The sequence below is a fragment of the Chenopodium album genome, chromosome 5 (assembly GCF_948465745.1).
Source record: "Chenopodium album chromosome 5, dcCheAlbu1.1, whole genome shotgun sequence".
Taxonomy (NCBI): domain Eukaryota; kingdom Viridiplantae; phylum Streptophyta; class Magnoliopsida; order Caryophyllales; family Amaranthaceae; genus Chenopodium; species Chenopodium album.
Genome location: NC_137838.1, coordinates 34697903 through 34769991, shown reverse-complemented (window position 1 = coordinate 34769991; position 72089 = coordinate 34697903). Strand labels below are relative to the sequence as shown.

At 38.2% G+C, this 72089-nt stretch overlaps 3 protein-coding genes across 3 annotated transcripts; 2 read left to right on the top strand and 1 right to left on the bottom strand.

The window, feature by feature from the left end:
- Nucleotides 1-14843: 14843 nt before the first annotated feature.
- Nucleotides 14844-16646, top strand: LOC145632821 (uncharacterized). The gene is made up of 2 exons (XM_081685155.1): nucleotides 14844-15927; nucleotides 16075-16646. The coding sequence occupies exons 1-2, from the start codon at nucleotides 14844-14846 to the stop codon at nucleotides 16644-16646; spliced, it is 1656 nt and encodes a 551-aa protein (XP_081541281.1).
- Nucleotides 16647-18865: 2219 nt separating this feature from the next.
- Nucleotides 18866-19291, top strand: LOC145632820 (uncharacterized). The gene has a single exon (XM_081685154.1). It carries the CDS (start codon nucleotides 18866-18868, stop codon nucleotides 19289-19291), a length of 426 nt encoding a protein of 141 aa, XP_081541280.1.
- Nucleotides 19292-26462: 7171 nt separating this feature from the next.
- LOC145632068 (squamosa promoter-binding-like protein 7) lies at nucleotides 26463-48802 on the bottom strand. Its single transcript, XM_081684339.1, has 10 exons — nucleotides 48018-48802; nucleotides 42005-42177; nucleotides 40992-41188; nucleotides 40833-40907; nucleotides 40626-40733; nucleotides 36791-36905; nucleotides 36199-36334; nucleotides 34588-34747; nucleotides 29194-29772; nucleotides 26463-27305 (listed from the first exon to the last, which is right to left on the bottom strand). The coding sequence occupies exons 1-10, from the start codon at nucleotides 48539-48541 to the stop codon at nucleotides 27003-27005; spliced, it is 2370 nt and encodes a 789-aa protein (XP_081540465.1). The 5' UTR covers nucleotides 48542-48802; the 3' UTR covers nucleotides 26463-27002.
- Nucleotides 48803-72089: the final 23287 nt, after the last annotated feature.

Sequence of the window (72089 nt, the reverse complement as noted above, 5' to 3'; positions counted from 1 at the left end):
AACTATTTGTGAATATAGTGCTTGACTAGTTGATTTGGTTAGGAAATGTGTGATAGTTCCATAATTCCTGGTATGTCAATGAATTTGAGTATTGATTTGCAACTATGAGTAGGGTTTCATGACTTATTATTATGTACATGAGGAGGACGAAGGCGTTCATTCTTTTAGGTAGCCTTCAGAGTATTAGATACATTTGTTCCCTTCTTGTTACCCATGTTGTTGCTTGTGCCCTTTTATTGTTTATTTAGCCACATTACAAGCCTATATGAGCCCCATTGGTTACTAGTCCCAAGCTTGGCTTGGGGGAGCTATTAGTTGGTGAGGTGAGGGAGTTGTGGTGTGCATATTATTTGCACAATGTGGGAATAAAAGAAGAGTTATTGTTCTTTGATTTTTGATTGGAAAATATTGATATTGTGTTTCAAAGTTGAATTTTCCAATATGAGTTAAAAAGAAAAAAAAAAGAGCAAAAGAAAAAAATATTATTAATGCTCAAATGTTCTATTTGAAGGTTGTTCAAAGAAAAAGAAAAAAAAAAAGAAGAAGAAAATATTTCAAGTAAAAAAAAAGGAAAAAAAAAAAAGGAATGAGTTCAAAGTTTGTTTTTCACTCAAAGTTCTACATTATCATATTTTTTTATGAGTGATTATTGTAAGTGTTGGGATTGTTTATGATGATTAAAGTTGTATTTGGTGGTTTTAGTTGGAGTTAGTTATGTTGATGGAGATGTATGATCATCATTTATTTTGATCATTGGTTTATTAGGATTTGGCTCCCTTAATGCATAGCATTTCTCTCACATAACCCCAAATTTATCCTACCTTTATCCTAGCCTTACATTACAAGCTTTAAAGACCTTCCGACCTTGTACATAGAAGTTATGTAAATATGAAAGAGTTGTTTATCAATGCAAGTTATGACTTGGCATATTTCGAGTCGACTAGTAGGATGAGCGTTCATTGTTTTTATACACACGAGAGTGTGAGTTGGGAGGGCATTGTTCACGTTAAAGGGGTTGGTTGGAGAGCAATCGAGTACATCTTTTACTCGCCACATAAATGAGAGTTGAGTGTGTGAGCACTAGTCTTGAATTCTATATGCTCTTGTGGTTTGCTCTACTTGACAATTGTTGGAGAGGAAGGGTGATTAGATGAATAAGATTGATTGATGTTGAAGCATGTTCATTAGATTTGCCTTGAATCGTTGGTGCTTTATTTGATTATTGGGGTGAAGTATGTTTTATATGTTCATTGATAAGCTCTTTGCTTAGGGACAAGCAAAGGTTTGTCTTGGGGGAGTTTGATATGTCCATTTTATATAGTATTTTACCCCCGTCCCTTGGTCGTTATTAATAGTGTTTTTGGCTCTTTCGGGCCACTTTTATTACTAATTTGTGTTTTCTAGTGTTTTCGTAGTTTTAGTTGTATTTTACAGGAAATTGCACTCTTGGAGCATTTTCCCGGGCTTTATAGATCAACTACGGAAGCTAGAAGGACACGACCACTTTTGGAGCCCAGGATCGGTGAGAGCCGGTGATTAAGGGCTCGGTAATTGGGATCCCGAGGCATTTGGACCAAGTATTCAAGACCCGAGGAGGAAATCCGGATTGGGCCGAGAAATCAAGCCCAATCAAAGTCCGAGCCTCAAAATGGAGCAAGGACCCGATCGGGCAACCTCTAGCCCGATCGGGCGCGGCAAGACCATAGTGCTGTGCATGCTAAGGGGATACGACTTTACCCTGTCATATAGCCGAGCTAGCAGCCTGAATCTAGTGCGTGGTGTGCTAGCATGCTGCAGCTAGCAGCCCACACTAGGTGCACGGCATGCTAGCAGCAGCTTTCGACAGCAGCAACCTGCACGCAAGTGCATGGGTGCTGGCCGAGAGAACGCGAGTAGCAGCTCGCATTTGTGTTGCGGGGATGGCTGGGCCGAGAGAAGGGCAGCAGCAAAATTAGTAGCCCACTTGGGTGCCTTGGTGCCCAAGTGGGAGTTGCCAAGTGGCGCAAGGTGAGGGAGTGAGTGGGGAGCAAGTTTGGTCCCCCCCCCCTCCTCCAAATGGTCCTCACCTAACCTTTCACATGAGCTTTCCACTTGTTGATTTATTATTAGTTTGATAATTAATTTTATTTTAGCTTTAAAATAAAATGGAAAAATCAAATTCTCCCACATTGATGAGAGAGCTTTTCACTCTCTTATTTTTCCTATAAATACCCAAGTTGGGGTATTGGGAAAATCGCTTCAGTGAGAATTGAAAAAGGCATCACCATCGTGAAAACCTTTGAACTCACTACTCATTCGGGTTTTGGTTGGGCCTTTCTAACTCCAAGGCATTGGACTGTTTTAAGTGGTCGAGTTGTGGGTGGACTATCGTTGGAGGCCGTCGTATTTTCGAGGCTAGCTTTCGGAGTGAGAGCCCCTTCCCTTTGGGCGAAGCACACTCCAAAGGTAATTATCTTGTCTTAATCTTGTGATTAATTTATTTATATTTATGGTTTTATTTATTGCGAGTGCGCTCTTAGTTTTGGGTTGTTTCCGCGGTGAGTCGAACTCACCAAACCCCAACAGGGGTATCGGAGCCTCACTCGTTTATTTTTAAAATCATAATATTTTTCAAGGTGTTTTTATGGCTTTATTTTTCTGGTTTTGAGTTGATAATTAGATTAGTAGCTCGTTTTATTTATTTTAACCTCGTATTAAAGCTGTCATCAGCCCCGAACCCAGATTTTGACCCAAAAATAGTGAATTTAGGGTGGAAAAGGCGTTCTGGAAATGTTTTTACCCAGGATGCTCTTAGAAAGTGTCAATTATATCATCGCCCATCCTAGGGGGTCATTAAAGGGTGATCCGAGCACGTACCGTTCCAAGACATGCCTAAAAATGAGACCGTGATCAGAAAAATGGCATTTTCACCATGACAGAGGCCTTTTTTGGCTATTTTGGTGGGCCGAATGCACCATAGTTTTCCAAGATCGCCTATCTAGAAGGGGCTCATTAACCCTAAGTGGTGTCAGACACATCATCGCCCATCCAAGGGGCTCATTACCCCTAAGGAGTGTCAGGCACATCATCGCCCATATAAGGGGTTCATTAGCCCTAAGGGGCGTCAGACATATCATCGCCCATCCAAGGGGCTTATTAGCCCTAACGGGCGTGAGACACATCATCCCCCATCCAATGGGCTTATTAGCCCTAAGGGGCGTCAGGCAAATCATCGCCCATCCAAGGGCTCATTATCCCGAAGGTGCACCAAATATATATCGCCCCCCCCCCCCCCCCAAAGGGGCTCAGCCGCACCAAAGGGCTTCAAACATAACAATAAATACAAGTATACATAAGTTAGCCATAACAATTTGTTTCTTATTGATGTTGATTCAAATGCATAAGTCTACATGTTTCTTCACAGACATCTGTCACCCAAGAGGCTCTTAGAAAGCATAAATTATAGCATCGCCCTTCCAAGGGGCTCATTATGGGCTGATCCGAGCACGTACCGTTCTAAGACATGCATAAAAATGAGACCGTAATCAGAAAACTGACATTTTCACCATGCTAGAGGCCTTTTTCGCAATTTTGGTTGGCCAAATGCATAAATGTTTTCCATGATCGCCTATCTAGAAGGGCTCATTAACCCTTAGGGGTGTTAGACACATTATCGCCCATTTAAGGGGCTCATTAGCCCTAAGTGGTGTTCAACACATCATCGCCCATCAAAGCGGCTCAATAACCCTAAGGGGCGTCAGACACATTATTGCCCATCCAAGGGGCTCATTAGGCCCAAGGGGCGTCAGACACATCATCGGCCATCTAAGGGGCTCATTAGCCCTAAGGGGCGTCAGGCACATAATCGCCCATCCAAGGGACTCATTAGCCCTAAGGGGCATGAGACACATCATCGCCCATCTAAGGGGCTGTTTAGCCCTAAGGGGCGTGAGACACATCATCACCCATCCAAGGGGCTCACTAGCCCTAGGGCGTGAGACACAACATCGCCCATCCAAGGTGCTCATTAGCCCTAAGGGGCGTCATGCACATCATCGCCCATCCAAGGAGTTCATTAGCCCGAAGGGGCACCAAACATATATCGCCTATCTAGAAGGGGCTGAATAACCCTAAGGGGTGGCATACACATCATCGCCAATAAAAGGGGCTCATTAGCCCTAAAGGGGTGTCAGGCACATCATCGCCCATCAAAGGGTCTCATTTGCCCGAAAGGGCACCAAACATATATCGCCCCTCTAAGGGTCTCGGCCGCCCCAAATGGGCGTTTAACATAACAATAAATACAAGTATACATAAGTTAGCCATAACAATTTGTTTCTTCATTGATGTTGCTTCAAATACAGAAGTCTATATGTTTCTTGACATACACTTGTCACATAGGAGGCTCTTAGAAAGCGTCAATTATATTATCGACTATCTCACGGGCACATTATGAAGTGATCCGAGCACGTACCGTTCCAAGACATGCCTAAAAATGAGATTGTAATCAGAAAATGGCATTTTCATCTTGTTAGAAGCCTTTTTTTGCAATTTCGGTGGGCCAAATAAATCAAAGTTTTCCATGATTGCCTATCTAGAAGGGGCTCATTAACCCTAAAGGGTGTCAAACACATCATTGCCCATTTAAGGGGCTCATTAGCCCTAAGGGGTGTCAGAGACATCATAGCCCATTCAAGTGGCTCTATAGCCCTAAGGGGTGTCAGACACATCATCGCCTATCAAAGAAGCTCATCAGCCCTAAGGGGCGTGATAAACATCATCGACCATCCAAGGGGCTCATTAGCCCTAAGGGGCGTGAGACACATCATCGTCCATCCAAGGGGCTCATTAGTAATATGGGGCGTCAGGCATATCATCGCCCATCCAAGGGGCTCACTAGCCCTAATGGGCGTCAGGCACATCATTGCCCATCTAAGGGGCTCTTTAGCTATAAGGGGCGTCCAGCACATCATCGCCTATCCAATGGGCTCATTAGCCCAAAAGGACACCAAATATATATCCCCCCCCCCAATTGGCTCGGCCGCCCCAAAGGGCGTCAAGAATAACAATAAATACAAGTATACATAAGTTAGCCATAACAATTTGTTTCTTCATTGATGTTGCTTCAAATACATAAGTCAACATAATTCTTCACAGACAATTGTCACCCATGAGGCTCTTATAAAGCGTCAATTATATCATCGCCCATCCTAGAGGCTCATTATGGGGTGATCCAAGAACGTACCGTTCAAAGACATGCCTAAAAACAAGACCGTAATCAGAAAAATGGCATTTTCACCATGCTAAGGGCCATTTTTCGCAATTTTGGTGGGCAGAATGCTTCAAAGTTTTCCATGATCACCTATCTAGAAGGGGCTCATTAGCCCTAAGGGGTGTCACACACATCATCGCCCATCTAAGGGGATAATTAGCCCTAAGATGCTTGATACACATCATCGCCTATCCAAGGGGCTCATTAGCCCTAAGGGGCGTCAGGCACATCATCGCCCGTCTAAGGGTTTCATTAGCCCTAAAGGGCACCAAACATATATTGCCTCTCAAGGGGCTCGGCCGCCCAAAAGGGCTTCAAACATAACAATAAAATACAAGTATACATAAGTTAGCCATAACAATTTGTTTCTTCATTAATGTTGCCATTAATACATAAGTTTACATGTTTCTTCATAGACACTTGTCACCCCGAAGGATCTTATAAAGTGTAAATTATATCATTGTGAAAGGAATGGTGTCGTTCGAAAAAGTCTATTATTCTGATATTGGGTTCAGAATTATTAGAAAGCTAATATATTAAGGTCAAGTGATCGGAATGCCTAGGTGGAGGCCGCTTCCAATTAGTAATATTAATGTATAATTAATATTACAGCCTAATCTTGACTGAACTCTTCGGGTCACACCCAATTAATGAACGAACCGACTCGACGAATTAATTCAGAAGAAATTAATGAGTCGCCCGAGTAATTAATATTTAGACGTCGAAATTCGAGCTTGGAGCGTCGAAACCGAGCGTCGGAGAATCTCAAATATCGAGCAAAAATTTAGGATTTGGCGAGACAGGAAAATGCTTCAACTAACAAGTAAAATCATAGTCACGCGAAAGGCTAGGAAAGCACGCACAATAGGAGAGTGCCACGTGGCAGCACGTGTGACAGCGCATGTGGCAGCAACGTTGGCAGAAGCCAAGTGTCAATCGTCACATTGGCAGCCACCAAGTGGTAGCATGCCATGTGGCAGCGCGCCATGGTGGCGGCACGTATGGCAAGGGGCCGTGGACCCGGGTGACGGGTCATGGACACGGGCCAAAAGAAAATGGCCCAACCGAACCCAACTTGGGGCTCAAGGTTGGGTGAAAAATGGTTAGTTCACAATGCATGTGAAATGCCTTGGGGACCAAGTGAGAAAGTGGTCCTCACCTAACCATGTGACACTTGTTACTTGTTCCTTGGTTTATTTAACTAAGGGTTGAATTCATCAATCTTTCCATGTGGGATCTTTTTGTGAAAAAGTCCCACATTGTAAGATGAGTGGAATTCACAAGCTATCCTTCCTTATAAATAGCCAAAAAATGGCTTGAGAATTCTTAGCTTGAGTAGGAGTTCAATAGAGCATTGCATTAGCAAAAACTCTTCAACTCATATAATACTCGGGTTTTGGTCGGACCTCGCTAACCTCGTGGTAACGGAACTAAAAGTCGATAGTTGTTTTTGCAGGTGGATCTCCGTCGGAGGCTCGGTTGAGTGACATTTATGTCACTCTTAGAGAGTAGTTTTAGAGTTATTTCCGTGTTTATTTTCCCTAATTTTTCCTTTTATTCTCTTGTTTTCTTTTTAATAAAGTTTCTAGTTTATTTCTTAGAATTAGTATGTTTTAATTTAATTTCTTTATTTAATTGGTTTCTAGTTTATTTTCGTATTTTATTTGCTTTCGATTTATTTTATTTCGTTCCTTTTCTTTGTTACTTTCATAGTTTTAATTAGCTTTATGTTTATTTTGTTATTTTTTTTTTGCTTTATTTCCTTGTATAGTTTTTGTTTAATTATTATTAGTATAGTTTTATGTCTCTTATTTTCTATTTTATTTTATTTATTTCCTTTTTTTATTTACTTCATTTTATTTGTCTCGGTTTCACACTTTTACCATCGGGTTTTTTTGTGTGTAGGCTCGAGTTCAAGGTCAAAGCCGAGGCTTTTCAATTGCCACCCAACATCAAGCCCCTGCTGCCTCCTATCCGTCACCCCACCTTCCTTATCCTCCACCACATTAAAACAGCCTCCCCTGCTCCAACTCTTCTTCACCTTTGCTGCACCAACCTCCACCTACAACCAACTCCCCTTCTGCCACCATAACCAATTGCAGCCTGTAATTCACACCTGACCCGAAACTCAACACCAAATCACAGCCCACATCTTTATCTCACGCCACCCACCAATTACCACCTTCACTAACAATCAACCACCAAACAATTCGCCACACCAGCTGACCTTCTCACCCTCAATATCTAGCCATCGTGCAACCCACAACAACAGCAACGCCTTTGCTGCCTCTCAATCAACGAATCCCCCTACAATCTCCAGCCATCGCGCACCGCTCCCCTGCCGCAGCTCCTCAACTTCTCCAACCATCCAGCAACAAACACCACCAACCGCAAGCACCCAATATCAATTACAGCAGCAGAAGCGCAAATTCCGGCCACCATTGCATCCCAAATCAGAGTAAATTGCAAATTGACCGAGTTCGAGCAAACTATTCAAGAGTTCGGTTGAAGTGCCAAAAGAGTCAGAAACATTGGAAGTTTTCTAAATTGAAGAGGTGTGGTCGAACACACCCATGGTTCGATCGACCACACCCGTAGTTCGGCCACACCAACCCATGGTTCGACCGAACCACTCCACGAGCTCTGCGAGTGATTCTTAATGAAGATCGAACGGTTTTTATTTGATGCTTGATGATAAACGATGAGGATGAGCGGTGACGATTTGATTATGATGGTTAATGAACGGTGGTGATGGTGATGCGCTTCAATGGAGTTCAGAGCAACCAAATGCGGAGGGAAAAAGGGTCTGATGTGTTTTGTGGGATTTTGGGGTTTTATTTTTCCTTTTCTTTTATTTTTATTTCTTTTCTTTTCGTTTCCCTTTTCTTATTTCTTTCTTTAGTTTTATTTTATTTCTTTTTATTTCCTTTTCTTTCTTTACTTATTTTCCTCCATTTATTTTTTTTATTTTGGCTAGCTTAATATAAATACCCAATTTTGGGATAATTAGAATTAAAAAGGAACAATAAACAATTACCAATTATTCTTTTTTTTTTTAATTAGTTTTAGGATAGCTTCTCTCTCTAGGTTTAGGTTAGGATTAGAGTAGTTTAGAGTGAGAAAGTGAGGGTTTCACCATTGTTGAGCTTGGTTTTGAAGAATAAGATTGATCATCTTGTTTGTAGACTTTCATCTTCAATCAATGAGAATCTCTAACTCTCTCTCCTCTATTTTTATTGCTTTCTTTTGATTATTGGTTTAGTTGTTGGTATTGCTTGTTAATCATGTTGATTATTGGTTATTTGTTAATTAATCTTGTTACTATCATGATTGGTGAGTAATTTCCCCATTAAGGGGATGGTTGTAGTGTAGTTGGATCTTGAGCATGTTCTAGGGTTTAGAATTGATTTATTTGTGATTAAAGTCTTTATTTGCTTGATATTCTTTAATCTTCTTGCAAGTGCACATTGTTGGTTGATTAAAGGTGAATCTTTGCTAACAAGGAACTGAAGTTGACTTAGTTAGGGTTCATTATTATCGATTGTTATTTAATAGTACCTCCTAGTATATGGTTCTAATGTGGAAGCATAGAGGCTATGTTAGGAGAATCCAATTGACCCCGCAAGGCGGCTAGATTGGACCCTTTACTTTGATATTCGAGCATGTTTAGTTCATAATTAATTCAATTTCTATGCCTTTGTTTATGTTCAAGTGAATGCTATACCTAAACCATTTCTCTTAGTGTTTTATTTCTTGTTCTAGCATCTTTAGACTTTTAGTTTATTTTTCTCCTATTCCGGACTAGCTTAATTGTCGATAACATTTGGTGGTGTTTATTCGTTCCCTGTGGTTCGACCCCTATGCTTGCCTTATACTCGTATTAGGTTTGTTTAGTTTGTATAAATTTTATCTGATCTAGGGATAGATAATTGACGATGCGTTTATTCCTTTGTCAGGCTCTCGTGTTTTCGGGGCTAAGCTTTTCAAGTAAGAGCCTAATTTGTGGGGCGAAGCACGCGGCAAAGGTATATCTCCTATTTTGCCCTTTTTTGTTTATTTTATGCATTAGTGATATTATTTATTGTGAGCGTGATCTTGGCTCGGGTTTTTTCCACGGTGAGTGGGACTCAACAAACCCCAACAGCAGTATCGGAGCCCCGCTCGTTTATTTTTAATTATCATATTTTTCAAGGTATTTTTATGGCTTATTTTTTCTGGTTTTAAGTTACTTATTAGATTAGTAGCTCGTATTATCCATTTTAACCTCGTATTAGAGCTGACTTCAGCTCCCGAACCCATATTTCGACTAAAAAATAGTGAATTTTTGGTGGAAAAGGCGTTCTGGAAATGGTTTTTCCCTTTTAGGCCTCAGATTTTTGCCAAAAAACGAACAGAAATGAATTTTTTGAGGGGGTTTTTGTTTTTACGAAAAATTTTAAGTCTTTCTAACCTTGAAAATTAATTGCATATTTATGGAAGTTATGTAATTGGTTCAATACATATATTATATGTAATTTTAAACCTCTTTAGGCATGATTACTTGGTGGTAATTTGTGTTTGAAAGCTTGGTTTTATTTTTCACATAATTGCAAATTAATTGCATTAAGTGTGAAATTTTTGTTTTTCAGGCTTTCAAAGTGCTAAAGATTCAATCTTAATTGTGTTAAGTGATTGAAACTTTAAAAGCTATTAAATTCCATGAATTTTATGTTGAACTTTGTTGTTTTAATCATTTTTGGTTGATTGGAAGCATAAAGTTTAAAACTTTGTGATAGAAATTTGTTTATCTTAATATTGGAAGATATTATTTTTCAAGGATTCACAAAAGTTAGTAGTTGGATTTTTTTTTAATTTGAACATTAAAGTTCATATTTTTCAACCTCCCTCTTACTTTGTGAAAATCTCAAGATTAATTTAAATTGATAAAATTAATAATTAGAAATTGCCTTATTTATTTTGTTGCACCAAGTTAAACCAATTTTGGTTGAATGGTTATTAGGAATTGTTTTGGTTGAATGCACCTTGATAAATTTTATTTAAGTTAGACATGTTTAAATTTTTATTTTTTTTGCTCATTGAATTAATTCTAAAATTAATTTAGAATTAATAATATTTCACACGAAATTGGGATCGAAATCCCGAGGCTATGGAACGCAAAATGAGGCAAAGCCCCCCTTGGCTAGCTGGGCTGCATAGCAGCCCGCATGTGACTGCCAAAGGGGGTGCTCGATGGTGCGTGCAGCCATGTGCGTGGCTAGTGCACCCATCGCAGCAGCAGCACATAGATGTGTGCGTGCTTGCGTGTGTGCATGCGCAGCTGCAGCACATAGCTGTGTGGCTGCGTGCGTGTGTATGCATGCGTAGCACAGCACATAGATGTTGTGGTGCGGCTATGGTGTAGCAACGGTGCACTAGCATTTGGTGTGTGGTTTGGTGCTTGGTGCGATGAGGCAAGAAGCCTTAGTGTGTGTGCCTCGCATCAGCCACCCCTAGCTAATGCTACAGAGGGTGGTCGAGGCACATGCACCAAGCCGCATTGTCCGAGTTACTAGATGACATTGGTTTTCATATGGCATGCGCCAATTGAGTGCGGTTGGCTTTGTGCTTGCTTGTTTGCCGTTTTATTTATTTTAATTAATCTTGTTTATTTTAATTAAAATTTTTTTTGAGGCTAGGCCTCGATTTTGAGCGGCATTGGCAAAATTTATTTTGGCAAATTTTGGGATCTACCGGCTTAATTAATTGGATTAATTAAGATGGATGTGGAATTTAGTGGGAGCTTCAATTATTAATTACGTCAATGACATAATCGGTTAAGTAACTTTGACTAGTTGTAATTAGGCGTGTTTATCGGATTAACCACCTAGATTAGTTACTAGTGCACGCGAGTGTTTAATGCATTATTACTTGTTTATTGTTGTAAAATTCATGGGCCATTCACTATACACATATAGTGAATGGATAAATGGAATGTATATTCTCTCACGGGTTTATAAAAATGACAACTAGTGGGACCCAATTAGGATAGAAAATACGGACTACGTGCCGTCATGTATTTTTGTAAATCTAAATATTGTCTGCGTACCCTTGAGTATTTTTGTACCTTAATATTTAGATTAGTCCTAATCGTAGTTACTAGTATTGCATAATTATGGTCAAGTCTTGAAGATGGAGGTTCTTGGAAGACAAAGCCATGAAGTTGCAAAAGAAGACCTTTTAAAGATTTAAGGAATTTAAAGGTTCATGCTAGTTGCCAATATGCATCAAAATGCTTATGCTTTACATATTCATGATTATTTATATATGAATTATATTTAGATGCATGTTTAGGATTTCGAATGTTGTGATGATTAATTAAGTTCACTTAAATCAACCAACATAGATTCCCTAGGTCCCTTAATATTGAGTAAAATTGCCATTCCAAAACAACACTTATCGGCTATTAAAAAAACAACACTTATCGACCTATTGAAAGTAGTGATGGGCTACGCCAAAGCGAGGCATCACTACAACTCCCTAGAGTCCTAGACTCATAAGGCGTACAGGGTATGCAAGTTGGTTTTGGTTGTACTCAACGATGTGAGTTGTTTTGGGTAATTTTACCCATGCCACGTGGCCTAATCAGGCCTTGACACGTGTCATACCCTGGTTGGTCCGAATTGGGCCAATCTCCTTCTGACACGTGTCTCTCCTAAAACTTGGGAATAAAACGCGGCCTTCAACGGCCCAAATCTTGAGAAAGTCGCAATGCGGCACAGCCTATAATAATTAGGTAAGAATGACCTAATCAATGGCACATTTCCCAAAAACCCTATAAATTGGGAAATTTCCCCCAATTTTAGGGCATCTACATTTATTACAGCATACCCTACATTCTCTTACATCAGATAATTACCTGATCTCATAATCCGAGAAGATCTCACCTCTTTTTCCACACTTTCTCCCGTTATATTTCAAGTACTAACTTGATTGTTGGAGGTGGAGCTCCAACCACCCGGAGTCTCCGTTGTTTTCTAGGTACAGGCGACGCGCAACCAGTCTCTGAGCTGTAACTCTCCCGAGGGACAAAAACACCTAAACATTTGGTGCCGTATATGGGGAGAGTACCTCAAAGATGGTTTAAGAGTCTATACCACCTCCTGAACGTCCGGTTGACCATCCGGAGGTCTTTACTAACCAGGAGGATGATGATCCTCAAGTGGAAACTTACATTGCCAAAGATGGCTCCCTGATCACCAAACGCATCCGTCACAAAGACACTCTAGAGCGGGGCGAAAGCCAGGCCGGTACAAGCCGGCCCCCTGGCCAGCTGGAAGGGGAAACCCGTACAGCAAGTGAATCCGCTCCTGTCACCCGAGACGAACTCATGAGATTCATGACTAGTTTCAAGGGTGAAATTAAGGATCTGATCACTAATAATAAGGTTGGACCAAGCAAGGGTCAGTCGGCAAGAAAGACTCCTGCTGGGAGGAAGAAGCCAGTCAGGGACAGGTAGCCGACTCCGCATCCAAAGGACAAGGCATCCGGGACCCTTGACTGGTTCTAGATTCTTCTGTCCCATAAGAACACAAGAAATCCCATCCGGGTTGAACAGCCGGTGGGAAACAAAAAGTCAACTCCTGATGTGCGGGAAAACATTACCCGCAGAAGGAGTCAACAGCTGTCTGAGTCAGCCTCTACATCGCGCTTTCAAGACAGCTTCAAAAATACATCTGCAGGGATTATTCAATCTCTGCATGAGAGCCATACAGGCGGTAATACCGCCCACTCTAGCCCTCAGATGATTGGGAATGCACCATATGTACCTTGATCTATGGTATACGGCCCGTACTCTACACACTTCTTGTAGCCGGCCCTCTTTAAGGGCCAGGCGGCATATAAGTCCAACCTTTGGACTGGCAGCTCCGACTGCTCAAACTTGGTGAACAAACCTCTACATTCAACAAGGAGATAACCAAAGTCGCGCAGCCGGCCAAGGTTAGTGCTTAAAAAATCGTATTTTACTAAATTCATATTTTTGAAAGATCCATGGATTAGTCTTGATGTTTGGTAAAAGCATAGTTTTGATTTTAGCCCAAGCTTATTAATTAATTTTAAGCCCAAACCTTTTTATTTTATTATTTTATTATTTATTTTTTGCCCAAATATTTTATTTATTTTTATTTTATTATTTTCTTATTTTAGCCCGAATAAAAAAAGTCAAAAAAAAGCCCGAAATTATCAATCGGCACTTAAAAAGCCGAAAGAAATTAGGGTTAAAAATGAATTTAGACGGAAAAATGGACTGGAAGTGACCGTGTCACGGCACAGTCTGACCGTGTCATGGGAACCACTCCCGTCTGACGGTGGGACTTCCCATGACACGGGAGGTCTGCCGTGACACGGGAAGTTCCGTGTCCTTTCCGCGTAAACCCTTAATGCGTTTTCCGTTCCGTTTTCCGAAAATTTCCCGCGTCACTCCAAAATTGTACCGTGTCACGGGATACTTTTTTAGGGTTTTTATCATTTTAGGGTTCCGTGTGCTCCCTCAGCACATTTTCCCTATAAATACCCCCTCATTTCTGATGTACGAGGCAACGAGAATTTTATGATTCTTATTTTCTCTCTTCTATGCTATTAACCTAAACACTAGCCTACCCTTTTTACTTCAAAATTCCTTCTTCAAGCACTCAAAGGAGTCCGTATTTTACTCGAGATTCTGTCCTTAAACCAAGGCGTGAAAGGTAGAATCGTTTGAGGGTTTGGCCCCAAAATCAACCTTATTTTATTTAATTTAATTTAGTTATTGTTTTATTATTTCCTTGAAGTTACTAACTCGTTTATTATTTTGTAGTTGCAAGCAAACAGATTCAAAGTAAGGATCATGCTCTTTTTATTATTATTATTTTTCTAACGATTTTTATGTTGTTGGAATTGTGATTAAATTGGTTTTTATATTAATATTGATTCTATTATTTATTTTGATCACCATATTGCATGATTAAAGGGAATATGTAATTGAAAATCACGCCTAATAAGATAATTTGGACAACCGGTTTAGGATCCTTTTAATCTTATTATTAATTGAAGTGATCACCAAATTTTTAGAATTATGTGTGCATTAATATTCAACCAATTTAGTTAAATAATAGTTTGGAGAAAATTGAATTATTGTTTGTATGCCTTTGAGATCACAGGAATGTTTTTCAATATAAGAATCGAGTAGAGGCCAATACGGGCGAATGTGACTCCATGACTCACTTCGTACCATCATCCCCGATCCTCCTTTCGTGGTTCCGAACCATATGGAGTTAGTAATCTCATAGATTATGAATGGGGTGTAACCTTCACGGGTCGATCGTTGTTGCCTTCGTTGTCCCTTATCGTGGTTGCCTTTTTATGATCCGTGAACGGTTTACAAGTTCCTTAAAAACTTGTTGGCGGCTCCCTACTTTATTTGTCCCTAATTTTAATGTCAATTCCCACTTCCTATGAGTGCCAAGCATATTCACAACATGCTTTTAACGTAGGCGCACTTCAAACGACGCCTACATGTGGTATATAGGGTCATTTTGGATATCAATGTGCTTAGAATTCTCAAGACACCAATCAGATGGAGCAGGTGAATGCCTTTCAACAAAGGCAACCAAATGATCCGTATTCTAACACATTTAATCCAGGTTGGAGGAATCATCCCTACCTTTCATACAAAAGCAATAATGTTCAAAATCCTCAACCTCAGCAACAATGGGCACAACCTCAGCAACAGTGGTCACAGCCTCAGAACCCTCAACCTCAGCAATATGTTGCAAGGCCTCCACAACATCAACAAGGGGCCTCTCATCATCCTCCTCCGGGTTTTAATAGACCACCTCAACAACCTACTCATGGAAATGCTAGCACTCAAGATCCTACTATGTCTGACCTCATGAGAATGATGACATCCATGAAGCAAAACACTGAAGATAGCATCAAGCAGTTGAAAAATACGACAAAGAATTTGGAGAACCAAATCGCGCAAGTCGTAGGTACCAATATCCAAAGGCAACCTAGCCACTTACCAGGACAGCCTATCCCTAAGGAGACCACCAATGCTATCACTACTCGTAGTGGTGTTAGCTATGAAGGGCCCCAAATGCCTATTGATGATGCAAATCTTGAGAAGGATAAGAGTAAGGTTGCAGAAAAGGCCTTGGATGATGTTCCCACCTCAAAAGATGGGAAAGCTAAAGCAAGTGATGGTGAGAAAGAGAAAAAGAAAGGTTTCGAGCCTCCACCTGTCGAGCCAAAGCTACCATTCCCACATCGGATGCAAAAGAAAAAGGTAGATCAACAATTTGGTAAGTTCTTGAGTATGGTCAAGAACCTTGAGGTAACTGTTCCTTTTAATGATTTGGTCTCTCAAGTTCCAATGTATGCAAAGTTTTTAAAGGAAATGATTACTAAGAAGAAAGACTTTGGTGGTGTAGAAACAGTCGCTCTAACTGCAGAGTGTAGTGCTATATTGCAAAATAAATCCCCACCTAAGCTTAAGGACCCTGGTAGTTTTTCCATCCCATGTCATGTAGGTGCATTATTCATTGATAAAGCTTTATATGAATTAGGTGCTAGTGTGTCTGTTATGCCTCTTTCTGTTTGTAACAGGTTGAATATGGGAGCTTTAAAATGCACACAGATCACTTTGCAAATGGCGGATCGTTCTATAAAATACCCTTTAGGTGTTTTGGAGGATGTCCCCGTTCGGGTTGGGAAATTTTTCATCCCTGTTGACTTTCTAGTTTTGGATATGGAGGAGGATAGTAATATCCCGATCATTTTAGGTAGACCTTTCTTGTGTACTGCAGGTGCTGTTATTGATGTCAAGTCTGGATCCCTTACTTTGTCTGTTGGTGATGATACAGTGACTTTTAATCTAACCAATGCGATGAAGTCGCCTATGCTTGAGAATACTTGTTGCAGGATTGATGTGCTTGATGAGATTGTGAGAGATGATACGCCTCGTGAGTTAGCTAATGATCCATTAGAAGCTGTTCTCACCCTGGAGGTCTCTGAAGGAGAAGGAGATGTAGAGATTGATTCCTTGATTCGTGACTTGGATGCCCCCAACACTGAGGGGTTTGAGGTAATGGAAACTATTTGTTCTACTTCTGAGTCACAAGTAAAAAAGGTAGAGTTAAAACCTTTGCCTCCTCATCTTAAATATGCATTTCTTGATGATAATGAGGAATGCCATGTAATTGTTAGTGCTAAACTCGATAATAGCCAAGTTTCTAGGCTTTTGACTATGCTTCGCATGCATAAAAAGGCAATCGGGTATAGAATTGATGATCTTACAGGGATAAGTCCTAATTTTTGTATGCATAGAATCAATTTGGAAGAGAATCATCGCCCTTGCATCCAACCAAACGTCGATTGAATCCTAATATGCAAGAGGTGGTGAAGAAAGAGGTAATGAAACTTCTTGACGCGGGCATCATCTACCCCATCTCAGATTCTAAGTGGGTGAGCCCGGTACAAGTCGTTCCTAAGAAAGGGGGGGCAACTATTGTTAAAAATGATAAGAATGAACTAATTCCTACTCGTGTTGTCACAGGTTGGCGTATGTGTATCGATTATCGCAGGTTGAATACAACCACCTTGAAAGATCACTTCCCCTTACCTTTTATAGATCAAATGCTTGAAAGATTAGCAAAACATAGTTTTTTCTGTTATTTGGATGGATATTCAGGTTTCTTTCAGATTCCCATTCATCCGGAAGATCAAGAAAATACAACGTTCACATGCCCCTATGGTACATTTGCTTATCGCAGAATGTCATTTGGGTTGTGTAACGCCCCTGCGACGTTTCAAAGGTGTATGATGGCCATTTTCTCTGATTTCATTGAGAACATCATGGAGGTATTTATGGATGATTTCAGTGTTTATGGTTCTGATTTTGATATGTGCTTGCATAATCTTTCGAAGGTGCTTAAATGTTGTACTGATGTCAATTTGGTCTTGAATTGGGAAAAGTGCCACTTCATGGTCAATGAAGGAGTGGTACTTGGTCATCTTATTTCTGATCGTGGCATCCAAGTTGACAAAGCAAAAATTGAGGTGATTGAGAAACTTCCCCCTCCCGTGAATGTCAAGGGATTGAGAAGTTTTCTTGGTCATGCAGGGTTTTATCGCCGATTTATAAAAGATTTTTCAAAAATAGCGAAACCCCTCACTCAATTATTGCTTAAGGATGCCACATTTGAGTTTACTGATGCTTGTATGGAGTCTTTTAACAGGATTAAGGAGGCATTGATAACTGCTCCTATCATACAACCTCCAGATTGGGATTTGCCATTCGAGATCATGTGTGATGCGAGTGACTATGTTGTGGGAGCCGTGCTTGGACAACGAAAGAACAAGGTTTTGCATGCCATTTACTATGCTAGTAAAACCTTGGATGAGGCTCAAATGAATTATGCCACCACTGAGAAAGAGCTCCTAGCTATTGTGTATGCTCTTGACAAGTTTCGAACTTACCTCATTGGTTCGAAAGTAATTGTCCACACCGACCATGCTGCTCTGAAGTATCTCATAGCAAAGAAAGAGGCTAAACCGAGACTCATTCGATGGATTTTGCTCCTTCAAGAGTTCAATTTAGAGATTCGAGATAAAAAGGGTGCCGAGAACGTTGTTGCGAATCACCTCTCTCGATTAAGATTTCAGTCTACTTCAAATAGCCCTATAAATGACTCTTTCCCCGATGATCATTTATTCTCTATTTCTTCTGTATTTCCATGGTATGCTGACTATGCTAATTTTTGTGTAGGTGGTTCACATTCTCCGGATCTGACTTACCAACAACGCAAGAAGTTCTACCATGATGCCAAGCGGTACTTTTGGGATGACCCTCATTTGTATCGAAAGTGCGCTGATGGAATGTTTCGGAGATGTGTAGCGGATTGGGATACCCATGGTATCCTTCATCATTGCCATAATCTACCTTCTAGTGGACATCTTGGTTCTACTGCAACTGCCTACCGAGTGCTTCAATGTGGTTTCTATTGTCCCTCATTATTCAAGGATGCCCGTGCTTTTTTCAATGCATGTGATGAGTGTCAAAGAACGGGAAATATATCGAAGAGACAAGAGATGCCACAAAATGGGATTCTTGAGGTCGAGCCTTTTGATGTCTGGGGCATTGATTTTATGGGACCATTTCCCTCTTCTTGTGGGAATCGGTACATTTTGGTTGTCGTCGACTATGTCTCCAATTGGGTTGAAGCTATTGCGTCGCCTACTAATGATTCGAAGGTCGTTATGAAGCTATTCAAAAAGATCATCTTTCCGCGCTTCGGAGTCCCAAGAGTTGCCATTAGTGACGGTGGTTCTCATTTCCATCAACGAACTTTCAAGTCTCTTCTTAAGAAATGTGGAGTTACTCACAAGGTTGGTTTGGCCTATCATCCTCAAACGAAAGTTGAGGTATCTAATCGACAAATCAAGAGAATCCTTGAAAAGGTAGTCAACAAATCCCGCAAAGATTGGTCATTGAAGTTGGATGATACATTGTGGGCATTGTGAACGGCTTACAAGACTCCGTTAGGGACAACTCCGTATCGGTTGGTGTATGGCAAAGCATGTCATTTACCGGTCGAAATGGAATACCTTTCACAATGGACCGTCAAGGAGATTAATTTGGATCTAGAGAAGGCCGGTGAAGCGAGACTTCTTCAATTGAACAAGCCAGATGAGATTCGGCTCGATGCTTACGAAAAACATAGGCTCTACAAGGAACAAACGAAGAAGTTTCACGACAAGATGATCCAAAAACGAGAGTTCAATAATGGTGACAAGGTGTTGCTCTATAACTCAAGACTTCGACTTTTTCCTGGAAAACTTAAGTTTAGATGGTCCGGACCTTTCACAGTCACCAATGTCAAAGCATATGGAGCCATAGAGGTTGCTAGCGAAAACGGCACGAAATTCAAGGTAAATGGACAACGTTTAAAGCTATATACCGAGGGTGCTTTCATCGGCAAATTGGAGACGATTTATCTCTCTGATACACCAATTGATGCTTGATACTAAGTGAAGGTATAATTTTTTTTTTTTTATTTTCATATTTATAAAAAGAAAAAGAAAAAAAAAAGGAGGAAGCAGAGGCAGCCAGCAGCAGGCACCAGCCCGCACAGCCAGCGGCAGGCCAGCGCCAGCTGGGCCGAGCCCCCACCAGCAGCCCAACGTTCTGCCTGGGCCGCTGTAATTCCAGCGCCCGCTAGTTCTAGCGCCCAGGCAGCTACACGCATCCCCCAAAAAAAAAACCAGAAAAAAAAAAAAGAAGAAAAGAAGTTTCCAGCCTGCACGAATCCCAAGACACCCCACCCCCTTCTCTCTCATCCTCTCCTCCACCCCACAGCCGCGCACCGCCACCTGCATCATCGACGCCCCACCGGCGCTGCTCCGAGACACCAATCAGCCTCCCTCCACGAAAAAAAGAAAAAGAAAAAAAAAAAAAAAAAGAGAAGAACCGACCCTAATTTTTCTCAAGGTTAGGGCTTTTGATTTTCTTTTTCAATTAGGAGAATTGGTTGAAATTGCAATTTAATTGGTATTTGATTTGAGGTAACCAACAACAATATTGTTTTAATTGCAAAAAGCATAGGTATTATTTTCAATTTTTCATCCAACTTCTCTTCTTGAATTGTTTACATTCATATAAAAATTGAAAATTTTGCCTCTTGTATATTAATATTTGCTTGTTGATTGAATTTGTGGTGATTAATTTTGATTAAACATTGATATTTGGTTGGTGGTTGATTGGAATTGATTCTACTTTGGATTACTAGTGTTGGTTGGAGTATTTTGTGCTTATTGCTATTCGATTGTGACATTGCATCATGCTAACCACAAAAACCACTAGTTCTCACCCAAAGTCCACTCCTTCTCCACTTGCACCACTAAGATCCACTCCCACAAAGTGAAACCCACCTCGAAAAGAAAGAGCCTCACCTTCAAAGAAGCATCCCAAACTACCACATAAATCCCCTCCAAACACTTCTCATACCAACCCACATTCCACCTCTCACCCTTCCTCAAGTTTGAGCAAAGAAGGCCTTGGTTTCTCACTTCAAGACCGAAAAATCAAACCAACACTTCGTTATTCACAAGACGATGGTAAGAAGCTTGGGGTTGATGATTGTTTGCAAGAAATAGGTCGAAGGTGTGGTTGGTCAAAAGTTCTAAATTTGAAGGAAGAGGTTTATCCGGATTTGGTTATTGAGTTTCTTACTTCTTTAGTATTGTCTAATAATGGTGACATATCTTTTTCTCTTGATGGAATGGCACATTCAATGTAACCAAAGGAGGTTAATGAAATTTTCGAGTGGCCTTGTAATGGAACTATTGGCCCATCGGAGTTTGGTTCGTTTTGGGGTGACAAGAATGGATTACAATTTCACCAAAAATTGTTTTGGAGAGAACTCACAGGTCGAGATGATTGGAAAGTTGGTCTTACTAAGTCTTTTTCAATTGTGAACCCTGTGCCTCGTATTCTGCATCGCTTGCTTCTACAAGTGTTCTTTCCAAAGACAGAGATGGGACAAATTGCTACAAGTGATTTCAAGATGCTTTGGTGGTTCTTACATGGTGATCGAGATAGAATGGGTCAATTGGATTTCGGGAAATTCCTCATTGCTGCATTTCTTGGTGGAGAGAAACAAGCCGAAACGGCCTATCATTATGGGAAGCTTTGTAACCGTCTTTGATACGCATCTAGGGATCGATTTGTCTTACATTAAGAAGTTGAACTCATATGCACTCCTTGATACTGTGAGCATGGAACGATATGGATGGTTGTTGTTACCAAAGATTGGTTTGTTTGTATGGCAGGTTAAGGGAGAGGAAAAGGACTCACATCCGACTCCTTATGCTGTTTTTCCCACTCTTGTGACTCAAATGGGAACTCCAGATGCCTTTTTGTTTCTGCCTACCCCCAACATCAAAATAATCATCCTCACAGGTGTGCATTCTACAAAGCAAGGTTCTTCTTCGGCCCCTCCGCCTTTGATTGGTAACAATTCACAAATCTCTCATACTCCTTCTCGTGGGACTATTCCATCCCACCCTTTCCGTCATAGTGTTAGTTTCGAGAGGTCTAGCAGCGATTTAGTCACTATAGAGATGTTCAAGCAGTTCATGGCTAACATTGGTACGTTTGCTCAGGAGGTTATTGATCATTTCGGCAATTTGGAGCAACGGTTTCATGCCTTGAATTCAGAGGTTGTTTCTCTACGTCAGCAGATAGTAGCTTCTGGCACCACCGCTACATCTACTGGCACTACAGCTGACACCTCTTCTATCGACGAGGTTCCTGCTGAGTGAGCTTTTCTTTCTCGTCTCTCTCTCTTGCATTTCATTTTGCCACAGTGAGGACACTGTGTTTCATTCTAGCTTGGAGGAGGGATATCTATCTTTTAATGCTTTCATAGTGTAGTTTTATTGCTTTCTGTAGGTGTTGCATGGTTTGTACCATCTATTAGGGATGGGAATTTACGTGCAACGAAAAAAAATGTATTGCTTTCTTAGTTTAGTTGTGTTTTCGAATAATGCATTCTTGTGCCTATTTTCCATTTGTTTGACTTCGAATCGTGTGCGGATTAGATTAGACTCTCTTGAGCTTCTTCTCATCATAGTTATCATTTTGAAATTTAGTCGGTGTGCTTTATACGTTGATAACTGCGTAGCAATGTAGCCTGCGACTAATTGGTTTGTGGAAAGATGTTTTGCTCTTTTTGAGTCTAGCTAGTCGATATTTTTGTAGACCCCAAGCCATGTGAGTTTTCAAAACCCGATTGATTGACTGTCACATTTATAACAGTCTAAATTTTTGTATGTGTGATAGTTCCTGGTGCAACTCTGATCTTGATTTTGCCTTGAGACTCGTAGTAATTTGGTTGTGATGAGTGCATGATTGAAATGATAAAGGTCTTTCTTTTTCTCAATTTGAGCCTCCAGAAGTTATTTTTGTACATTTGCTCCTTAATTGTTACCCATGTTGAGCTTTACCCTTCATTAAATTAGCCATAATATTACAAGCCTTCGGCCTCAATCGGTTACTATTCCCGAGCCTAGCTTGGGGGATTGGTCTATCTTGTGATTTGTGAATTTTCATTTGGCTAAATATTTGCTTCGTGGCGCAATAAAGGAGATTTTGAATGGAAGCTCGAGGTATTTCAATTAAAAAAAAAGAAAAAAAAAATTAAATTAATAAATAAATAAGGGTTGAAGAAGGAAGGGAAGAAGAGAAAATCAAATTACTTTGGTGTATAGTGATTTTTGTCTTAATTTTATGGTGTATGGAGAGCCTAGATGCTAAACGAGGTTATCTTCGTCATGCATTTGGTTGTGTTGTTATTATAAACTATTATTACCACTCTCCCAGCTGATTCAACTCTCACATCTCCCAAAATGTTAATCCTACCTCTCACCCTAGCCCTATTACAACCCTCATAAGGACCTTTTGATCTTCGTGCATAAGTTATGATTAAGTGAACTGAGTTTTGAGTCAAAGTTAAAGAGTAATTGTTGCATTCCGAGTCGACATGGTATAGGTTGAGTGTATGTTATAACCCTAAGCTGGTAGGGCACCTCTCGTGCTTGACTTCAGCATATCTACAGGAAATCGGCGAAGACTAGCTTGGAAAGAGACTGTTTGTGGCCTCTAGATCAGTGAGTTAATTGCAGGACTATGAGTGCTACGTGGTTCTATATGTATCCGAGCCAGATTTCAGTTTCGCTAACTTTGGTTTGATAGTTTGCTCGAGAGTCGAGTCGATCTTATTCTGGTTCCCTGGAAGTCTTGTTTATCTTATTTTTCTGTCTTGAGTCAATTGTTGCTTAGGGACAAGCAACGGTTTAGCTTGGGGGAATTTGATGAATCATATTTATATAGGGTTCTTAGGCACTTTTATGTTAGTTTTTATACCTTTTTCTTAGTCTTTTTGGTCGATTTTAGGGTCATATCTGCATAAGTCATTCTATATCGCTCTACTACGCTCCGTTTGTGTATTTCTTAATGTTTCAGGTGATTTCGTAGTCATTTGGACACTTTTGAAGTATTTGGAGATGATTCGAATGATATTTGAATGGAAATAGATGGATCGAGCTCATTTACCGGGGGATTTATGCTCGTGGATGTTGTCTCTAAGGATTATATGCATGAGAATTGAAAATAGCATCCACAAGGATCGATATGCACTTTTCGGAATTGAATTTGAGTTAGGAACAAAGGAAAACGAAGGCTTGCAAAGTATCAAAAAGGACCTTTGTGCATTGGTTTACCATATCTCTAGTTATACAGATCGGATTGAGGTGATTCGAGTTGGGTTGGAAACTAGACTTGAAGAGCTTTCCAATGATAGGTCGCACGCCTTCATACGATTCCTATATTTTGAATTACAGCCTTCCAAAATCGGTCCTACAAATCTGCCAGCAAGCGCCCAGCCATCGGGCGATGGTTTAGCCGCACAAACGACCCTTCAAATCTGCCTAGCCCGATGGAAATCCATCGGCCGATGGTCGTCTTCGCAGCCCTTGATCACTCGACCATCGGCCATCCATCGTGATTTGGGTCTGGCGCGCGAGAAACTTGTTTTCCGTCGATCGTAATTTTCTCGACCAATTAAAAGATGACCTTTGTTACTTTTATTTCATTATTTGTATTTTTTCTATTTTATTTTATTTAGGATTAGGTTTTAATATAAATACTTGGGAGGATTTTATTTTTCTCTTCATGCTTTATTTTCAGATTAAACGTTTCTTAGTTTTTCTCTCCATTGTTAAACCCTAGCTTTTCATTCTTCATTAATTCAATCATCGAGGTATTTCAATTATTCTTTTCGTTCTTTATTTATTTTATTAATTATGAATTCAAGTTTATTTATCTTTTTTGTTTTGTTTATTTCAATTATGAGTGAGTAGTCGTTTTCTAGGGTTAAGTGAGGGAAGCCATGTTTATACCATGATTATTTGTGCTTATTTATTTATAAATTTATGAATTAGGGTTTGAATAATTCCAATTGATTTGTGCTTTATTGTTTGATTCATGTAATTGGCCAATACCATGAGTTAATTATTTAGCTAATAAAAATTAGAATTGAAAGATCATATTTTTAGAGGCTTAATTACAATTGGCGAATTTGATTATGCTAGCGGCCGAACTACATATGTTAATTCGTAAGCGTTAATTCCCGACCGTAGGATTAACAAGTCCTTTAATTATTCGACCTAGTTTGTTTATTAATGGATTGTTTGCATTTCTTGGATTGGTATAAGCATGGTGGACCGAACGTATGTCCTAGACTTTAATTTGTCTGAGAACAACCTCATTTTCATTATTGTCATTCTTTAGTTAATTAATCATCGAATCATTATTCGTTTATAGAAATAGTTCATATAATTGGGCAAAAACTAATAGAACATGTCTCCCTGTGGGATTCGACCCGTATTTGCTAAATCTCTTCTAACAACAGACACCGTGCACTTGCGGTATAACTTTTTATTCATCAATCCCATCAATAGAGAGAAATCCTAGAGTGTGTACCTGCTAGAAGACGCATAATCAAGAAGGGGTTCGACCAATTGACATGGAATCATGTACGCTTCCACAATTATATTTTACAGATTAATTTGATATGAAGATTAAGTATATTGTAGGAATTAATTCCAACAAGTGGTATCATGAGCCTCCTTCGTATTAGATTAGTCGAGTTTTATGGTTCGATTATTCAATTGCATGAGTTAATAATTTGGCAGTTCTACGCTTGCTATTCGGTTAAATTCTGAACATATTGTTTGATTGTATTATATGCTCCACTGCAATTGAATATGGTTTCGTTTTGGCTAATTCGTCTAAGATGAATTATAATTGGTTTGTTGATCGTAATGCTGCCATGGTTTATCGAGAGTTGTTTAATTATTTTGCGATCTTCGGTTTTTTCGTCTATTTTGTCTCGATCTTATGCTTATTTATTTTGTTTTATGCTGCTTACTTTTTATCATGGCAACATGTTTTGATTATACTGATCCTTCCATGATTCATCCATGATTCATTGTTGATTTATGTTGTAGAATCATATTGTATTCTTGAATTGGATGCTAATATATACTGCAGTTTCTTAATCAGATCATAAAGCATGTATATGTATTAATCAAGAGTAATATACACGCATAATCAAGAAGGGGTTCGATCAATTGACATGGAATCAAGTACGCTTTCGCAATTATGTTTTACCGATTAATTTGATATGAAGATTAAGTATATTGTAGGAAATCAATGACATGAATCAAGCATAGGTGTGTGGCATGGAAATAACATAAATGTGATCCAAAATGTCTATTTCCAACTGATCCACTTTAAACTTTAGCAAGATCACGATATGATCTAATAAAAGAGTAAACCAAACTGAATACTTTATTTATGTAGAAATACTTTATAATATTCAAAACGTGTTTATGTCATACAAGCAATAAGAAAACAAACTCCCACTTAAACTATATATCCTTAGGTGGCACGACAACCATACGAGCAGTGTGCTCATGAAATACTTTGGTCGGTAAACCCTTAGTAAGCGGATCCGTAATCATGGAGTTTGTGTTAATATGCTCTAAGGACAATTGTTTACTCTCCACTCTTTCTTTCACAGCTCTAAACTTGACATCAATATGCTTTGATTTTGACAAGCTTTTGTTATTGTTGGCGTACAATACTGCCAACCTGTTGTCACATAACAATTTGAGTGGTCTATCAATATCATTCACTATGCGTAAACCTGTGACAAAATTCCTTAACCATAATGCATGGTTGGATGCCTCATAACAAACTATGAATTCTACTTCCATGGTGGAAGTAGTTGTGAGACAATAAGAGTCTGTTTGACATTTTTTCAAGAGACAGCTCCTTTAGCTATGACAAAGAAGTAGCCAGATGTGAATTTCAGGCTATCTTGACATCCAGCAAAGTCAAAATTTCCCAAAGGCTTGAGGTGCTGAGGCCTTAGGCGGCAGGAAAGCACATAAATTTGGAATTAGATGCTCTTGGCCGAAGCGGACAATCAAAGTGGTGTGGCAACATCTGGGCAGTTTAGCACGCCTCTTACTGACTTGCTAAAAGAGTTTAAGACATCTTCACTTATGATGTTGAGCCAGACACACTTGAGAGTAACAATGTATATCTTTCTAAAAGAAGGAACACAACTAGAAAAAGTCAACAGCCAAAGGCCATAACATAGAATTTCCCAAAGTAATTTAATTTACATTCATAATGTGAAGACAGAATGCAATTGATCTTATCGATCCAATGAATTTTTGTTATGAGTTACAGCATCAACTGCATTGGGGCAAAATATTTGCCACTCATTTCATTTGACATGTATATGATACATTAAACTAAAGATGTCGAAATTTAAATCCCTAACTTCATTTGACATGCTTATATATATACATATATATGTATACATATATATATATATATATATATATATATATATATATATATATATATATATATGTACAAGACCAGGCTGGCCAGTGACTTTCATACAAATAATAGCTTCTGCATGATATACAGCATTTCGGAGCTCGTTTGCAGTTATAACCACAACAATGTGAAATCGTCTAACTGATTTCTACAATGGAATTGTGGTATTAATATAATTGCACCGGGGCTCTGTTGACTATATTCATCCAGGCTAATTCTTCAGAGATGGTCAGGTTGACGACCATCTTAGCCAAACAACTATGAAGAATTGTCAAATACACACCTTCTGATAGTTACTGCAAATTTGGTAACTTTGTAAGGGTGCAAGACAACTGCACATACACCAAAGCAAACAGCAACTACAGCAATGGCATAAATGAAAGGCCGAGTACTGGTGAATTTCTTTGAAATTACACTATGACATGACTTCTTTGGCCAATCTCTGCTGTCATTAACATTCATTGCAACTTCCCTGTTTATAAGTGAAATAGATTCCCCTTCACCCTGAGAATCTGAATGCTCCAAAAATGTGCGATTCATCTCTGCTCTCAATTTTGTAACCTGTGAAATGATTAAAAACTTTAGGTCAGCAAATTCATGAACAAGCATCGCAGCTTTAACTTATATACACCAAATTATAAGAGATCTTGATGTCAAAAAATCCACCAAGCAGTTAAACTTACCTTGCCTGGTACCCATTTCGGTCATAGGTTAATCCAAAGAACGAGAGTCGGTTTAAGGGGAAAATCATTACAAGGATACATTGTATAGGGGCAATTGATACCAGGAGAAAAATTAGAGTGAGGGAGAGAATCCATGGGAGTCTCAGATTAATTTAGACAAGGTTTCCCAAGAGCAAAACAAATTTTATGATAAAAGTTCTTTTGATAACCAAAATAGAACAGTATAATCATCTGTCCAACAATATTTTAAATACCTTTTTTTTTTTTTAAATTTAATAGTCTCACAAATTGTGTATTGATTTTTGCCTTTATTTTGGACCTACTTTCTCTTTTTCACACTTACTCTTCCATTTAAAATTAAAATACAAACACCCCCCTCATTAACACCCCCTTTATATCTTTCTATTAATTTTACAATAACTAATCTCCTTAAAATTTGTGTAGTGCTATGAGTTCGAACAAGAAAAGCAAAATCTTTTAAAAAAAATGAAACAAAGTTCAATAACAAACGAACAAACCTATTGCAGATCCAAGAACTAAAAACTGATAAACATTGTAGAATATAGCCAGATGAATATTATTACGAGAAAACTTCATATCAAACACAGGAGAAATTTTAAAGAGAGAGACAGGGCGTGTCAATGCCGGTACATGAGAAAGTTGAAAAATGAATACTTGTACCTATGAATACTTACTCCTGAGATAGGGGTGAAGGGTGAGCGGGGCTGAGTAACGCACTACCCTCCTTTTGAGTATAAGAAATACAGGCCTAAAAAGTTACCCTAATTCCGATAAACAAAGATAAATTCTTTCAGATTGGGGTTTGGTAAGAACTGCAAATAAGGCAGGGTCACAATGGTCAAAAACTCAAAACAAGAAACGTAGGTATTTTTAATACAAAGACAACTTTAAGTGTAGATAATGAGCCGAGGCAAGCATGGGTTCCTCTGCTTACCTCAGTCCAAAGCTCAGAAACTAAAGGCACTGCACTCGGCTTAAGCTATGGCAACAAGATGGAGCCAATATTAATTTAATTATAAACACCCTAAAAAAATCATAAGCAATAAGCCACTCATCAGGATGGGACAATCTGTTAAATTTGGCATGCTAAACAAGGGACAAACCAACTTGAGACCAAACCATCACCAAACGGGAGGCCAAGGCCTGGCCATTTAATACTATTAGAAGGATCATGAGTTCATGATGAGCCAGACATAAAATTGTGCTGTTTAATGTGGCCCATTAAAAATTGAAGAAACAAGACTATCAAACAGTTGGCCTGTGCATGAATCAACAATCCTTCTAACACATAAATTACCTTTCAGTTTCCTCTCATTTCACCTTCACTTCCCAAATATCACATTTTTACCCATAGTTCACCTCATGCACTCGGTTCTCATCATTCTACAAAAAAATTAACCCTCTGCAACCAGCCTTAGTTTTCCAAAAGGTGGTGACTGGAAAAATGATGGGGAGGATGAGATGGAGGTCGAGACAGATGACTACATGCAACGAGATAAGATCTGATCAAGTTCAGAATGTACCGCCTTAGTTTCCAATTACTAGTAATATTAAGGTGGTGGCTGGAAAAATGACGGGAAGGAGGATGAGATGGAAGTCTAGACAGATGGCTACATGCAATGAGATAAGATCTTGACTAGTTCAGAATGAACCATAACTACAAGTTAACATTCCAACAATGATGTAGTTTTAAATTCTTCATACAGAAGTTTATTGGATCATCTGATAAAGTGGTGAAACATTACCTGACAAGCAGTATGATCAACAGACAGCATGTCGTCACGAGAGAAACTTCCCAAACATGGGTCAACATTTGAGACACATTCCCCACCCTGCTTCAAGATCAATTCTTTGTTGTGAGCACTTTGGCGAAGAAAATCATTAGCCTGAGCAATATATTCCTTCAGCAACCTTCTATCCCTATCGGTATCATTATTAATCACATCACAGGAATTCATCCCATCAAACACAATCTGCAGAGATTGTAGAATTTTTTCCAAGATAGAAGTGGATTTGTTGCTTATTAAGAACTTTATCAAGCAATTGTATCTCTGAATCTGAGAAGATGTTAATATGCAGTGAAGCTTCTCAGAACAAGGCTGCTTAAGCAACCATGCAACATCCAGCATAAATTCAGACAATGCAGCTTGTCTTGAACATGAAACTTCGCAAGTTCCATACGAAGAACCACTTGGCATACATTGCGACTTTTTTCTACAATTCGAACAATCATACTTCTGATGTATCATCTTTATTTCAGAACAGACATGTGCATCTCCAATGAGTATAGGTATGAAATTGGATAGACCGCACTCATTCTCGACCTGCATGGATTATTTACAAAAGAATAGTCAATAAACATGCGAATCATAGTTACTCAAAAGCACTTAAAATTAAGATAAAAGTATTACAAGTTATTTTAATATACTTTCTCTATTTTTTATAAGTGCAAAACATGTAGGGGAAGCACAATCTTTTTGGATAAAAAGATAGAGATAAAGTGGTCCCAAGTGGTGAGGAGAGAGAGAGCTCATTTCCGTTAGCATTGTTGTTGCACTTATTATTCAACTTTCGAAAAAGGGAAATGTTACACTTAATAAAAAAAACACAAGTAGATAAAGTCATACTCAACAAAAACCAAAGAGTAGCAAGAAGTGCTCTTATAACAAGACAAACAATAACTCCCTGTAAGATCACACAATTTCTCTTAATACATGAAGTTTTGAAATGAGAATGCTTAGAGCATATAAAACGTAACTCCTCGACAGCTATGGGATTAAGACCCAAAGTTCAATTGTACATTATTAAGGCTATTGTTTTAGGGTTGTCACAACGTTTTCAGAGGCCCTGCGCAAATAAGGAGTATAAAATTTGGCAAATGAGCTTCCTATACTCCCGACTTACTTTATACTAGTAACAAAGAAACAAAATCATTGTTTTACCCCTGCCCAGAAGAACAAATATATTTTTCCAAAAATGACATATGAAGGCATTAGTTATTTACTATGGCAGGGAAAAAAAAAAAAAAAAAACCGCATAAATAGTGGTAGAAAAAAATTAATAAATAGCAAATTACATAGGCATTAATTGTTTTTGGAAAAAAGAAAAAAATAAGGAAAAAATAAGGCAACCGATAGGGAAAAGCTCAAACCTCTGCTATGTATCCATAAACACTAAACCACTATACCACAATTAGAATTGTGCCTTTGTATGCATATTTATTGCTGTATATAGTATTTATACATTGATTTAAGGCTCCAATTAGAATTGAGCCTTGTGCGGCCACACGGGCACTGGTAAGAGCTGATCATGGGATAAATTAAGCCACACTCATGTTGAATCTTCTTAAATTTAACTCACGTGTAGTTAAAAATAAATTTTCACGATAATTAATATATATATATATATATATATATATATATACACAAAGAGATGCATTAAAAGCTGTGAAAAAGTCAGATAGTCCACATTAAAGAGCAGAGACAGTAAATCTTACTATTATAAAAATTATTGGGATTAAATGTTTTATACAGTGCTTTGACGATTGAGCATTCTCCAATTCTATAACTCCAAAATATATATATATATATATACACAAAGAGATGCATTAAAAGCTGTGAAAAAGTCAGATAGTCCACATTAAAGAGCAGAGACAGTAAATCTTACTATTATAAAAATTACTGGGATTAAATGTTTTATACAGTGCTTTGACGATTGAGCATTCTCCAATTCTATAACTCCAAAATAGGAAAATTTGTTTAGAGCCTAGATTTTCAAGTTCACCATATTGGAATTAATGTTATTATTCTATGTTCACCGGACTCCGCAAAAAACCCTAAGTGTCCATGTCGACACGACACGACGCGTACACGGACACGAAATTCGTGTCAGATTCGGCAATTTGATCTCGGACACTTCAGAGACAGGGGAATGGGAGAAAGTGAGAAACAGAGCTGAAATTTTTTATTAAAATAAATAAATAAATAATAAGTTTTCGGTAGTTTCCGTTGTGTACTGGTTGTCGGCACCATCTGCAGAGGCGGACATGCGGCAGCCTTTCCCTCTTTAGATCTAAAATTATCTTCTGTTGAAAATTTCACATCCTACGGCAGATTCAAGATTTAATGGGAAAATCATGAAGCCATGTCATTTTGAAGACGAAGAATGGTGAAAAAATAATTAGGAAAGGAAAAGAGATGAAGAAGACATTAAAAATAAAGTACTATACAGGAATATAGTTGTACTACTGTAACTTTTGTTTATAAGATAAGTAATTTAGTAAAGGGACTTTATCACAAGTAGAGGGACTTAACTTGCTATGTACTCCGTATCTTTCTTTTCCCTTTTTTGTTTCTTTTTTTTTTTTTTTTTTCATTTGTTAGAAATTGTTTGGAAATTTTTAATTTTTAACTTATAACTAAGTGGAAACACTTAATCGTTCAACAAAAAAAAAAAGTGGAAACACTTAAACTCAATTTTTTTAAAAAATAAATGCTGAAAAAAATTATTAGCAATTAGTATACCAAAAAAAAATGTATTTTAACAAAAATATACAACATTTTTCTAAATTTAAATATTTAAAATTAAGATGTAAATCAATTTATATTTACCATCTTGGGTTTAATTATGATAATTTACCATGCTACTTGAAATACATTCTTGAGACTTTGAAATATCTCTACTTTGTTTCTTAAAAAATTACCTTTAGTGAAAAGATAGATAATTGCCCCTTATAGGTGTTTTTATGGATTTTTAAAATAGGGGAGTTGTCAATGGTGGTTTAAAATTGTCAATATGAATATTTAAATATTTTATACTTGGAAAAATGTGCAATATATCCTAAATTTTAAAACTTTTTTCTTTGGGTATCCATGTGACATTTGAGAGTTTGATATAAAAGGACCTTATATTGTTAAGAAGATAAAAATGAACTCACGTATATTGTTACATTTGGTTTGATGTATGGGTAAATAATGGGTAATTATGAAAGTACAAGTGGTCAAGTGGATTATAATGTCAATTGCTTTATTAAAAATTATTAGACATAATTGTGTTTTGGAATGTTATGCTACTTACTTTTCAACATATAAAATACTCGTAATAAACTGGGTACAAATGTCGAAAATTAATAAAAATATAGGGAAATTCTCAATGGTAGCCTTCTACTTTTGCTTAATTCCGATGGTAGCCTATTTTTTTTCCGATTATCTTTGGTAGTACCATACTTTTAAAACTTTTCAACCGTAACTTTATTGATGTTTTCCGGTAAATTTCTGTTAAATTTAACTTACTACTAAACCATGGTTAACTGTTTCAATAAAAATAAAATAAAATATCCATTCCTAAACAGCCCTAACCTCCATTGACAATCACCCAGGCGCCACCCACTTTGTACCCAGGCGCCACCCGCTTTCGATGGAGGTAACGGGAAGGGGGGCTGATTTCGGTGGGGGTTGGCTTCGGTGGGTGGGGAAAGGGAGGTAGGGGGTTGGCTTCGTGGTGGGGGAAAGGGAGGGGGGTTTAGTTAGATATAACCAGGGATCCTTAGCCTTCTTTCATCCAACTCAAACCTCTAACGTCATGGCTTCAATCTCAGGTTCATTAAGAGATACCTCGACCAGCTCCAAGATGTGATCTACATCCATGACATCTCCTGCTTACAAGTTTTTTTTAAAAAAGACAATACATCAGCAATTTAGAATAAGATTATTTAAATTTAAGTTTAAAAATACTTTGTTTACAATAACTTACCTATGTCCCAATAAGAGCTTGGCCCCTCACGATATTCGTTTTTCTTCCTAGCAAGCAAACGGAGGTTCATATGCACATAAACCAAGTCTTCAACTCTGCTAGAAGTTAATCTGTTTCTCTTAGTGGTTTGAATAGTTCCATATGTGCTCCTATTCCTCTCGCAACATGATGATGAGGCTGGTTGGGAAATCAATTTAAGTGCCAACCCTTGGAGTAATGGTGTGGAAGCACCATAATTGGCCCACCATGACAGAAGCTCCTCTTCGTTTCTTGCATTCATGACATGAATTTGACTTAAGTAATCCAAACCACAAGCAAAAGCTCCATACTCCTTGTATACTTTTTTAAGATCATCCGGGTTAGGAAACAATCTACAAAAGCACAAATCTCTATTTCGGTAGTGGGGGTTGGCTTTGTGGGTGGGGGAAAGGGAGTGGGGGTTGGCTTCGTGGGTAGGGAAAAGGGAGGGGGGTGAGGTCGCCGGCGCAGACAGAATCTTTTGGTGTCGGCCGCCGGCAGGGGGGGAGGGGGAGGGGTGGCAGTTGAGGGGAGGGGGTGGCAGTTGGGTGGCTAGGTTTTTTTATTTTTTTTTTAATAAACTTAACTACTCTAATTTAGGTGGTAGAAAAGTTAAAAATAAAAAAAATTAAATAAAATAAATAAACGGTAGCAAATGTGATCGAGGTATTATTCGTCGTAGCAAATGTCAAAATTTCCATAAAATATAATAGGTTCATAAATAGGTTGACACTTGATAGAGATTTTTTTTTCTCGTTTTTTTCACTTGTCATGTCTCCTACTGGCCCTTAACCCCCCACACACCCCCCCCCCACCCCAACCCCACCCCCCAATCTGTTTCTCTTAACCCTTTGCCCTTACTTCTTTAAAGGAAGATAAGGAGTGGAACCAAGCTTGCACTTAGGGTTTCTCTACTTGGCTTGTAAAAATAAAAATTAAAAAAAAGGATTGAAAATTGAACTAGGGTACATAGTCACATCGCCTACTTTCTCTCTCGAACAGCTACAAGGCAGGCAACCATGACCAATAGTTGAAAGTTGTAGTTTCACTTCGTCACTTTTCTTGCTACTCTACTCATTTGTCTTCTCCCTTTACGTTTCCAAGATTTTATCTTCTAATTACTCTCTCTTAAATATGCAACTCACTTGTAATTTGTTGTAGTGACTTTTGTATGATGTTTTGAATTTACAAATTCTTGAATTTTTTATTTTGCTGGCACTGAACTCATGTTATAAATTTTGATTTTGCCATTTTCGTCCCCATCCACGCATCTGTATCCGTCTTCGTGCTACAAAACCAAGTGATAGACAGCTCCCAAATAAACAGTGCATACAATTTTAAAGAAGAGATGAGCTTCATCCGTTACTAACCTCAACAAACGCAGGACCAAAGTAACTTGGTTCAGTGTGTGGCACATATATTCTGCAGAGCTGATAATCATAATCAATGGCAGGCTTGTCTTCTTTTCCACGTGGAAAAGCGACATAGTAATCATGAGCCAAATACTTTCCCGCAAACGATACGAGAGACCTATTAGCAAACCACTTTGGTCAAAAGTAATCCCTTAACAAATAAACTATGTGTACCAGATGATTTTTTTTAAAGTACATTCATAAAGATGCTAAATGACTCAAATATTAAATTTCACATATCTAGAGCAGTTCCTGCATTTCGAAAGGTTTACCCATATTCCGTTTTGAGTTGTTTTTATTTATATATTCTAATTATAGGTATCTATTCATCAAAAGAAAACAGACTGAGTACATGCCATTACCAAGACACTCATCACGAAAATCTTTTTATAACATGTACGGATCATATATTAGCATCCAAATCTAGGAAGACCGATAAATGTTGGACTTATAATATATGAACAATCAGAAATTATGATATCTTTCAAACCATAAATAGGCTTTATTAACTTTCAGTCTTTCACAAAATTTAATGAAGGGATTTTCTATACCGTTTGTAGCCCTAAGAACTATACATAAGCGTTAATCAAATGTCAAAAAAAAATGTATTAATGTCATACGTAAGAAAAATTACGAGTCATTCAATCTTATTTAATGCTTGATATGTGTTTACTGCAATTTTAGCTTTTAATACATAGCCTTTAGGACTAAGTTTGCCTTACTTTCCTTTAATATTAACACCAGCCAATGTTCAGAACACTATTTCAACAAACACAAACTAATAACTCTATGGCTATTTGCTGTTCTGCTTTATTTTTAAGAACTTAAGACATAATATGGTTTTACCAGCTTCATACACAAATAAGTTTATTTTCAACGATATAACCTTATTATGACAAGACAAGTTCAGATAAAGTCCACATAATTTTGAATTAATAAAACTGAATAAAACAGTCTAAACGCAATCAATGCCTTTTTGGATTCAATGATTATCCAGCTATTTTCTTAACCCATACCAAAATATACATCAAATTATACACCTACATAATCAGCTATGCAGTAAACTACCTTCCCTTCCCTTGTTGATGTAGTAAAACAAATTTCAAACAATGAGTAACAAAATTAGCATCCTTTGAAGGACTAATAAAAAGTGATGCAAATCGCCATGCAAAAGTTGTACATTACATAATATTCATATGCAGAGTTGCATTTTGTAATAAATTAGTTGAAACGATAAGTGAGAAGAGGAAAAAGAGAAAATTTGGAAACAAAGGACAGACATTCAAAGCAATTGTTAAGATTTCTAATACCAGTAAAGGCTTAGAAATAAAATAAAACATACGTAGTATTTATAGATCCAGGTGATGCAACAGCAACCCCTGGATCAATTCAGATAAGTCATGTGCAAGAGAATGAAGTGTAAAAGAAAACAGACAAAGATTGACACAAATAATGGACAAAAAATTAAGCACAACCACCAATTTATTGCAATTATTCATATAGAAAATCTAGAATGACGAATAACAACTAATTAAATAAAGAAAAAAAGCAGTAAAATATTCATCGTACCGAAATTTTGGCTGAAGTAAATTGCTTCCACAGGCAACAAAATCCATTGGTTTTCCAGCCTCAAAACAAGGAGGATAGATGTAGTGAAGTCTTGGGGCCCGAACAGCAACCTTCACTTTCATCACGGAAGCTCCTTCTGTACATGAGAAAATGCATATGCTTGAAAATTTAAAGGCTATACCACCAGTTTCTATTGGGAAAATAAGAGGTGATGGAAGAACAAATTACAACTCTAAAATCTGACACTAAGTTTCCTAAAATCCGAACAGAACATTGAGAGACATTATAAGCAACAATCTGTAACAAAATTATTTGTTTCTATCCATATCTAGTTATCAACAAAAAACTACCCTTCAGCAAGTCTAACAATTTACAGGTTCAGCTGAGGTTTCCCAAAAGCACAGACATGCATAAAAAATTACAAAACCATCTTAGAAAATTATTTTTTTCAATCTTCAACAGCAGTTAATTGTGACTATGATGTTCTGAAATTTTGCAGGAAGCCTATACATAATCCCAAGTGCAAGGATCACAAACCAATATTATTAGAAGAAACAATTATAGGTCTTGTAATAGCAAAGCATCAAGTAACCTCTCATAACACGAAAACTCAAATCGTTCAAGTAAACCAAGGCAGCGCCTCTCCCAGACAGTATTCCTCCATGTCCAACAGAGTTTTGTACATAAGAAACAGGGTCTTCAAACAGCTGCACAAGGATATATTTTTTTATTAATAACAAGTCAAGATGAATAGGTGAATCTAGTGTAAAAATAATTTGGCAATATCAGAGAATACAGAGTTTTTTAAAGGAAAGATTTGGAGCAACCAAGGCACATCAAATAAAAATTTATTTTATATACATGCGAACTAAGTCTTCAAAAAGTCATACTATTTTTACTTGCAACACACCTTCTTGGCGCACTATTGAGAGAGTGATTTGAAAACGTAAACGAATGGATTAAACTATAAAATTTAAACTGCAAGATCTTAACACTTTCTTCTTATCGTTGGTAAAATTATTTCAGTTAATTTCTCTGTATACCTAATTTAATATCTTATAGTGCGTGCCAAAGTAGTGATTTGCAAATAAAAAATTAAAAAAAAAAATGGAGGAAATAAAATTTACTTCACAAGGCAGTAGAGTTGGATTTTATGAATGGATACTCCTTAGCGGTTTTATAAGGTGCAAACAATCTATTTCAGCCAGAAAAACCAACGAATATATTACAAATGAACCATTCCAAAGAAATTAAGTAATTACTAGCACACGCAGTCAACCACCATCCCAAAACTTTTGAGGGCATAGAGTTCAAGTATAAAGTTGTTTTGGCATTATTAATTATTACTTACAGGAAAGTAGATGTGATAAAAGAGAGTGGGGTATTATTTAGATGTGAGAGAAGATAGATGACCTTTTTTATTTGAATGTTAGAGAGGTTTGGGCTATAACTTTTTGGTAGTGGAAAGAGAGATGTATCAAAATAATAGTGGGTTTTTTCCTAAATTGGAACTGTTTAAACTAATTTGAACCAGCCAAACAAAGAGAGTACCCAAAATTTTCAAGACGGAGGGAGTAATATTAAATCCTTGCTTAATAGATAATAATGAAAATGATTATAATGATAATAAGAATTATAAATTAAATATTGTACTGAGGTCCCAAATAAAACCTTTTACTCTCAGTGGGTATGTTTTGTTCACCTTCATGCCTACATTACTTTCATTTACACTAAGCTCACCCTGAACCATACCAAACAATTTTAAATCAAACAGGATCCAATGACTTGATTTCACAAAACTTTTTGAACTTTTTCTTGGTTCGACTTAGTTGTTGCAGATAAAAATCGAAAAAGTAAATTTGAATACAAGAGCAACGTGGACAAATAATGAGATATGAAGCTAAGTGGGTATAAGAAAAAGGCAGACAAAGTACAAGAGTGTATGGAAAGGTATATATATATGGGGTAAGAAAGGTAAGAAAGTAAAAGGGGTTTGCCTTTAAGATAAAGTAAAAGTGAGTATAACAACAACAACAACAACAACAACAAAAGAGAAAACTATACATAGAAGTGAGTTAAAAAAAACCGAGGTAGTATTTTTTTGTTGAATGTTACTTCCTCTGTTTTTTAATAGTTGCAACATTTCCCTAAAATGGAAATGTCACAATACTTGCAACACACTATAATTGGAAAAAGTTATTTTGGAGAAAAGTTGTACTATTTCCCTTATTTAAAGCACATACACTAGATTACTCTTAACAACCTCTTACCCAATTTTAAAGTGTATTACAATATGTGAACCCCACTTTTCTTAAATACCGTGAAAAAATGTGTGTTGCAACTATTAAAAAACTGATGACACTCATAGGGTAGTCTTTTAGGATGATTTCATCCCTTTTTCATGCTTTCTTCTCTTATTTTTGGTCCTTTTTCCTTTAGTTCCTCTCTTTCCTTCTTTCTTTGAGTTTTTCGTGTTTTCTTCGTGTTTTCCATTTATTTGGCCCTTTTTCCCTTTTATTCCTTTCCTTTGTTTGCTCTTGTAGGTACCTAGGAGTTGTCTTGCAAAGGGATCAAGATGAGCTATATTGACTAAGCAAGGAGGAAGCAATAGAGGGCTTGGAGAGGCCTTGCAGAGGGCGAGGTTGCCGCAGGCGCGGGCCCTGAAGGCCGCGGGCGCGGGTTGTGTTGCACCAAATTAGCCAAAATCGACCAGGAATGGCCGCGGGCTCCCCGCGGGCGCGGATAGACCGGAGAGAGCGCTCCAGATTAGAGAGACCACGGCCCTCTGATTACTCTTTGGAGCAGGGGATTTACTCTTTGGAGCAGGGGATTTGCCGCGCCCTTACCGCGGGCGCGGGTGTTGCCAGATAGCCCGCGGAGTTTGTTATGGGTTCCGTACCCATTTCCCCGCGGGCGCGGGATTTCTTAGAGAGGGCGCGGGGATCCTGTTTTCCTTCTTTGCTTATAAATACACTTGTAATTCCTTTTAAAATACTAACTTTTAGGTAATTTTCATTACCTTAGTTTTAGAGAGAGAAGTTCATGGATTTGGATTTGTATTTCAACATTGGTTCAATCAAGTTTGGATTTCTTCATCTTCAATCATTAATATTAGTGAGAATCTCTTCTTTTAGTTCATCTCTTTACTTGTTTGTCTTAGATTCATGTTTCATTGTTTGATTTCCTTGGATTTGAATTTGATATTGTAGTTGATATTGTTTTCTCTTGATTTTGATTTAGAATGATGATCAATGCAATTTCTAGTGATTTGTTCTTGAGTTACACCATGATTAGTGAGTAGATTAGTTGCTAGGGAGAAGGGGAAGCATGCTTGATTGATGATTTGTGCTAGTTGATGATCATTGATTGATTGAATTGTTGCAATTAAATTGGTTGACATAGTTTTGCATGTGATTAATAGATTAGGAGTGATCAACCTATAAGATTAATCTCGATTGCATTGCAATTCTTAATGACATGAACCATCAATTTGAGAATTGCTTTAATTGATTGAGTTTGATTGTGATTTTCCTTGATTAGCCATTCATAGTGACCCCTAGCTTGGCCTATAGGAGATAGCTTTTGAATTCTTTTGATTGCTACTATTGTTTGTCCTTTGCAATGCTTGAATCAATTGAATGAATTACCAATTAGCATGATTATTGAACTTGCATGTGGAATCTATATCCCTAGTGTTTAGTACTTGAATTACTTGATTAATCTAGCTTTGTTACCCTAGTACCAACCATTTTCTCACTACAATCTTTGAAGTAGCTTGACTTAGGCTATAGTTAATACCGACTCACTCCTTTGGGTTCGACCCTCGACTTGCCTTATACTCGTATTAGGTTGGTGTAGAGCAAGTTTAGCCCCAAGTCTTAAGACTTGGATGTGACATCATTTTTTGTGGTCCCCATTGAAAATGATGTCATCAAATTCTTGTTAAGACTCACTAAGATTTACACAAATTTATCACTTTAGCCCTAAGACTTAAATATTTGACATTATATGTAGAAAAGTGTAAGGAAAAAAAAAAGGGATAATAAAAATAAAAGTGAGGTGTGAGGTGTGAGGTGTGGGTCCCAATCTCAAGTCTTAAGTTGAGTCTTGAAATTTCAAGACTCAATTTGAGACTTGCTTGAGATTTTTGAAGAAAAATGGGAAAAGTCTTAAGCATAAGTCTTAAGACTTAAAATGATGATGTCACCCCAAGTCTTAAGACTTGGACTAAACTTGATCTTAGGTTGTATAAATTGTATTTGATCTAGGGATAGACAATTGACGACACTTTTATTCCTCTATCAAAAACGGAGGAAGTATCTTCTATTCTATTACTTAAGAAAATTATATATTCATCAAAATTTACCTCTTATATGAACAATGCAAAGTATAATTCAAAGCATTACATCATATCATTTAAACCTTACCTTTACCCACATATATTGTGGCATTGAAACAAATACAGTCAATATTGTACAACCAGGACGGATATAGCCCTCCAACTCAACAGGCATGCTGGCCAACCATTGGAATATCTGTAGAAATATGCTACCAAGTCAGCTACATGTGATAGGTATCATTCAGAAAGAAACAACAGTTTCACTTCTAAACTGCAGAATGTAAAGTATAAATACTTGATGCCGTAGTCGTCGAGGGAATTCTGCAGGATTCCAGTCGTAGAGTTTAAAAGAGATACGACCTGTAGGGCACTACATCAAATATTATTAACTAATGAAGTTTTAGTTGGGAGAAATTGAATATGCCAACAATGAAAAAGGCTAAACTGATCCTACCGCAGATGTGTAAGCACTCTTAGTATCAGAAGGTGGGGAATATTCTCGCTCCAAATTATCTACTACTTTATCCACTGGAGTAAAAGTTAAATTGCTGTCACTATCAATGTTCTGAGATTCCAGAACAGAGCAAAGGTTTGACAAAGTTTTATCCTTAGAATCTTCCTTCTCAATTTGGCCGCCTGACCATGCATTCTCTGTCATCAAAGACACGTGATTTGTAAGACATTACATTATGTTGCTAGAGAAGCATATTCATCACACAGATGATCATTGATTAAATCCAGATATCAGATTATCTTCACATATGACAACAGCTATAAGGATATAATCGTCTAGATATAATCTTCATAATATTGTATACAATATAATTGTTTTTTATTGGTCCTCCTTCTATGCCTTTTTGTGCAAAGAAAGGTTAAGATAGAGAGGCCCGTTGTAACTTTGTTTGTGTAGCAGTAAAGTATCTGAGTAGGAGCATAACTTATTTAAAGAGGAGCCCAGATATTGATATTGAACAAAATGATAGAAACCTGGGATTTTCACATCAGTGTTTTGCAAAAGACAGGTTATTTGAAAGGATGGTAACATGTTGATCAAGATTATTCATGGAGCCTTTATACACTTCTCTAGAATCTCAAGACATGAAGGAAAAACCAAAGAAAATTGTTGATGGGTATTGAAGCGAAAATCTACTTTCTAATACGTTGGCCTGTCTCTCAGACTGTATAAGTTACCACGTTTGCAATGTTAGTTTCACAATATAATTGTGAAAGAAAAAGGGGAAAGTCAGACATTTAACTCCTAGAACTTTAAGCAATGCTGGCAGACTTATATGTTTTATACTTGCTGGCAGAGTGGCACGCATATATATCATAAAATTTCTGATTCAGACTACTTAGATCTGTGGATTGCTGATGTCCTAAACTTGTATCTGGGCTCTATTTTGTTTGAAGAAAATACTCTAAGGAAAAAAAATTTAACTACAAATACAAATTAGATTTTGATGATACCTTTCCCTGCTTCTCCATCAGAAAAGACATCTTCTGTCTGCACATCACCCTGAGGTTCCTTTTCAACAGTTCCTCTGTAATCAGCAGACTTCCTTCGCCGCCTATTGTTGTGGCGCTCTAATTTACGTCTACAACTACGTTTTCCTTCATCAAAATCTGACAGCAAGTGAAACCTGCCACACAAAGTACCAAGGATGATTAATTAGCATGTAAGCAATCACTATAATATCGAACAATATACTTCCTCACATTCTTCAAAACTTTACCATAACTAACACATCTCTACGATCTCACTTGTTTATTGACATTTAACTCCAAAACATCAGTAAAAGTTTACATATGAGAACACCCTTTATATTATCAAATCTGCAAACGACCCCGATTTAACTAGCAATTTGAGGTTCATCAATGAACATGTCAATCAAGATTCATCAAAATTAACTTTAAATTGAACTCTATAATTAACTGATATATGTACAACCAAAAATGAAGCATCATTCAAGGGTCATTATTGAACCATTAATTGAATATAATTGATATAACTAGACTTATGCCCATGCAATCAGATTTTTTTTTAAACAACACTTTTGAGTGCCGATCTCGTAATCTTTTTTTTTTTATTTTTTTTTTTGGCTTCAGTTAGGTTCTAATTCCTTTTGTTTTAAAAAAATATTAATAAATTAAAGGGGAATTTTTTTTTTTTTTGTTTTCCAATTATATAAAAAAAATTGGAGGAAATCTGCTCTAAAGGAAAAAAAAAATTATTGACTTACATAACTTTTAATTTTTTTAATTAGTTAATTAATTTTCATTCAGCGACCATATTCATTAGCTATTGATAGTTGCTTATAGGGCATTGTCACCATTTACCTATTTGACGCTTGAATATTATATTTCTAAAATAAATTGTACTTCGTATGTATTTAATACTTCGTCTATTTTTTTTTATACCATTTTCCTTTTAGGGAAGTTTCAAATTAATTGCATCATAGCTAGAATTGGGTATACTTTCATACACTTTTTGTTTATGTTCGTACACCAAATACCTATCTTACCCTTACTCACATTTGATATTAACCCTTGCTATCTCATTTGTATTAGCTCCGGCCAAAATATATAAAACTCATACACAAAATAACTTTGTACATAAAATTTTATAATTTATCATAAAAGCAACCGTTGTCTCATATTATGTGCAACATTTACTAAAAACGGTTGTTACACATTATGTGCTTTCTTTCTTTTTTAAGTTGTCATTTCTCTCTATCTCTCTCTTTATCACATGCATGTTTATATTTCTCTCTTCATTTAACACTCATAAGCAAATTTTACCTAAGAGCCCGTGTTAATGTCTTTGTTGCACATAATATGAAATGGAGGTAGTAACTAACTAGTAGATTCAATGAGGAATTCTTCTCTTGCAACCCCTTGATGGGATCTTAGGCTCTTAGCACCTCCTAGTTGAAGCAATCAAATGCCTCCTCAAAACTAAAATATTTTAGTATTGTTGATTGCACTTTTTTTACTAAAGTGAAGTAACATCTTGATCAAATGCCTCCTCATTATCACTTATCACCTACATCTTGATCATATCTCTTCCCATATGGCTGCATATATGTAAATACTTCTTCATCCATGCCATCAAAATCTAAGTTGCTTAATTGAACAACACTATTTCAAAAAGGATAATTAGGTTAATCTTATGTAATTGTCCTCATTGAAGGATATTCTTTTCATAATTACTCTCAAGATTCAACGGTGACCAAACCAACATTTGTTTACTTATGACCAAACATCTCTAAATTCGAATAAGTAAACTTTATGAAACTTAGATATTTTGGAAAGCACACATGGAGACAAGCACAACAAGATCCCTCATAATACAGCTTTTTTTTTTTCTATGGAGTAGTTAATTGGCATAAGAGTACTTTCATGGTAGAGATTCAGTGATAATAAATGTAGAACGTATCAACCAAGTATAGGTGGAGAGAATAGTGCTATAGGATTTTTTGCAAAATCTATTTAAACCACAAATTAATAATTTTGCCTATTTTAATAGTTTAATACTCTACTATCAAGCTTATTACGCCTGTGTCTTCAACTTCTTGTGTGCCTTTTGCTGAAGTGCTATTAAGCTAGGCAAAGCACGTTCAAGGAGGCACACCTAAGGAGCATGAGCCACACATGAGGCTCACAACTTTTACTTTTGAAGTTTTGCTCCACATTTTTTCAATAAATATTAATTAAGCGAGCCTCATTAAAGTCCCCTAAAAAGCAAGACGCCAACACCCTTGTTTTGTTTTAATTCAAGTGTTACATTTGCCCCTTAATCGGCCTTTATTTTAGGTGTTGCTATTCCTTTTTTGGTAAACTACTACTCAGTACATTCTTTTTTGTTTTACTTACTTTACACTTTGGTTTGTTCTTTTTTTTTTTTTTTTTCTACTTACTTTGTTTTATTCTATTATAGGAATCTTCCATTTAACATACCCCTTTTACCCCACAACAATTACACCTTTCCTTTGTTTTATTCTGTTATAGGAATCTTCCATTTAACATACCTCTTTTACCCCACAACAATTACACCTTTCCACACAATCTCTCTTACTTTATTTAGCTTCTTGTTTCACTCATCAACTTTTTTACTTTCTCTCTCATACTTAATCTTACATATACTTAACCTTCCCAATATTTTCTTATTTGCATACATCAATAGTAACCGAGTAGAACATCAAAGACGGAATGAGTACATTTATATATCTTATCTTTTTCTTCTTATGGTCCCCATTCCTACCAATTCATACCTTTTTTATCATTCTTTCTCTATTCTCGTATCCTTTAATCTTCAATAAATTATTAACTTCAATATCATTTTTTACAATATTTAATCACCTAACTACCGTATTTACATCTTATTATATAAAAATCATTAACATTGCCTAAAAATTATATTGTACAATATTTAATCACCTAGCTACCTTACATCTTATTATGTATAAATCATTTACATTGCCTAAGAATGTGTCAATCAAATTATAACACTTGGAAAAAAAAATTAAAATAAAATAAAAAATATATAAATAAATAAAAGAGGAAGGAGTACACTGACGTCAACACTAAATTAGATCATCCAAAGTTAACTTCTTGAGTCGACTGCCTACATCACCATCATAACCCAATACTTATATAAATTATAAAGCATTTGGGATGACAAACAATTACTTCGTATCGTGAAGAAACAAAATTGAATGGATCCTACAAATTTATAAACATGACTAAAACATCACATCTTTGTCTTCCAACTTATAATCTAGTGTTTAATTATAAAAACTAAGAATAATATAAGAATAATTAAGGGGGCCTTTTGTGCCATACTTCACCATCAAGTGAGAAGATAAACCCACATGTACATCAATAATGATTCCTAGAATTAAAATCCCATTCCCTCACTTCATCTAGTCTCCCTCGCTTTCTAGTGAGGCAAAGCCCTCTCTCCTTCCCCAACTGATTACCTTCCGCTTTTCTTCTCTTCTCCTCACCCTTGCCCTCTTTACTATGGAGTATCCAAAATCCTACATGGCTACACCTATAGCCTTACCTTTCTTCCTTTGCAGACTCCTACCTCTAAACTTTTATCCTTCTCTTCAACACCCCCTCCCCCCTTTAGGCATTGCAGCTATTAAATGCAAGATACAGATGTATTGGAGAGAAATTTCAAATAATCAAGTCAAGTCACTATGGTAGTGTAAACTTGCAAAAGCCAGCAACGGTTAGATGACAGTAATGATATAGCTGGTTGGTTGCAATGGTAAGTGGTAAGCGGTAACAATATTTTCATATCTCTAAGGTGATCCAATTTAGATATTAGTTATTGAGTAGAATTAGTTTTCACGTATGTTCACATACTACCTCTCTCCCTAATTTTTTGGCCCTATTGCTAATAATTGGGTCAAACTTTTAAACGTTGACCATAAATATCTATTAATCTATAAGAGATAATTTAGTTAAGCGGACTCATTGCATATTTTATTAATATCAAGTTTTAACAATTTTTACACTTCTGGAAATTGAGGTATTTATGTTATAACATGTATTTGGATAGATTTCGGGCTTGCGGTATAATTTCCTGTTTTAAGCTTCTTTTAAAAAAAATTGTTTGGCATCGTTTTTTGTTTTCTGTTTTTTTTTTTTTTTTTTATTAAGAAAAAAAAGAAAAATGTGTTTTTACTTTTCTATTGTCAGTTTTCAAAATTATTATGATTTTAATAAGTTTGACTAATATTTGATTCATTATATTACATACTAGTTTAGTGCCCGTGCGATGCCCGGGTTGTTTATTGAATTTTAAGATAAATTTTTAATCTATATGTCAAATTTTAAAATATATCAATGATACAAAATTAGTTAGGAATTGATGTGTTTTTGTGATAATTTAAACTATATAATAGGCATGTAATAACTAATAATAATAACATTGGTGAAAAACATTTCTTGACCCGTAACCTGAAATAATGACTTTGTCCGAAATGACTCGTGACTCGACCCGATTGACACACACAGTAATAAAATTATATTAGATTGTAAAATATATTGTTTTAATTGATTAGAATATATTATAAATAATGGATGTGGTGCATTTTGAGTTAATTCCTTCGTTCCAAAAAAATACTATGATACAAAAAAATAAATTTATATGATAATTTATGAGTGTTATAATTTTTTTTTTTTAACAAAATTATAATTTAATTTGTACATATGAAATATTGGTACTTTATCGAAAATAAAACTCTAAATCAACAATTTTATCCTAAAATTCTATCCAAATTTGATTGAAAATAGAATTCTAAGTTAACTTTTTTATCCTACAAATTGAATTCTATAAAACTCTATCCTAAGTGGCGCGACACTTGGCGAAAATTTGAAACGCCAAGTGTTACTATCTCGTCGCCTGGCTAACAGTTTAGCTTTATATATTAGTTATATGATATCATATGCTTTTGAAAAATAAAAAACAAAAAACCACAGCGATGCCAAATGCTCATAATTTCAAAATTTTCAAAATTGCTACAAAACCTATTTTAACCGATGGGTTATGATTTTAACTCTAAAAAATGAAGAATTTAGACCAGTATTATACTCCTTCCCTCCCCCCCCCCCCCCCCACCTCCCCTTACTACACAATTAAGACCATACCCACCCTTTCTCCCTTTCCGACAGCCACATCCATTATTCTCATATAAACATCACTTGGATCACAACAATTCTGGTAGGAATCAAAACAAAGCTAAATTTTTTCATCACTGGAACAAGCTACACATATTAGAAGAGTCAGGGATAGCTGTCAACAGTGGTTGCCAGTGAGTTCATTTTGAGCACAAGTTGTGAACAGTGACAATCAATTTTGGACAGAGAGAAGTTTGATTGAATTATCCATGAAACACAATCATAATGTTAAGTCATCAATCACAATCCCATGGCAGTGGAGGCAGAACTTTTAAGGAGCTTTGGCAATTTTTTTGCAATATGGAGAAGGTTATTGCAACTAAAATTACAAACAATCTAACAAGAAAGGTGAGAAAAATTACATAAAAGTTGTTTTTTACAACTGAGCCACCGAAAAAGATTCAATTCTGTTTTAAGAAAACAGAAAGAAAAAACACAGAAAACATAAAGTACTATGGCTTGATTACAAAATATAAATTCATTCACCAACAATTTTTAACGGTTAAACTATATCAAAACTTATTAGCAACTAATATCAACATCCACCAACCACTGTTGCAATATAATTATTCTAAATTTCTACATTTTGGGTTTCAATTGCGAAAATTTTGAATTCCTCCACCATTCAATTGACTCGAAATTCTCATAACCTATCCTAAAGAATTTCTAAAATCATAACCCTGAGTCCCTGACAACTAAACAGCTTTTAAACACCAAATGAAAAATTAAACTAAAACCTCAAAACAAAAGTAAATAAACAAATGAACGCAACACTTAAAAATTAACTTACTTGCCACACTGCTGACAATATCTTTTACTCTCACCCTCAATCACAACCGAGGTAGCATTAGCACACACCAAACAAACCCGATGTCGCCGGTGATACCCTTTGAGCTCACGAATATCGACCTCACACCCGGGCACCTGACACTTCGCTACACCCGGTATCCGCCCCATCCTCGGCCGCTTCTTTCCAGGACCGGCCTCTTCTTCCTCCTCCTCCGCCATCAATGCATCCAACTCTGGACAAGCGCACGGCACCCGCCCCGCCAAAAAATTCTCGCAAATCATCCTCGGGTCTCGCTTTCGCACCCGATCGGACGACCCTGTTTCGCCTCCGTTTACCGCAACGGTCTTTCCATTATCCTCCGCGTTCGTTACCGGCGGTAGTAGCACCGGTGGCTGCTCCTTCGGGTGATCGGAAACATCCAGATTAAGCAGTAATTGATCGTCGATTGTAAAGTCAAAGAGATCACTCCACTCAAATGGCGCACCCGATTCTTCACCTCCGCCAGTCAACGGAGGTAAATCCATGGCGGAATAACACAAACCCTAACCCTAACCTTAATCGAATAATAAGGAGATTTGGGGGAAATTGAAAAAGAGGGAATTAGATGGAGAAAATTGGAAAGGGTGGAAAACAAGAATGAGCAGCAGGTGAAGTTGTAGGTGAGAAGTCAGCGATTAGGTGGTTTTGTTGGTCTGAAAATATGATTGGCTTTTGAATTTCTAAATTTTATTTTATCTGTTTGGTCTAAAAAGTAAATCAATTCAGCTAAAATTATGACGACATTTTTGTTTCTTTGATTTGATTTCATAAATTGATGGATTGATTCCCTTTCTATCCTAGACTATGCGTGGTGTTAACGCCCAACACACCAACGAGAATTTCTCAAGAGGTGTCCGTTCGGTTTTCAATTTGAATTTAGTCCAAATCCGATCCAATTCAAAATATAATTCGATTTGCAATTTTTCAATTTGATCCGATCCGATCCAAATTTTTCTTTTGATCCAATCCGAATTAAAATTCGTTTATTTAGATCCGATCCGAAAATCCGAATTATAATACAATATTTTTTAGCACCTAATACGATTATAAAATAAAGCTTTAATATAAATAAAAATTTTCAAATTGTGATTAAAATAAAAATTCTAACATCAAGTCATTAATTAATTAATACAAAGTCTCCCTAATTTATTTTGTATAGTAGTAAGTATTTGAGCTAGCCTAAATCTCGCTAAAAATTGCCAAAACCTAGCGTCAGAAAACGGCCTCAAAAGTGTCGAATTTAGTCTAGGTTATATCGTGACAAGGTTTGTCATGAAATTCAAGGTTTTTTGTTGAAGAGATCTGTGTTTGCTGTAATTCGAAGGTGGGCGATGTAGACGGTGTCGAGGGTGTTCATTCTCGCAACAATGGAGGCATGTAAGGTAATACAAGTTATTTATTTTTATATAAAGGATTCATAAGAATTGTAGGGTTTATGTTACTAAGGGGTTAATTGTAGCAGGTTATATGAGGGGTGGAAGGGGTGGTCGTAGGGGTGCAAGAAGAGGTGGACGTACGCGCGGTCATGTAGTCGAAAAGGTACACGCGGTGAATTTAAGAAGTTGTATTCGGGTAATTTAGTAATTGAGTAAAATGTATTTTTATTCTTTGTATAGAATTATGAATGAATATCTACGAATGCTTAAACATGTTCAGTTAAATAAATATCAGATAATTTGCTTTTTTTATGAGTTATACAGTTAGTAATCTGATTTGTTAACTTTGAATATTTGAAAATGGTGTTGATTGGCATAGTGGCTACCACCCTTCAATTTTTCTAAGTTTGGTGATTTCACTTTAATTTAAGTGCCTGGCATCCGTAGTTGATTTTTTATCTCCTTTTGTCGTTGCTATTTAATAGTGGTTTTTGAATGAACTTTGTTTATATAGTATATTGAAAAGATTTAATGGTGAGTTGTTGAATGAAGTTTATTACTGTAATAATTATTATTGAATATTTGTTTATATAGTATATTGAAAAGATTTTGACTAATGAATGATTGCTAAATGAAAGTCTTATATTCTTTTGGACATTTTGGACATGATGATTAGTACGTATTTAAATGGCATTTAAAATCAATGGTGGTTGTGGGCATTTTGAGGAGGGGTGTGATACTGAAAGTTTGATCTGATTAGAGTTGAAGAATTATTCAGAACGGTGGCCCTCATTCTCATCATTTTAATGTCTAGTCCTATTTAAGAAGTTTGTTATAGTTTATTTGGTGGCGTTTTCATTTATAAGTGGTGTGGCCATACTTGATAGTTGTATGTTATTGAGTCATCATACATTTTTCTAACTTACATGCGTAAGTTGGTGGGGTGGATTTTATTTTGTGAAAAAGTTACATGCATTTGTATATTTTGTGAAAAAGTTCACGCATTTGTATATTTTGGTTGCATTTTGTTTGCATTTGTATATTTTGGTTATAATATTGTTTGTGTACTCAATTTGAAGGATGGTGGAGAAGTAATTAAATTCTGAAGTGGAATCCGTTGGTCGGTAGCAAAAAGGTAAGGGTATCACATTTATCGATAACATACACAAATGTAGAAGTTGATCTCTAATTGTTTGGAGGGCGATGATAATTAATTGCTTTTTTCTTTAAGGTGTGCAAGAAACTTGATGAAGCCGTGTACCGGGTGAGTTTTTCGTTGTATTGTCCAAGTGTTGCCATTGTAGGTGAATTTATTTTTGTTTTTTTTTTCTTGGTTTTGTTTAGGACAATAAACTTAGTGAAGGCGGAAAGATGAAGGAAATTGGTTAAGTCATTGAACGTTGCAAGGTGGAGGTCACAAGGGTAAAAAGCCTTTAGTGGTGTTAATTCAATTATCAGTTGCATACATGACATGTGTATATTGATATGTGTTTTTTGTTATATGCAGCCTGAAAATGTAAATTTACTGGTGGAGTATTTTGGTATGATTCTTAATGAGTTTTGTGAAAAGAAAAGGAAGATAGTGAAGGAGATGGGATTTCCTAGAATGTTTGGTTTAGTTGACAGGCAACTTCCTAGGGAGTTGTATTTTTGGCTTGTTACGAGGGTTGATGTTCTGTCATATTGCTTGATAAATCCTGATGGGCTAGAGTTTACAATTGACCCCGTTCAAGTCCATTGGGTTCTTGGGATTCCTAAGGGGTATTTGCCGGTTCCGAAAGAAGCTATGGATGATGCCACTAAGCAGTTTCTTGAAGGTGTCCTTTCTCAATTCAATACGACTACCCCGAGCAATATGAATGGGATTCCGAGGAAAAACTTATTAAAAGTTGTTGAATCTCCACTTGAAGATGTGTTTGAGTTTAAGGTTGCGTTCTTGCTGCTAGCCCTAGTGGATGTTCTGTGTCCTACAACATCCCATAGGCTGTACCCTAAGTTACTTCTAATGGCAATTGCAGCAGTGGACCCTGAGTCATATGATTGGTGTTCCTTAGTGCTAGAAAAACTTATGTATTCTGTTTCAAGCTTTGCAAGGAGGTTCTACCATACGGGGTATTCCAAGGGTTTTGGAATGTACAATATTTCTTGCGGTTAGTTCTAGCCTATGGGGGTAATTTATAATTGGTTTTTCTGCAATTATGTTTTTTATGGAAATAATGAAACCTTGTACGCTATAGATGATGTATCTTTATCGGTTGAGAAGACCCCCTGTCAAACGTGGTGTGTTTCCTCGGTTGAAGGTGTGGACAGAAGCTGAGATAAACAAGGCTAAGAATGCTAATCGTATTATGGATGGTGATTTTGGGAAATTAGGGGTGAGTAAAGTGGCCTTGTTTTTTTTTTTATTTGATTTTGTTGTTGTTGTATACCATCTTGTGGTGGTTTTTTTAAATTTGAGTAGTCTATCAATGCGGCATATGGGAGGCCACACGAAAGGGCTGCATTGGACAGTATGCCAGTGAAAAGAAGTGTTGTGACTGTAGAGGTGAGAGATGAGTTGTGTTTGATTACATGTATGTTGTTTAGAGTTTGTGGTACATTGTAATTTGAAATACTATTATTGATAATAGGTTGTTGAAGTGTTAATGAAAGTTGTTGATGTAGAAGAGGAGGATGTAGTGGATGAACTTATATCCACTCAAGGTGTGAAAAAGCGTCCAAGGGAAGGACCTAGGTATTTTGGATGGAATAAGTCTTCAGGTATGCAAACATAATTAATGTCACATATCTTGTCACACTTAATCTCTAAATTAATTACTCATACTATTCATGTCATAAGTGTAGTAATAAAAAGGTTTGGGGAGAAAATAGGATAAATAATTTAATTATTATCCAATGTAAGTTTCAAGTTTAAGGGAGAGGTTATGAAGCATATGAGCCTAAAATGTTAATCATATTAAAGTTAATTATAGCAAGAAACATCAGCAATCATTTGGAAAATAATTAATCATATCAACATTAAGGGATAGGTTAAAATGTTAATCTTTTTGTCTAGATGAGACTCTATCAGTTCTCATTGTCATTATTTTCCAAATCTAGAGTGCTAGAGTTGAGCTATCTTTTCCCCTCCTTCCCTTACTACTATACCTAAAAGTTTAAGGGTGGTATCTAATTATAGAGTGCTAGAGTTATTAAGTGTGGTACTACTAAGGCTGAACTCTTAGCATAGTTGCCACATCAGTTTTGTCAGAGGGCTTCCATAATAGAAAACACCTGCTACATAATCATGCAACAAATTTCAACATTAGTAGTCCAGCACAATAAAATCAATACTTACTACTTCGTATATGTGTTCATTGCACAACTTACTATACATCAAACAATAAACTTCTGAAATCTTATAATATTTTACAGGTCTTAAAAAGAAATTATATTATTTTAGATGCTGAATTCTTTTTTTTTTTTTTACCTTCTCTGTGATTCGTGTGAGGCACCTAGTTTTGTAAACACCTTCCTCCAGTTAGGTCTTGCAAAATGTGTTCTTATATGTGCATATTTCATGTTAGAAGCTCCAGCTTGCAGAGTAATCAATAATAAGAAAATCAATATGTATTGATGACAGAAGTTATATATACCCGGCTTTCACACACCACATTGACTCCATTCTTAGCATGGTGCAATGACTGCACCATTTGAATAAGTGTTGATCTAGCATCACCTTCTTCATACACCCTAGTTAAGTAGTTATGCATTTCTATCACATTCTGTAAATCATAATTCACAGCAAATCATAATTGGAAGTAAATCATAATTCACTGTAAATTCACTTCCTTACCACCATTGTAATCCAGCAACTCATTGAACATCATCATCAAATTCAACCTTTGAATCCACTATATTCCATCATTTCATCTATTTGACATTCTTAAATGTTCTCTCTATTACATTTAATCAAGGTATAAACTTCCATAATTTCTCAGATCAATTTTATGAGGTGAATTAGACTACATGGTTTGGACTTTTGGATTGTGAATAATCCACCATTTACAACATAATATAATTTAGCTTAAACATAATATTTAACATAGTAATACATTAAACATTTAAACACAATAACTAAAATTTAAACACCTCCCTAATTAAACATTGCAACATAATAATCTAAGTCTAAAAGAAAAAAAGGCCTACAAACTAAGTTACACCACTTATCTGAAACGAAAACCCCCAACATCAGAAGTTGACATAAAAAACCTACCACTCATCATCATCATCGCTTGAATTGCCATCATAAACAGAAGCTGAGGACCCCCTTGGAAAATTGTCTGCAACCTTCTTGGCGTAAGCCAGAATAGCACTGCCCATATTATCCACGTACATATGATGAAACCTTCCTCGGAATATGGTAGACGGTTGATTAATTCTAAGTGGTCATCAATGCTTACTCCATTCATAGCACACATGGTGGCCATAAACTTGTTGTATTCAATTTGGTTTCCTAGAACAGAACAGCAAAATCAACGGGCCAAAATTTTATCCATTCCATAGACACAATCTCATCCTTTGTCCCAGTAATTATCCCAGTAGAAAACCCCCTTTCGAACGACCAACAAAGCCCAAGAATCGGCCCCATGGGTGCGAATGTAATACCTCGTATTTTTATACGTATCCCTAACCTCTAAAAGCCCCAACTTACAAATAAAAAGTGCCACAAAAGGACAATGCTTGTTTACAGTGTCATAACCATCTTACCCCCCATAAGTACTCTCTACTTTCCTTATCTACAGTGTTTTCCCTCTTTTGCCCTCAAAATATGCACATGTTTTGCTGGCCAGTGTCCTCCACGTGCCATGCTTTTATGATTTGGGACCATTTTACTTTTTTATTTTTGGGTAGCTGTTTGTTTAAATTGTAGCATTTTTGGGAGTTCTGAATTATTATTAGGGATTTAGTTCGTTAATTATGTTTGTCCGAATAAATATTTAGGAATTTTTTTGTTCTTTGTCAATTTTTTGGAGAGGGCTAATTATCGTTCGATTTTGTTAAGTTGTTTGCTATGTTCAATTGTGGCATTTTTTGGAATTTTGAAATTGAGGCTTTGATTGGTTAATTATGTTTTTGTGAATAATTATTAGGGAGTTCTGAATTAGTTAGGAATTCATTTGTTCTTTGTCAATTTTTTTTGGAGAGGGCTAATTATCGTACAATTGTTTGCTAAGTTCAATTGTGGCATTTTTTGGGTTTATGAAATTGAGGATTTAATTGGTTAATTATGTTCTTGTGAATAATTATTAGGGATTTTCGGCTTAATTATGTTTGTCAGTTTTAAGGGGAGGGCTATTTTGTAGGAAATCTGTGAAATTGTTTGCTATATTTGGTGGTCATCTAATTATGTTTAGTAATTTTCCCTTAATAATGTTTGGCTATTTCCATGGTAATGTATGTAACACCCCCAAATCTCTCTCTACAGAAATACCACTACAAGAAAACAGACAAATAGCGACGGAATCGTTCCGACGGACATAAAATTCCGTCGCAAAAGTCGAAATTTACGACGGATTTTTATTCCGTCGGATATTTCCGACGAATTCTAAAAGTTCGTCGGAAATCCGTCGGAAATTTCCGACGGAATTAAAATCCGTCGGAAATTTCGACTTTTGCGACGGAATTTTCTGTCGTACAGTACTATTTCCGACGGATTTTAATTCCGTCGGAAATTTACGACGGAAATTCCGTCGGAAAATAATTTTAAAAAAAAAACCTTTAAAAAACCCCTTTAGAGGAAACCTAAAATATCACGGTTCCACTCTCTTTCCTCCTATCCTTTTCTCCTCCTTCCTCCTTCTCCCTGATGTGCCGCTCTCCTCTTCTTCTCTCTCCTTCCTCTTCTCTGCTTCCTATCTCCTCTTATTCTCTCTCTGCTTCCTCTCCTTCTCGTTTTCCTTTCTCCTCTTCTTCTCTCTCCTTTCTGTTCTCTTTTTCTCCATTGTCGGCCTCTCCTCTTCTCTTACTTTCTTTTGTTCTTGGTAGGTGGTGTTCATGATGCCGACGAGTTTGGTTTGGTGGTGTTCAAGACGCCGGTGAGTTTGGTTGGTGGTGTTCAAGTCGATTTCTCGCCAATTTTTAGAAATAAATGGTTTTTCATGTCAAATTCGACCCTGAAAACTTTAGATCTAGAGTTTTCAGGTTCGAATTTGACCTTTAAAACCCAAATTCGAGCCAATTTTGGGGTTTTTTGGGTGAAATTCAAGGTATGTACCTTTTTTCTTACTTATTTTTGTTTTTTGAGATTTTTTTTTTAATTTTATAGTGAATTGTGGTTGAATTGCGGTGGTGGTGGTGGACTTGTCGGTGGCGGTGGTGTAGATCTAGGTCAGGGTTTGGGTTAGGGTTTGGGTGTTTTAGGTGCTTGGATCTGGGTATGGGTTTGGTGGGGTTTTGGTTAGTGTTCGGAATTCCGTGTGGGTGGGTGCAGTGTGTCTGGTCGGTTTTTGGTGTGGGTGTAGTGTGTCTGGTCGGTTTTAGGTGGGTGGGTGGGTGAGGGTTGGTTTTAAGTGTTGGGTGGATCTAGATTAGTTTTAGTGTAGGTGGTCGGTGGTGGTTCGCTTAGGGTGGTAGGTGGTGGTTGTGGGGAATATTTGAGGAGTTTTTGTATTTAATTTGTTGCGGTGGAGGTGGCGGTTTAGCGGTGGGGGCTATTGGTGGTGGGGGGTGGTGCGGCCTTTGTTTTTGTTTTTTAAAAAGGATTTTCCGACGGAATTATTTTCCGTCGGAAATTTCCGACGGACTTTTCCGTACCTTGAAAACCTCTTCCGATGCTTAAATCCGTCGGAATTTCCGTCGGAAAAGTGTTTACGACGGAAATTCCGTCGGAAAAGGTTGATTTTTCGACAAATACTATTCCGACGACATGTTCCGACGGAATTCCGTCGGAAACACGATTTCCGACAGAAAACAGGGTGTTTCCGACGGAATTTTTCCGTCGTAATTAAGCTGTTTTCTTGTAGTGTACTAGTATAATACGTATAATTATACTATAGAGATAGACTTGGGCGTATTACAGCCGCGTGATTACACAAGGCTACTCAAAATACTTAACTCAATAACAAAACTTGCAGCGGAAACTCAACTTTATTTTATTAATACTTATAAAAATGATAAAATTGTTATGAGTACTCAAAATAAAGACAAGACCAACATTCCTAAAACTAGGTGAAGCAAATACTAGGACTCCCATATGCTCATTCATGATTCCACCCGAAAATATTCAACACTGCTTACCATTACGGTAAACAGGGCGAACCAAAACAAATAGGAAATACGGATTAGCAAAATATGCTAAGTACGATAAGTGCAAGATAATGTAAACTCAATTTATTTGCAAACATGCTTTTAAAATCAACTCTAATAATTAATCCAATAATTTCAAACTGATTATTCCAAAATCGATTCTGATGATTAAATATTCAAAATAATAGCTTATAAAACTAATTCCTTTATTAAGAACCAATTCCTTTTAATCCAATTCCTCACCCAAGTGTGCACACCCCCATGCTAGTCTCCATAATTACAAGACTATTCTTGAGGAAAGACCCGGTCATACAATGTCTAAGACTTTAACAATAAACCAAATTCGCATAGTGGGATTACCAACATGCTTATAAAGCATTAATAATATTAGTAATTCAATGATTCAATAAATCCTTTTAATATCCAATAGTTCCAATATAATTCAAAATCTTTTTTTATTAATTCCACATTTTTTCAAAATCAAACCTAAATAAATACTTGAGAATAAAATCTCATATTAATTAATATCTTTTCAAAATCAACAACTCTTCCTTGAAAAACCTTTATTTAATTCAACAAGCCTTTTAAAATCAAATCCTTTATTTAAACATGATCAGTACTTCAAACCATTCAAAACATGATTTAAAAATCAATCATTCAAAATACTTTTATCAATACCTCCAAACATAATTTATTTCAAAATCATAATACAATTAATTTAATTCAATCACTAATCAATTCATATAAAACATGTTATTCAAACCAATCACTTTCAAAGGTATCTAGCCACCTAACGTACCTTGATTCTTGCTAGCAAAACCACTTAAAAGAACCTCAAGAACCTTCCGTGAAAACATCAATACCCCAAAAATGACCAAAAGTGCCTGAAAACTGGCTTTAAAGATAAATGGGATAATATTTGTATGAAAAGAGGTCGGAGAAGAAAAGTATGAAAAGGTTTAGCGAAAAGAAGGAGAAGAGAGAAGAAGTGAATTGGGTTTTTGGTGTGAAGAATATGGGAGGTATAAAGGGGTATTTATAGGCTCATGAATGAGAGAATTACGGTAGGAGAATGTAGGAAGAATTATGGTAAAAAGAATTAAGGAATTACTTGGAGAAGTGAATAAAGAAATATGGAAACTTTTGATATTAAGGTGATTAAGAATAATAGAATTTAGGAAAGTGTGTTTGTCATGAAAATAATATGACAAAAGAGATTACTTGGGGGAATAATCAAAGATGAAATAAGGTAGGAAAATAAGATGATAAAATCTTTGTGAGATGGAAAATAGAAATTAAGGAAAATAAGAGATTTTAAGGAGATAATTAAAAATACAATTTACCAAAATAAATCACCCAAAAATCCATCATGGTAGCAGAAAATTTGAGCTTTCCTAAGCTCATATTTTCGGACCTCCATTTAGATATTGAGGGAATTAATTTGCTAGTTTTAAGGAATTAAAAATAGTTGTGTAAATAAAATATATTGTATAAAATAATTAATTAAGAAAATACCAATTATTCACTAAATAAATTCACTATGAAAATAAGATTTTCTACACATAGACAATCAGATTTTCTACACTTAGAAAATCCGAAAATCATAGCTTAATATTGAGAAAATTCAGACCTCCTAATTAAATAATTAAAATATAATTTTTGATTATTTAAATATCCAAAATACATATATATAATCCGGTTTTTAAACTAAAATAAATGGATAATAAATCTTATCCAAAATCCAAAAATAATAATTGAGTTTTAAAATACTTTTGACGCCAAAATTCAATCATCATTTTGGCTCCAAAATCCAATAGTAAAATAAATTACTAAAATACTCTTTTTAAGAGAGTAGTAATTAATTAGAAATACGTTTTAAAAATACGTGGTATTACAATGTAAGTGTGATAATTTATATTCTAAGCTAATTATATGTTCAGTGATAGGCTAAGGTTGATGAGGCGTTCTATTACCCAACGGTACATTGATAAGTATAATAATAAGTATGCTTTTTTTTATGCACTTAATGGGTTTTTCATTTGTTGTTATACTCTTTTTAGCTTTACATTTAGATGATTAAAATACTTGATTTACAAGGATAGTGATGCATGTTTAGTTTATTAGAAAGTGTTGTGATGCATTCTATTATCCATTGTGTTTAGGCCGTATTTCCTTTGTGTAGTTATGTATGCTCTTCATTGGGAGGTGTTTGCATTGGCTTAGGGAAATGGAGTTAGTTTTTTTTTTCCTTTTTTTTTAATCCTGTTTTGGCCTCACATAACATGCCTTATAATAGTGCATGCTTAGTTTCTTGGAAAGTAGTTTGATGTACTATTATTCATTGTGTTTCGGTTGTATTTCCTTTGTGTATTTATGTGTGCTCTTCATTGGGGGGTGTTTTGATTCCTTTTTTTTATCTGTTGTGTTGTCTTTGCTTAGCATATATATATATATATATATATATATATATATATATATATTTATACAGAGGGGTTGAGTTCTATTTTCTTTGTATGTAAGCTTCAAATAACTGAGTAAAATGGGAATTACAGTTGAGGTAATTGTTTTGGTGATGAGATTGCTCTTATGGTAGCTTTACTTCTTGTTAGAACCATGGAATTTCTTGAATTATGTTTGGATAACTTGCTTTTGGAAACTATATACTCAGGATAACTTATCAATATACACTCCTTAATGTGCTTGACTTTTGCATTGAATCTCTTTGAGCAAGAAACTGATTCCTCTAATTTCTAGACATTGAACTAACGAAAAACTACTTGTTAAATTGCTGTTTAATTTAGTATCATAATTAATTACACATAACTTATTCAGATATGTATGCTACTTACTTTTAATACAAAAAAAGTTTATAGTCCTTAAAAAGGGTTTATGGAGATTGTAGAGGCATGTTGCCTTAGCTTAGTTGTGGTTGCATGTTTTGTACCCTTTTGTTAAGTTGATGGTTATGGTTTATCGCTTAATATTGATGTTGTTGTTTGCTCAATGAAATAATTACTTTCCAAGGAAGATATTCACAAGTATTTGTTTGCATTTTTTGGCAGGTTGATCCTGTTTAAAAAGGTGTTACCCAAAATTATGTTGTAAGCTGTTTGCTGTTATGTTTTTTTTATAAACTTATTTTGTTTTAGAGGATGTTAATAATGTTTAGTGTTGTCTGTGTCATATGTTCATGGAATAGTACTTGTTGCATGTAGTTCGTTTGTTGTTTTCTATTGTGTTTTGCTATAATAAACTTACTGTGTTAGTACTATTTTAGTGTTGTTCTCCTATATGGTGCATGGATTTATGGCCTAAGTTTGATTTGCTAATGTGCATAGTCGGTGCTTGTTGCATGTAGTGTTTTTATTAATATCTATGTATATAAGGTGGTTATCTTGAATGCTTATATGATGTGGTGTGCTTTGCACAATTGTGGTTTAATAAAACTAGATTGCTTGTTGTTGTATTATGACTTATTTTCTTTTGAGATTAAATATGCTGGCATGTAATTTATGATGAAGATCTAAGTGTTTGTTTGACTGCTCATTTAGACTTGTGCTGTTTTTTTTTTCATGATTTTCTATATCTCTAATGAGTAGCATAGATTAGTTACCTTATGTTTTTGAAGGTGGTGCAGCTGATAAGGTCATCAGTCATTGGAAAGGGTTTTAGTACGTTCTCTGCGGATGGAATACGATGTAAATATTGAAGACTTGACAACAAAGAGGATTAGAAAACTTGAGAAGTGTGAATTTCTTTATTAGATGAAGCGTTTTTGAGTTGGTATCCCTGAAAAGAGACTTGAACAACCCCCCACTTAAATTTCTTGCTATGACTAATCGTAAGCGTCATGAAAAATATGTGCGCATTGATTTCATAGATGTCTTGCACACTTTAGCTTTCGAAACTAAAGCCCGGGTTTATGAAGTGGACACTTTCAAACTTGACACAACAAAGTTTGTGTCATGGCTGATCATTTACAATCCTTCAAGTGCTGTTGAGATAGAACGCGTTTTCAGCACTGTAATGCAATGTTTCCAAACAAGACGCTGCTAGGAAGGATGTAAATTATTTGCGTTCTCTGTATAACTTAGACATAGTGGATCTGAATCATGGCAATGAGGTTTATGCTGGTATTAAGTGTTCATTGACTAGGGAGAGCTACCTAGCAGTTAAGGAACGGGTTCTTGGGATTCAAGGAGCTCTGTATTTGCCTCCATACTTACATGAAGAATGCTGTGTTACACCTAAGCCCCTGCAAAAACGGCGTGCTCTTTCCTAGGGCACCAAACCCTAGAAAGGGCACACATTCCTAGGACCCTATAAATAGGGAACATTCCCCTCATTTATGGAGGGGGGATCTTTTGGACAACTTTTATGACATAACCTTGATTGAATACCAATCATTGTCTAAACTGTCACTCTTAAGAAACAATACACCTGAGCTTGGAATCCAAGCAGATACCTCTTTTCCGCACGTTTTCACTCCGAACATATACTAACTTAATCTTCGGAGGCAGACCACCGACCATTCAGTGCTCCGTTGTTTTGCAAGTACAGGCGCCCCCTTGCTGGATCCAGTCTTAGTGTTGTAACTCTCCCGAGGGACACAAAAACCCCCAAAACATTTGGCGCCTTCTATGGGGAGAGTACCTCTAAGATGGCTTCACAAGAACCTGTACCGACTCCTGGGACCAATCGGCCTCCGGAGGACATAGTGGTCCAGATAGACCATGATTCAGGGGACGACGCTGATGTCGAAACCTACATGGGCCGTGATGGGTCCCTCATCTCTAGACGCATCCGTAGTAAAGAAAAGCAGGAGCGTCACCATGACCAGGCGGGTCCAAGCAAGACTGCTGGACAGCCAAGTAAGCCCTCAGGGCAGCCGGTTGATCCTTCCTAGGCGGTAGGATCAACCCTAGTCACCCGAGACAAACTCATGAAACTCGTGGGCAGTCTCAGGGGTGAAATCAAGCAGCTTGCCACCAAGAAGTCGTCTACTCCTAGAAAGGAGCAGTCGGCCAAGAAGCCAGCTCAGCCTGGCAAACAAAAGTCGGTCAGGGACCGCCAACCGACTCCTCATCCCGCCCCTAAGGGGAAGGCTCGGCCTCAATTTGATCTCTCCAGACTTCGTTTCCTATAAGCGGGTACAAGAAAAGACATTCGGCAAATACAGCCGGATGGTAGCAAGAAAACATTCTCTGATGCTTGACATTACATCAAGCAGAAGAGAACCCAGCTATCAGAGTCGGCCTCTACGTCGACCTGCCATGATAGCTTTCAGAATACCTCTGTGAGGTATTCCCAATCTGTACATGAGACCCCAGCAAGCAGACCTCGGGTTCAGCTTGGTCCTCATGTGATACAGTCGGCCCAGTACATGGCTCCGCCATCGTACCAGCCGCCTGCTTTACCATACATCCAGCCTGCCTTCTTTGGAGGACAGGCGGCATATGTCTATCAGCCTATGGACTAGAAGCTTAGACTACAACACCTTAGAGGTCAACCCTCTACCATTCTCCTGGGAGATAGCCGAAGCTGAACAGCCGGCGAAGGTTAAGAATGTGTTGGTTGGGACCTATGATTAGCTTCAAGACGCTTGCGTTTTTGTTTGCTTATAACTTCTCTATGAACATCCCTGCCAAAAAGACAAGCCTTGATTTAGGCAATGTACAACAAGGAGATAGAGAAGGGCTGCGTTCCTATTTCAGGCGGTTCAATCTGGTGAGAATCCAGATCCATGGGCTGTCTGATGAGGTCGCCTACACAGACTTCTTCAAGGGTTTGAAGGACGGGTCTACTTTCAAGTATGAACTCGTCTGCAAACAAATCTTCACTCTGCAAGGAGAACTGCGAGAGGTGAAAGCCTATATACCGGCTCCAAAAGCCAGAAGAGAGCAAAAAAGAAAAAACAGATCTGGGCCGTTGATAACTCCGATCAGCCGGCTCAGAAGAAGAAAAAAGAGTGGAAGCCGTACATTCTAAGGTACAAGTTCCACAAGGACTGCTGCTCCATCCTCTTGGAGATCAAGGATCGGCTGACTCTTGAGAAGCCGACTCCTATGAAAGGTTTCGCTGAAAATCGGAACAAAAACAAACACTGCCACTTCCATGAGGATGTCGGCCATGACACGAACGACTGCTTTAGTCTCAAGCGGGAGCTTGATCGTCTGGCCGACAAAGGACAACTGAAGTCTTATGTGAAGTCCAAAGTGACTTCTAAGGCAAATCCGGGGCAGTCCAAGAAGAAGACTCCCTAGCCTGCTATTAGTACCGAAACAGATGAAGATCCGGTATATACAATAGCAGGCGGATTCGCCGGGGGTGGCCCGACCATTCGGGGCACCAAGGACCATCTGAAAAAGGTGGTCAATTCTTTTGAAGAGGGAGAGGCGGAAAGCACATCCGCCGTCCCTAAAGTCATCATCACCGAAAGGGACAGAGGCAAAGTCCGTCGGCCGCATGATGACCCTGCGATCATTGAATGCAAAGTGGCCAACCAATTGGTTGGTTGAATTTTGATTGACACAGGCAGCTCCTTTGACCTCATCAGCCTCAAATGCTTATCCAACCTCAAGTACAAACCAGATAGAATGATGGAGGTCTCTCACACCCTTGTTGGGTTTGGGGGAGGACTTGTGCACCTAGTCAGACGAATCGATTTGCCCATCCGCCTTGGAAAAAAGGGGAGCGGTCAGCACATGACCATCCGTTTCATAGTGGTTGAAGAGCTCACTGCCTACAACCTCATCTTTGGTCGACCCACTCTGAACGTGTGCAAGGCCGTCATCATTCTTGCTCTCATGCTGCTCAAGTATGAGAAGGATAATGGAAAGTCGGTTCCCTCAACGGGGACCAGAAGACGACTCGGGAGTGCTACCTCTCGGACGTCAAGCCCGCGGTCGCAGCATCCGGCCGGGGCAAATAGACAATCGACCTTGATGATATCAAGGAAGATCATCCGACCCTACCAGCCGGTAAGAAAAGAAAGGTCGATCAGATGGTGGTGGTAAAAAAAGAAAAGCAATAGCAATCACTGACCGAGGAACGATCAGACGACCTCCGTCCCCAGCCTGCGGGCGAACACATTGATATCCCTCTAGATGATAGTTGGCCAGAGCGGACAGTTAAGGTGGGGACGGTTGCATTTTCTAAGCTGGGTGAGAGCATGTAACAACTGCTGAAAGAATTTAAAAACATCTTTGTCTTTGAAGTGGAGGAGATGCCAGGCATCAGCCCGGATCTCGCTGTCCACAAACTCGCCGTGGATCCCAAAAAGAAGCCCATTCGGCAAAAGAAGAGAAACCACGACGATGAAAGAAGTCAGGCGGTAGCCGCCGAAGTAAAAAAGATGCTGGACGCCAAGTTCATTCGGCCATGAACTTTCCCTAAGTGGGTGGCTAACGTTGTGTTAGTAAGAAAGCCGAATGGAACTTGGCGCATGTGTGTTGACTACACTGACCTGAACAAAGCATGTCCAAAGGATAGTTATCCACTGCCAAAGATCGACAGTCTGGTCGATTCAACAGCCGGATATGCCCTGATGAGTTTTATGGACGCCTATTCTGGCTTCCACCAGATCAAGAAAAGACCACATTCGTCACTGATCAGGGGTTGTTCTGTTATACGGTGATGCCGTTTGGTTTGAAGAATGCGCCTGCTACTTTCCAACGAATGATTAATATGGTCTTCATTAATCAAATTGGAAGGAATGTAGAGGCGTACATTGATGACATGATAGTCAAATCCAAACAACAGGCGAATCACCTTTCTGATCTCCGAGAAACATTCGCCACACTCAGGCGGCACAAGGTCATGCTGAACCTAAAAAGTGTCTTTGGTGTTGAGTCTGGGAAGTTTCTCGGATTCTTGATTGACCAAAGGGGAATAGATCAGGCCAACCCTGAAAAAATACAGGCGGTAATCGACATGCAGTTGCCCTGTACTGTGAAAGAATTGCAAAAGCTAACAGGTTGTCTGGTGGCCTTGGGGTGATTCCTCAGCCGGTAAGGTGACAAGTGCCTCTACTTTTTCCAAGGAATCAGGAAAAATACCAACTTTGATGGGGGGATGACGTAGAGGCGGCCTTTCAAAAGTTAAAAACTCATCTGCACTTTTTGCCGAGGCTTGTTAGCCCTTTGCCCAAAGAGAAGCTCTTCATGTATCTGTCCGTCTCCGATCATGCCCTCAGTGCCGTTCTCTTAGCTGAAAGAGACGACATCCAGCTCTCGGTCTATTTCATTAGCCATGTTCTTAGGAACGTAGAGCTTTGGTACCCCATAGTTGAAAAATTTGGCCTTTCCCTTTACATGGCCATCAAGAAGTTAAAACCTTACTTCTTGGCGCATGCGGTAGTAGTCTATATTGACCAACCAATCAAGCGGCCACTTACAACCTTGGAGTCTACTGGACGAATGCTCAAATGGGCGATTGAAATGTAAGGATTGGAAATCACTTACAAACCAACAAAGGCAATAAAGGGGCAAGCATTCACCGACTTTATTGTTGATCGACAAGGCCGGTTGCTCCGGACAATACCAGTCAGGTTTGGAAAGTGTATGTGGACGGGAACTCCACTACGAACGGCTGTGGTGCGGGAATTATCTGTCAATCTCCTGAGGGAGATAAGTATGAGTATGCACTACAGTTCAAGTTCCAAGTCTCTAACAATGAGGCCGAATATAAAGCCCTGCTAGCCGGCATCCGGTATCGCAGGGTGGCAGGGGCAAAGAAAGTTGACGCCTGCTCTTATTCACAACTGGTCGTACTCCAAGTCAATGGAACGTACGAGGCCACTCACCCGGCCATGATAAAATATTTGCAGGCGATCAAAAATGAAGTTGGGACACTTGAGGAATTTCATCTAAGTCAAGTGCCCAAGTCTTCAAACAATCAGGCGGGTGCTCTGTCCATACTGGCATCCTCCGCCTCCTGTGAAACGCCTCGGTCAGTTTTCTGGGAGGTCATGGAAAAAAGAAGTATATCTGATGAAGACCCCATTGGAATTCTCGACCGAAGCTCAACCTGGATGGACTGCATCCGGGTTTATCTTGCAGACGGCACGCTCCCTGATTCACCCTAGGAGCGCGGCTGTTCTAAAGAAATGAGCGACAAACTTTGAGCTAAGACAAGGAGAACTCTTCAAGACTGGTTTTTGGAAACCTCTATTGAAGTGTGTTACCCCAGAGAAGGGTAAAGAGGTCCTCGAAGAATTGCATACGGGTTACTGCGCCTCCCATATAGGAGGCAGGTCCTTAGCTGCCAAGGCCAGGCGGCTCTATTTTTGGCCAACTCAGGAGTCGGATGCAATGGAAATGGTAAAAAGATGTGACAAGTGCCAAAAGTTTGGCAAGCTCATCCATCGTCCGGCTACAGACCTAACGGCCATCCACATCCCAATACCCTTTGCTAAATGGGGCATGGACATACTTGCGCCTTACACAGCCGCCCCAGGCGGCAAGCGCTACATATTGGTAGTTGTGGATTACTTTACCAAGTGGGTAGAGGCAGAGGCGGTAAAAAACATCAAGAGTAAAGATGTCATCTCCTTCATATAGAGGAATATTATCACTCGTTTCGGGGTGCCTATGTCTATGGTTTTTGACAATGGTCCTCAGTTTGAGACGCCTCAGCTCAAGACTTGGTTGCCTCGCAATTAATAAAACCATAAAGCATAACAAATTAACATAAAAGGATAGAATCGGAATTTACCTTTGACGTGTGCTTCGCCCGACCTAATGGGCTCTTACTTGAAAGCTTTAGCTCCAAAAATACCGAGCCTCCAACGGTATCCACCCACAAAGGACGAACACCGACTTTTTAGGTCCGTTACCTTGGAGTTAGCAAGGTTTGACCAAAACCCGAGTGATTAAATGAGTTCAAAGGTTTTCACAATGGTGATGCCTTTTTCAACTCTCACTCAAGTGATTTTCCCAATACCCCAACTTGGGTATTTATAGGGAAAACAAGAGAGTGAAAAGGCTCTCCCATCAATGTGGGAGAATTTGAATTTTCCATTTTATAAAATAAATAGTCAAACTTGTAATAAATCAACAAGTGGCAAGCTCATGAGAGAGGTTAGGTGAGGACCATTTGGAGGAGGGGGTACCAAACTTGCTCCCCACTCCCTCTCCAAAAACCGCCCACCTCATTCCTCAAGCCTCCCCTTACAATGCTCCACATGGCACCACACTTGGGCACCAAGGCACCCCAAGGTGGGATGCCATGTGCGGCTGCCAGCAGGGCCAGCACAAGTGTGTGGGCTGCTTGGTGCTGCTGGCCAGCAAGCCCAGCACAGCTTGTGCGGGCTGCTTGAGCACTCGGCCAGCAAGCCGCGCATCAATGATGCAAGCTGCTTGCTGAGTGCCTTGCATCTTGCGCGCGTTGGCCAACGCTACTAGCATGCTATGCTAGCATTGGTGCGCTAGCACGCACCAGCCAGCCTAGGCTTGGCTTGGTGCGTATGCTAGCCACCATGCTATACCAAATTCCCCTAGCACTCGGTTTGCTTGGGGCATTCCAATGATAGGGGTATTTTGGTCTTGTTGATTTATTATTTTCGTGTCTCGTCTTTTATTATTTTGACTCGACTTTCGACGCTCTAAGCTCGATTTTCCGACGTCTAAATATTTAATACTCGGGCGACGAATTAATTTCTTCCGAATTGATTCGTGGAGTTGGTTCGTATATTTGCTAGGGTGTAACCCGAAGGGTTTAGTCAAGATTAAGCTGTAATATTAATTATACATTAATATTACTGATCGGAAGTGACCTCCACCTAGGCATTCCGATCACTTGACCTTGCTAAATATATTAGCTTTCTAATAATTCTGAACCCGTTATAAGAATAATACACTTGTTCGAAGGACACCATTCCTTTCAAGAATAACCGTGAAAGGGGCAACTGGAGAAACCCCATTCCTCATGGTGTATGGTGCGGAAGCTGTCCTGCCCATTGAACAGTATGAGCCGACTCTTCAAATCATGTTGTATGACAAAGATGTAAACTGGGAGGCCATGCGGCTAGCATTGGACTCACTTCCAGAGCGCAGGGGCTGTGCTGCCTTGCGCCATGAGATCTACCGTCTGAGAATGACTCGGGCTTACAACAAAAGAGTACACAAGCGTCCACTCAAAGTGGGGGACTTTGTGCTACGGAAAATGGAGGCAATCGGTAGGCCGAACAAGCAGGGAAAGTTAACCCCAAATTGGGAAGGCCCCTACCAAATTTATGACGAAGTAAGAGACATCACCTACCGCCTGAAAGAACTAGACGGCAGGCAGCTGCCCAGAACTTGGAATGTAGACAACTTAAAAAAGTACTACTTCTAAGAATTTTTGTAAATTTCTCGAAATTTTGTTAATGAGAATATGCCTTCATTTCCCAACTTGTCTTTTTACTATGCTTTGTAAAAGAAAATTATATTAGCGTCGCCTGTACAAAGTGCATACGGCCACCCTATTTGCAAAAGCGTTTGTTCCAACAGTAGACACCCCAATCCATCCGAAGGAGCCAACTGCACCAAAGCAGTCGACCCAACGAATTTATTTTTTTTTTTAAAAAAAAGTTAAGTCCAACACTTAACGGCTATTTACCATTTTTTAAAAGAGGCCTAAGGCCGGATATTATTTTAAAGAGGCTAATGGCCGGATATTAATAAATCAATAGAGGCCGACGGCCACAGTCTGCTCCAACATGAGTATGACCGTCTGCTCCAATATGAGTCAGATAACCGGCGACGTCCATTCGGGCGAATTCGTCGAGGAGAAGCATCTCCCATTTGGGTGGCACATTGCTCTACGAATACATCAACGGCCCTACCGAATGCTAAGGCAGCATTCACAATTGTTTGATTTAATCTAAAGTGAAATCTAAAAGGCCCAGAATTCTTCAATTGTTCTAGTACAATTGGAAAACGGTCACTGTTTCATGATTAGAGGCTATCGAGGCATAAGGCCGGATGCGCCTGTTTTTGCTCTGGGGCAAGACAGGCAGAAAATTCTTTTTCAATCAAAAAGCTAAGTAAAAAAATCTTAGCATTCTATGTGTACGAGGCTTATGGCCGGATGCGCCTGCTTCTGCTCTAAGGCAGGACAGGCGGACTTTTTCCTTATTAAGAAAATGAGCTAAAATACTTAGCAGATTATTTAAACTTAACAAAGCCTTTGGCCGAATGTGCCTGTTCTTTGCTCCGGGGCAAACCAGGCGGATTATTTTTCTCTAACAAATAAGCTAAGTTACAAACTTAGCTTCTTATTTTAACGAGGCTTATGGCCGGATGAAATCAAAGGATCGATTGCTCTGAATGACCGTCTATCGCTTGGTTTGGGGCAATTATCATAGTGATTGATTGACTTAGAAACTATGCATACTGTTCTAAGTATCAATAATTTCTAAGTCAATCAATCCAATCAACCGAAACCAATCGACATCCGTCCAGGGGCATGGATATTCGCATGGTATACAAGTTATAATTACTTAGCCAAAAACTTGCAAAGAAAAACCAAAGCTTTAAAATTTTTGAAGCACAACAGTATAAACAGAATTGGTTAAACAGCCGAGTGATTCAATAAAATAAAACCAACCGCCAAACACGATTGTAAAAGTTAGCTGGCAAAGCCAGAAATTGTCAATTTACCCGACCCCTTGGTCGGTAAAGAAGTACATCAAATACTCGGCACACAGGCCGAAAAATCAAATAATTTCCATTCAGCCGCAGAAAAGACATAAAATCTTAAGTAGCAGGGGAGAGGTTCTCAACGTTGGCAGCCGCATCATCCGTATTTCAACTCGTCGGCTGCTCAGCATTTTCACCATCCTCCTCGTCCCCTGCTCATCCCCAGACGAGTCCGATGAGGAGTCGGACTCTTCAACCTCAGCTGCAGCCTTGGCCTCCTCCTCCTGAGCTTGTTGAAGAAGGTCAACATTGAAATCCTTGTTGGCTTGATCAAACTTGGATTTCCAAGTGCCATAGTCAGCACCCGGCTGTACTGCCTCCCATGCCATTCGCATGATGGCTTGATAATCTTCCATCATTTGTTTGACAAGGGCCTCCTTCTCCTCCTCGGCTCGGGACTCTAACTTGGCCTTCAGCTACTGCTCCTGGTTCGCCAGACGCTTCTCCAGGCGGCCAACCCGCTCCTTGGCTCTCTCGGCCTCTTGCATAGGCTCAAGCTTTTCCTTAAGGCCTTTAATTTTGGCCTTAAGCTCATTGATTTTGGAGCAAGCCGAATCCAAGTGCTTTTTCACCTGCAGGTTGGCGTCCGCCTGGGAATACATCATATCAAGGGTCAGTAGCTCATTTTGAGCAATTTCAAATTGAGCTCGGTCTAAGGTGGACTCGGCTCGAGCATGAGCAGCCGTTACCTCTTTGGACTTCTCCTGGAGAGGCTTCTTTAGCCCCTAAATGCGCAGCATGGCCTGCATTGAAGTAAAGAGCTAAATGTTTAGAGCCAGTCGGATATGTACTTGTAAATAAATGAATCAAGTTAATTCTTTACCTCAAAGAGGTTCCCCAAAATAGCATCCAAGTTAAGCGTGCCGACTCCTCTCACGGACGCCTTGTCCTCCGGATCAAGCGCCCTCAACATCTCCTTGACCATCTGGATGACAGTCGGCCTTTGCGCAGGAACCATAAGATGAAAATTAGTTAAGAAAATTTAAAGGATCTATCTATGTGATAGTATTAAAGGTAGAGGTGGTTTATACCATCTGGCTGAACCTCCTCCTCTTTTCCGAGACGCCTCTTCTCTGCTGCTGAGCCGACAGCAGTGGTGGGTTGCTTAAAGCCACCCTTTGATGCCTGGTTGACATCCGGTTTGCTGACCTCCCTGTCAGCTTTGAGAGTAGAGGCGTCTCCTGTTTTCTTTGGCTTGTGAGCAATGTGCTTCCGGGACTTGCCGGATGCGCTCACATCACCCGCCCCAATCTTATGGATTTTGGGTTGGGATTTCTTAGAGGGAGAAGGTCTGGTGGAGCCACCCTACATCAATAAAAAGAAAAGGCATCAGAAAACATGCGGGCAAAATTGACCTTGCTAAAAAATACCAAGTATGACAAACAACTACCTTGGGTGTCCCGCCTATTTTCTGCTCGTCATTCGTCCGATTAAGGACGTTCGAGCGGTATTTTGCCGCAGAGACGGCAGCTGGCTTCCTTGATGCCGAGACTTTTTCCATAGCTTTGTCTGCACAAAAAGCAAGAGTTAGAATTTGCAAACAAGTATCGAAAAGTAATTTAAAGTTGCATAAATATCGACGGCCGACTACCTCTCGGCATCTCAGAACTTTGCCCACAAGCGGCCAAGAACACCTCCATCCTCTAACCATTTGTATAGGGGGATGTAGCTCTAAGGGACGACCTCTTTCTCCCCCTGTTCATTTGTCCAGACAGACACTTTGAACAACCCCCTATCAAAGATTTCCTCCTGGGCTCGCCTAGGGAGAGGCGGCAGAGCACTTTTGCCAGGCAGGAGGGGAGGATCCTTGTTCCACCGATTGTATATCAGATTTAGTTGGCTATCAGAGGAGTGGACTATGTAGAACTTTGTTCTCCATTCCTTCCACTTGTTTTCCTTGCCGACTGCCATCATGTACCCCTTGCAGGTGGACAAGGTGTACCAGCCTTCGTCGCCTTTAGCCGGCGCTCGGCTGAGGTAGTGCATGTGGGCGAATTCCTCAAAGCTGTGCTCCACCTGTAGCATTTCACATGCGGTAACATACCCGATTATATTAATACAGGAATTCGGGACAAGTTGCCAGATGCCCAGTTGGTATCCGTCTAATATTATCTCCACGGATGGATGAAGAAGGAAGTGATGAGTGGCATTTATGCCACTCTTTTATCCTTTTTCTCTAAGGATTCTCCCCTCATTTGCACTTGTTTGGCCCTTTTTCTAAGCATTTTTACTTAGTTTTGCTTCCTCTTTTCTCTCTCCTTTATCTTCCCTTTTCTTAGTCTTCTCGCTTTGTTCTTATTGTGATTTTCATGCTTATGCTTTGTAGGAACCATCGGGATTTTCAAGAGGAGGAAGCTAAGCTCAAGGGAAGATGGAGGAAGCATGATTCAGAAGAGGTTCGGCCGAACCTCCTGAAGGTGTGGCCGAACCAAGGTGTGGCCGAACCTGCTCAGTGGTTCGGCCGAACGTTGAGGCAGGGGCAAGATGAAAATTGGCAGTTTTGCAGGAGTGGCCGAACCACAGGAGTTCGACCAGACCAAGATCAGGGAGGTTCGACCGAACCAACCCATGGTTCGGCCGAACCTACCCTGTAGTCTGGCCGAACCTACCCTGTAGTCCGGCCGAACCTACCATGTAGTCCGGCCGAACCTTCCCATTTGTTCGGTCGGACCTCTCCTTTTATCAGCTGG

Bases quoted from the DNA above. Each gene is read 5' to 3' on its own strand.
- LOC145632821 (XM_081685155.1), top strand. From the start codon at position 14,844: ATGGAGCAGGTGAATGCCTTTCAACAAAGGCAACCAAATGATCCGTAT. The intron at 15,928-16,074 runs GTTCTATAAAAT...TGTGTACTGCAG, and splicing joins CACTTTGCAAATGGCGGATC to GTGCTGTTATTGATGTCAAG.
- LOC145632820 (XM_081685154.1), top strand. From the start codon at position 18,866: ATGGAATACCTTTCACAATGGACCGTCAAGGAGATTAATTTGGATCTA.
- LOC145632068 (XM_081684339.1), bottom strand. From the start codon at position 48,541: ATGGATTTACCTCCGTTGACTGGCGGAGGTGAAGAATCGGGTGCGCCA. The intron at 41,189-42,004 runs GTATCATCAAAA...CTTTGATGACAG, and splicing joins TGATGGAGAAGCAGGGAAAG to AGAATGCATGGTCAGGCGGC. The intron at 34,748-36,198 runs GTACGATGAATA...GTTTGCTAATAG, and splicing joins TTACTTCAGCCAAAATTTCG to GTCTCTCGTATCGTTTGCGG.